The following is a 60,948-nucleotide window of genomic DNA, read 5'->3' as shown; positions in this document are numbered from 1 at the left end:
GCTAGTGAGCTAGTGAGCTAGTGAGCTAGGGAACCAGTGAACTGATGAAAGAGGTTTTAAAATAAATTAACTTTTCCAACAAGACTGTTAACTTTAATATACGATTGGTTTAAGAATTAAAATACCTGCTGATAAAGAACAAAAACACAATTAATGAGAAAAAAACTATGCCCTGAAAGGGATAATAGATAAGAAAATAAAGAAAACAGAAAAATATTCTTAAGACTTTGATTTTGAGTTAAAAGTGACATGAAAATTAGCTCCCAAAGTGAAAAGTGATCCAAGATGTTCTTTGAAAACTATATCAGCGTTGTAAATGTGGAAACAAGCATACTTTTATACTAGTTCACAATAGTTCAGAGAGAACTAGAATGAAACTTAATCTCTTTTTAGGAGTATTACTCTTTAAAAGTACTCCATAAAAACAATAATGCTCTAAAAGTACTCCATCAGAACAAGAATGCTCTGAAAGTACTCAATAAGAACAAGAATGTTCTAAAAGTACTCCATAAGTACAATAATGCTCTAAGATTACTCCGTAAGACCAAGAATACTCTAAATGTGCTCCATGAGAACAAGAATGCTCTAAAAGTACTCCAAGAGAACAAAAATGCTCTAAAAGTACTCCACGAGAACAAAAATGCTCTAAAAGTACTCCACGAGAACAAAAAATGCTCTAAAAGGACTCCATGAGAACAAAAAATGCTCTAAAAGGACTCCATGAGAACAAAAAATGCTCTAAAAGCACTCCATGAGAACAAGAATGTTCTAAAAGGACTCCATGAGAACAAGAATGCTCTAAAAGGACTCCATGAGAGCAAGAATGCTCTAAAAGGACTCCACGAGAACAAAAATTGCTCTAAAAGGACTCCACGAGAACAAAAATGCTCTAAAAGTACTCCACGAGAACAAAAAATGCTCTAAAAGCACTCCACGAGAACAAAAATGCTCTAAAAGTACTCTACGAGAACAAAAAATGCTCTAAAAGGACTCCACGAGAACAAAAAATGCTCTAAAAGGACTCCACGAGAACAAAAAATGCTCTAAAAGGACTCCACGAGAACAAGAATGCTCTAAAAGGACTCCATGAGAACAAGAATGCTCTTAAAGGACTCCATGAGAACAAGAATGCTCTAAAAGGACTCCATGAGAACAAGAATGCTCTAAAAGGACTCTGAAATACTTTACCTTTGTTCTAAATCTTGTTTTCCTGGTAAGTAGAATTGTAGAATTTTAATATGATCTTTATAAATAAAATTGTAGCAATGATCGCTGGGATGATCTCCCCCCCCCCCCCTCCATTCAAAACTAATAAATTTCTACATCTTTTCTGGGCTAGCTTTTCAACTTCGACCCTCACTGGGGACATATGAATTGCCTCAAAAATTGTGGGCTTACAGTTATTCAAAAGAAACGAGAAAAACTAGACAGGCAGACAAGTAAAGTCCAAATAAAGATTAATGGTTCACAGGTTGACCTTCAAATGTTGACACTATCGTATTGTTAGTTTAGCTGTACAGTGTACACATATCTTCATTCGACTCTTCTATTCAATATAATGAAAACTGCAGAAATCCTAAAATTAACCTGCAGATGATAGTATTAGCAGAGTTAAACATCATGCAATTACACTTTGTATAGTTTATCCTGTATTTATGTTTTACAATTGATTCCCATATTTCTTCTGCTGGATGCAATATACATAATCCTACAAAAGTCATTTTATCTACTTAACATTCATATAAATTGCTAGCTTTATCTTATCTATTTCTGGAGATTTATTTGATTTTTCTACAGAATTTGTAATATTCGTTCGTACAAATGTACAAAATAAGTAATACATCTATTCTGATTGGAGAGAGTTTTAAGTAGATTGAAATTAAATCAAATAAGTTGTTTGATGAATTTGATAGAATTTTAATCCCGGCCGCATTTTGATCATTGAACAAAATGTTGCTTGTTCTGTAACAAACAATTTTAAAGAATATGATCAAAGAAAGAAATTAAGAAGAAATAGATAGAAATGAAATAGAAGGGATGAATATGAACTGAAAGAAATAAAAAAGAATGAATCAACATGAATAGGAAAAATTGAAAAAGAATAATTAGATATGAATAGGTAGAAATGAAGAAGAATGAATGCATATAAATAGGAATAAAGAAATGAAAATTGAATGATGAATTGGGAGAAATGAAGAAGAATGAAAGAAGAAATAAAGAAGTATAAGTGAAGATAGGAAGAAATGAGAAGAATGAAAGAATGAATAGGAAAAGGAAGAAATTAATAAGGATGAATGTAGATAAATAGGCAAAAATGAAGAAGAATGAATGAATAGTAAAAGGAAGAGTTAAGGAATAATAATTGAGGATGAATAAATATAAAAAGGAAGAAATGAAGAAGAATGAATGTATATAAATAAGGAAAAATTAAGAAGAATGAATGAATAGGAATAGGAAGAATTAAGGAATAATGAATGAGGATGAATGAATATGAAAAAGAAGATATTAAGAAGAATAAATTATTAGAAATAGGAAGAAATGAAAAAGAAGAAATTAATATGAATAAGAAGAATTAAGGAATAATAAATAAGGATGAATAAATAGGAAAAGGAAGAAATTAAGAATAATGAATGAATAGGAATGGAAGATATTAATGAATAATGAATGAGGAAGGATGAATAGGAAAAAGAAGATATTAAGAAGAATGAATTACTACAAATAGGAAGAAATGAAGAAGAAGAAATGAATATGAATAGGAAGAATTAAGGAATAATGAATGAGGATAAATGAATATGAATAGAGACAAAATGAAGAAGAAGAAATAATTAGGAATAGTAAAAATTTAGGAATTATGAACAAGGATGAATGGATATATAGGAAGAAATAAAGAAAAGTAAATGAATATGAAGAGGAAGAATTAAGGAATAATGAGAGGATGAATGAATATGAATAAGAATAAAGGAATAGGAATAGGAAGAAATGAAAAAGAATTAATAAATATGAATAGAAAGAAATGAATAAAAATGAATAAATAGATTAAATGGAGAAAATGAATGAATATGAATAGAAATAAATGGAGAAAAATCAATGAATATGAACAAAGGAGAAAACTAATAAAAATGATCGAATGAATAAGAAGAGGAAGAAATGAAGAAGAATAAATGGATAGAAAAACATTATGAAGAATGAAAAAGAATGGACAGGAACGGAAAGCTAGAAGTTTGGACCGAGCAAAAACAATCTGTTTAGTGAACTAAACCTAGGGATAACTTGGCAGTAGTTGAACCGATCTATAGAAAAATGGAAAACGTACAGTGGAAAAAAGTAATCATGGTGATTAAAGTCTGTGTAACTAGATAAAAAGAATTAAATTCTTAAGAATTGTATACAATATGTTTCCAACTCAGTGTTTCTAATGAAATTAAATATAATTCTAATAAATAATCAAGTTTAGCTATTAAGGGGCTGTAAGCGTAGTTTCAAGTGACCCTCCATACAAAGATTTCAATACCTGATTAACAACGGTATTAAAGGTTTGGATATCAATTTTTATTATATTAAAAACTGATTTTTTACAATAGTGGTATCTCTACAAAAGTGGGATCTGCAGAAAAATACAAATGAATTATCAGAGTTGAACACTTTTCAACCTAGAAAAAATATCTTTTACATTATTGATCAGATAAAGGTATAAAGGTTTCAAGGGTATTGTTGTGAATCGGGCATTGTTATATTTGCTTGAAGAGTCACTTTAAAATGCGTTCACAGTCCCTTTAAGATTCAACATGTATATAAGGCATGCATGAAAGCAAGACAACAAAACATCACATAAAGCAATTCTTATTTTTAAAAATTATTTCATTTGATAAATGTAAAGCCAAGGACTAAATTTTTTAACATTTTCCTATATTTGAATTGAAGGTATACATTAAAATTGTATGGATATTAAATTTCTATATTTCTGAGCTCTGGTTTATGGTCGGCCTAAAAACTCAAGTTTTTATCAACTAAACTTTATAAAGTCAGCTCTTCAATGCACAGTGCACACCTTTCAATTCAATCATACAGCTTGTTCTCACATTTTAGCTTTTCTTCCAAACCATGGCCTATTCGTGTATCTATAGTATCACATATAGTCAAACAAGTGAGGTAAAAACGGTCTACGAGTTGTGACACTTTAAAGTTGCCCCGGTCTTGAAAATTGTTGCATGATTTTCAATACCGGCCTGGATTCCTGTGAAATACAGCATATTCAGACACAATTCATGATTGAAACTATGTTTATCTCTATTTATTCCTTTTTTGTATATACTCCTAGAATTTAATCCTTAACTATTGTGCCCAGACACCAACTATATTTGAGGTTTATATTTTATATATTTTATATCTCTTTAATCTTGGAAAACAGAAGCTAGGCCTTACAAGGATAGTTTAGTATTATTAGAAGGATAAAACAGGAACAATTACAAAAGCTAATAGATGTACTCCTGTACTCTACTAAACAGAAGCTAGGCCTTACAAGGATAGTTTAGTATTATTAGAAGGATAAAACAGGGAACAATTACAAATCTTATAGATGTACTCCTGTACTCTACTAAATAGAAGCTAGGACTTACAAGGATAGTTTAGTATTATTAGAAGGATAAAACAGGAACAATTACAAAAGCTAATAGATGTACTCCTGTACTCTACTAAACAGAAGCTAGAACCTACAAGGATAGTTTAGTATTATTAGAAGGATAAAACAGGGAACAATTACAAAAGCTAATAGATGTACTCCTGTACTCTACTAAACAGAAGCTAGGACTTACAAGGATAGTTTAGTATTATTAGAAGGATAAAACAGGGAACAATTACAAATCTTATAGATGTACTCCTGTAGAACAACAACAACATTGTTTCAGTAGAAGAATATATTTCCATTTACTGTTAGCGCCGATTGAAGGATTCATAACTCTAATTGGATAATGAGATAGATAGAAATATAGATGATACCGCCATACTATTTTTATTGCTTCAGAATAGACAACAAACACTAGGGTTGTTAATCGTTTTTGAAAACGATTGTTAAACAATCGGTTTTTTTCGTTTTCCAATCGTTTTCAAGTACGATTGTTTCGTTTTCGGAAAAAAACGATCGTTTTTAAAAACGACCCATTCGTTTTGAAACGATCGTTTTTATAAAAATTATCAGCGATCGTTTTTATACGATTGTTTTAAAAAAACTAGCGTTTTAAAAAACTATCGTTTTTGAAATATTTTTTTCATTGATAAATATGTTAACGACCATTGACGAAGGGTTTTCGACAACGATCGTTAACGAAGGGCTGTCGTTAACGATCGTTAACGAAACTACGAACTTTATAAAAACTGTCGTATTTGACAAAACGATCGTTTTTGAAAAAAAATACACGCAACTTTATCGAATGTCGTCTTATATGAAGGTAAAAAGTTGTGGGGTAGCTAAAACTTCTCGAAATAACTATAACTTCTCAATGATAAGTACCGATGCCCTTCAGGGCGATTTCCTCTCTCCTCCTCTCTTCGTTAACGATCGTTAACAAAGGGTCGTCGTTAACGATCGCTAACGAAGGGTCGTCGTTAATGATCGTTAACGAAACGGCGAGCTTTGTAAAAACAATCATTTTGCAAAACGATCGTTTCGTTTTCGTTTTTTGTCATCGTTTTCATGACGAAACGATCGTTTTTCAAAAAAAAATGAAAATATCATTACACATGACTGAACCCCGATTGGATCAGGCGCCAATGGACTCGGGAAACAGGAGTGTAAACAGAAATGAGAAGGTATAATTTATGAGTCATTACTATTACGACTTTGTGAGCTTATAACTCTTATATATTTCGATTTTAGACACAAGAACGAGCAAAGCAAATTTATTTGGTTCCATTCCACGTGAATTTCCCTAGAAAGGTCCGGTTTATTTGGTCTACCGTCCCGTTTTGCCTGGTGTAATCTGTTTGTGTACTGAACACACAGAACAGGGATTAGAACAAATGCATGAAGTACGCCTGAGCCCAAAAATTAAGACAGGATATCGTTATGAAAACCAGTTTTAGAACCCGGGTATCACGAATGGGGTTAGGCAGTTTTAATTTGTGGATTTCAATATTTTTACTTTGAAATATTATTTTTTTAGTTTCTTAATATTCATAAATAAAATACATAGTAAAAGAACAGAATGAAATGAAATATGAGAAAATGAAAATGATACTTGAACCTAACTTGAATTCCTGACAAGAGATAATCTTTGAACTGGAATCTATTAAATCTCTTTAACACTGGTTTCAATCCATTTAGATTTTGTTTGTTTTGTCTGCTGTTTCCAATTTCATCATTTTGTTGGATAGAATAGAGGGAATATATTACTTTTACCTGGGGAAAGTTGCAGAAAATAATGTTTTTATATTTACTTAGCATTTCAGGCCTGTAGAGTGTAGGTAGACTAGGTAGCAAGAAAAAAGTATAAACCAAAATGTGTTTCTTCAACCCCCCCCCCCCCCCCGGGCTCCTCAGAAGCTTGTATGGAAAGTTATATTTGTTTATATCATTCATCACTTAAAGCTAACCACGAGTTCTCAAGAAGTTACAACAGATTTTTCAAAAGAGCCAGATATATTCTTAACCATGCAATTGCAAACAAAACTAAAATTATCCTTTTTAGATTCATTCATTCATATTTTCATTCAACTACAAAGCACGAGATAATACAAATAAAAAATCACAATTTACTATGTAGTTTGGACCCCCCCTAACCAGAGTTGGTTGTTTTGATTGGTTGGCCCACTATAATCGAATAAGAATTGTAAATAAATAGATGGATGAACACTGCACAGTGTACATTTTAAACAAAACAATGATGATAATCATTACTAAGGTAAGAAGGTGGTGAAAAGTATAAGGGAAAGGGTGGGTACTCAGCGGAGGGGTTGTAACAGAGGGTAACATACAATATTAGAATCATGTTTATGAATTACAGGGGGAAGAAGATAGCAAAGACTAAGTTTATCCACATGAGAAACAGTTACTTTTTTACAGATATAACTTGCATAACTATCTAAAAGGTTTTTAAGATAAAGTTGCTCTAGTAGATGAAAAAAAAAACAGAAACAGACATTTCTTAGTTTAAATATAGATCTTTCAGAGCAGAAACTGTAGTTTCTATGTTTAGTGTTCTCAGTGTGCTCTTCATTTATAAAGTACAGGGTGTCCCACATCATATTTATAAAGTACAGGGTGTCCCACATAATATTTATAAAGTACAGGGTGTCCCACATCATATTTATAAAGTACAGGGTGTCCCACATCATATTTATAAAGTACAGGGTGTCCCACATCATATTAGATCGTCAATCGGTCTAAATTACGATTTTCGGGACTAATCAGAAAACTTAAGAAGAATGAAGGCTTATTTAAGAACTTTCTTGTACGAAATGATAGGTTTTTCGAAAATTATGGGTTTATTTTGTCGTTAAAACTTGAAGATAATCTAATATGGTATGTTAATACATGATCTGGGTTAAAAAATCAAATATATATATAAAAGCACCTCTGTAACTGCTAAAATTTAGTTTGCAAAAAATGTACTGCAGTACTGCAATCCATAAATTGCAATACACGGTTTTCCTTTCAACAAAGACTAAGAATTCGACTTGTTTATATCTCAAACAAAAGAATAACGGTTTTGTTTACAGATTCTGGGCTTGTTGTTGTTGGCAAGTGGAACTGTACTGCATGCAGTTTACAGAAACTACCTCAGGTTAGCAGTACAGTACAGAACAGGAAGTTCAGTACAATTTCTCTTTGTTTACTTGTAAACTTTTAATCTGAAAAAGCTAGTTAATAATCGAAACTTAAATAAAAAAGTCTTGTTCATTGTATTAATATGAACGCTGACTACAAAAGTGCACAGTTGAATTTAAGAACAAACTCTATCCACCTTTCCCTAATTCTATTTCATCTTCATTTTGGACATATTTATGTTATATTAATTTTAATATTTAAATAAACTTTACACAATAAAAATATTTAAGATTATAAGATTAAAATTTGTGTTCTGTACTTTATTATAAATTTACAGTGTATCCTGCAAATATGATTTTTTCCAGATAATGTTTTTGTATTTTATGATTTTGATTATGGTTCTTAAAATTTTGAAATTAGCTGATGCCTTGTAATATTTCTTTTTTTATGATCATATTGGTTCGAAGATAGGATAATAACTATCGCGAAATATCTATCCTTTACGTACATATAGGCATCCCGAAATCACCAACAGCCAAAAAATGTGAGTTTATTTTATTGCAGTCCTTGTCATATTGATCATACCTCGTAGAAGTCTTAACATATGTACAACAAACCTGATATGTTCATGCTTCATAAAATGAACTTTTGATTATTAAACACAAGTTTTAGTTAAAAAGTTGATCCTCAATATATATATTTTTTTTTTCTTTTTAAAACTTAAGATCTCAAATATGACATCTCAATTATCCCAAATTGATAAACCAAATGTATGCAAAAAAAAATTATATTTCAACAGATTTTTTGTTGAAACTAAAATTGAATCAGTTGTGACGTGTCTTTGAAGTAAACAATAAATAAATGTCAATCAAAATTTTGTTTTTAACTCAAAAACCGAGATTGGCTAAAATCTGGATCCGAACCCTTTGATATTTTCCACTTTATGAAAAAGTTGTTTAATTAAAAGCTGAGGATGAAAAGTTGGATAATTTGCATCAGTGCGTTTACCTCACAGATAAAATAGATAGGACAAACAATGTTATAGATTACGTAGATAGGACAAACCATGTTGTAGATTACGTAGATTGGACGAACTATGTTGTAGATTACGTAGATATGACAAACCATGTTGTAGATTACGTAGATAGGACTAACCATGTTGTAGATTACGTAGATAGGACAACCCATATTGTGGATTACGTAGATAGGACAAACCATGTTTAGATTACGTAGATAGGACAAACTATGTTATAGATTACGTAGATAGGACAAGCTATGCTGTAGATTACGTAGATAAGACAAACTATGTTGTAGATTACGTAGATAGGACCAACCATGTTGTACAATACGTAGATAGGACAAACCATGCTGTATATTACGTAGATAAGACAAACTATGTTGTCGATTACGTAGATATGACAAACTATGTTATCGATTACGTAGATAGGACAAACTATGCTGTAGATTACGTAGATAGGACAAACCATGTTGTAGATTTCGTAGATAGGACCAACTATGTCGTAGATTAGGTAGGTAGGACAAACCACGTTATAGATTAAGTAGATAGGAAAAACCAAATTGTTTATTACATAGATATAGGACAAACCTTATTGTTGATAACATAGACAGACAAACCATGTTGTAGACTTCATAGATAGGACAAGCCATGTTGTAGATAACTTAGATAGGACAAAACATGTTATAAATTACATAAATAGGACAATCCATGTTGTAGATTATAAAGATAGGACAAACCATGCTGTAGATTACAAAGAAAGGACAAACCACGTTGTAGATAACATAGAGAGGACAAACCATGCTGTAGATTACATTGATAGGACAAACCAAGTTGTAGATTACTTAGATAGGACAAATCAAGTTGTATTTTACATAGATAGGGCAAACCATGTTGCAGATTACGTAGTTAGGACAAACCATGTTGTAGATTACATAGATAGGACAAACCATGTTGTAGATTACACAGATAGTAGAAAGTATAGATGGACAACCCTGACCTCAATTATCTATCTATTCTGTGGCTAAACTTTACATGATATGAATTAATTAAAATCTATGAGGGGAGGGAGAGAGTTAGGAATTATTCATTTTCAAAATTAAACTGAGAAATTTGAAAGGATAGTTTACAACGATCTACACCTGATCAGAAACTAGATATTACAACGATCTACACTTGATCAAAAACTAGTTATTACAACGATCTACACCTCATCAGAAACTAGATATTACAACGATCTACACCTGATCAGAAACTAGATATTACAAAGATCTACACTTGATCAGAAACTAGATATTACAACGATCTACACCTGATCAGAAACTAGTTATTACAACGATCTACACCTGATCAGAAACTAGTTATTACAACGATCAACACCTGATCAGAAACTAGATATTACAACGATCTATAAACCTGATCAGAAACTAGATATTACAAAGATCTACACCTGATCGGAAACTAGTTATTACAACGATCTACACCTGATCAGAAACTAGTTATTACAACGATCTACAAATGATCATAAACTAGATATTACAACGATCTACACCTAATAAGAAACTAGATATTACAACGGTCTACACCTGATCAGAAACTAGATATTACAACGATCTACACCTGATCAGAAACTAAATATTACAACGATCTACACGTTATCAGAAACTAGTTATTACAACGATCTACACCTGATCAGAAACTAGTTATTACAACGATCTACACCTGATCAGAAACTAGTTATTACAACGATCTACACCTGATCAGAAACTAGATATTACAACAATCTACAACTGATCAGAAACTAGATATTACAACGATCTACACCTGATCAGAAACTAGATATTACAACGATCTACACCTGATCAGAAACTAAATATTACAACGATCTACACGTTATCAGAAACTAGTTATTACAACGATCTACACCTGATCAGAAACTAGTTATTACAACGATCTACACCTGATCAGAAACTAGTTATTACAATGATCTACACCTGATCAGAAACTAGTTATTACAACGATCTACACCTGATCAGAAACTAGTTATTACAACGATCTACACCTGATCAGAAACGAGTTACTACAACGATCTACACCTGATCAGAAACTAGTTATTACAACGATCTATACACCTGATCAGAAACTAGATATTACAACGATCTACACCTGATCAGAAACTAGATATTACAACAATCTACACCTGATCAGAAACTAGATATTACAACGATCTACACTTGATCAGAAACTATATATTACAACAATCTACACTTGATCAGAAACTAGTTATTACAACGATCTACACCTGATCAGAAACTAGATATTACAACGATCTATACCTGATCAGAAACTAGATATTACAGCGATCTACAACTGATCAGAAACTAGATATTACAACGATCTACACCTGATCAGAAACTAGATATTACAACGATTCACACCAGATCAGAAACTAGTTATTACAACGATCTACACCTGATCAGAAACTAGTTATTACAACGATCTACATCTGACCAGAAACTAGTTATTACAACGATCTACACCTGATCAGAAACTAGTTATTACAACGATCTACACCTGATCAGAAACTAGTTATTACAACGATCTACACCTGATCAGAAACTAGTTATTACAACGATCTACACCTGATCAGAAACTAGTTATTACAACGATCTACACCTGATCAGAAACTAGTTATTACAACGATCTACACCTGATCAGAAACTAGTTATTACAACGATCTTCACTTGATAATTTCTCCATGGTTGTCCTGCATTAGAAATGCGCCATTAACTTTTGTAGAGAAATTACAATTAAAAATATCAGTTTTCAAAATGATTAACATGGCCGGATATCTAATTCATACTTGTAAATAACACTCTGTAAATAAAGGTTATTTCAAATAACGTTTATACAGACCCTTTCAAGTGTAGTATTGATATCATACAGTAATATCCTGTTAGATCATGATGAAAATAAGAGAATATTAAAAGTTAAATTTATATTTTCAACAAGTTTCAGTTTTTTCCGATCAGTCCTTTTATATAAAATATGTTGTAGTTATTTCGGTGAGGAAGTGAATTTCCCTTTAATTCTTCTCCTTTGTGGAATCCTTATCTCTGGTTTGGCCTGGCTCGGCTGCTGGGGTAGTATTAGGTAATATCTTTATTATAAAACATCAATCATGTAGAACAGACTTTCGCTAGAAAATGACATCATTTTATACAAAATTTTTCTAAATTTGTCTGATAACTTTTGTGCTGGATACCCATATTCTTAATCCCTTGATCTCGATATCCACAATGGACATTTTGAATTTTACGCAGAATCAGCAGGATTTCTTGATTTTTGGATCATTGGCTGGATGCAAAATTCCTGGCTGTTGTTTTCCACAGACGACACAAAAGATTGATATCAATGCTTGATATCGATATTCAAGCTTCAAGATTTCCCTCCCACCTCTACATAAAGGCAGAGCTTTTGTGTTGTGAATCCCAGGATCAAGATTTAATCTCCATCTTTTGCAGACCTACAAATTAACTTATATCCTCAGATCAAAAGTGCTCAGGAAACTATGAAACAGCAATATTTTTAAAATTTTAATGTTTATCAATATGCGTAAATGACTTCTAAAAAACTTTTGAAAAATGTCTCACAAGTTTTCATTCATTTATTGAATATCTACATAAATGTCAAGGGACTCAATAAATCAAACTTGGCTTTCTTGACCAGTATCTTAAAAAAGTATCTTAACAAAGATGTAAGTTTGATGTTTTTCTTTAAAGTTCTCCAAATATTTTTAAATAAAAGGGATTGTGACGTAATCTCAAGTAACCCTCAAGTTTAAGAGTGATATATGAGATTCTCAAAAGTAACAATGATGAAGATATCTTCGGTTTTCTATTTTGAAAAGTGATTAAATCTGACAATATTCCAACTTTATCTCTGCTGCATAAATTCGCAAGTAACTTTATCAAAGGAACCACATTTGAAACTTTACGCTTAGAATGTGTCATTTATCTGTGATCATAAATCAAATCAAATCAAATCAAATTATATATTTAGCCACAAACTATACATGTAAAAATGGATATTTATAATTAACATTAGTTGAAATTACAGTTTATGGCAGGGAGACGGAACTAGCCGAAACTGTTTTCAGTCGGTCTCCCGTACAATCAGTCTTTAATCAAAAAATTTAACTTGAAAAGTTTTACAAAAATTAGATTTAGAAAGGTTGGAGTTCCTGGCAGAGAAAGGTGAGGGTTCCTTTAAGAAGTCTGGTGGCTAAAAATTAGCATTTGAAATAAAAGATATGATTCCTGGCTGAAAAGATCCACAGGCTGTCAAGCGAGAAACAAAGCTATAATTGAGAATTAATTAAGTATTTGAGCAACTGAAACAATAAAGTTTATCACAGTTTATTATAGGTTCAAAGGGTACCTTATATACCGGACCGTTGTGAATCGGACATGAAAATCTTTATTTTTAGGTTTACTTGAAATTATGCCTTTTATTTCAATTAAAGATCCTAGCAGAAATATTATTAAAAGCTAAAATATTTGTTATAACTATTAATATTTGCAAACCCAGACCAGTTTCCGAAACTTTGTTTAATCAACGTGTAATTTCTCAAGTTTGAGTCTCAGGATTCGTTAAAAGGTATACTCAAGATATAGATCTCATATATATTTAAATATTATGAAAACTAAAATATTTATCATTATTATAATTATTTACACATCTGAACCAGTATATCCGAAACTTGATTCAATCAAAGTGAAACGTCTCAAGTTGTAGTCTCAGGTTTCGTTTGCTTGTACTTTCTTGAGTGTTAAAAGTAGGAATGTAAAGATAAAGATAAAGATATAAATTCGCACATAGTTTTACCAAATCCCGAAACTGATGCTGATAATATGAAAAAGTGTACTTTATATATTGCAATGGATGCATTCCCTTCTCTCCCTCCCTCTTGCACCCTCTAGAAAACAATGCACCCCTCTTATCTGTTGTTTATCTGCTGATGTTGCGGGTTTAGAGTGTACATTGTTCATGTATTCTGTTACAAGTGAGAAACTAAGAATATGATAAGATGAAGAAAACTTAGATTATATTTTCTACATTTTCCTCCCCTCCCCCCTCACTCGACTCCTTATCATTTAATGCAGCATCCATTTTTGCTTCACAAGCAACAATGCAACAAATTAATGGTTAAACGTTACAAATTATATCTAGGTATGGGCAACGCTTATTAAAACGGAGAAACGATCCTTAGTTTAAATACTATCGTTAACTACCGTTTTTTACCGACACTCCTTCGTTAAAGGAAGAAGAGCTTTAAAAAAGAATACTTCGTTTGTCATTGTTTAAAAACAGTCCTTTTTAAAACAAGCGTTTTAGAAAACGATCGTTTCGTTTTAATCATAGTTAAACGTTCTTTACTTGATAGTTGACGACATATCTTTTTCAGAATCCAATGTTTAAAAATAAATTTGAAACTAGAAACAAATTAATTTTTTGCATTTGCATTTATGAATTTAATAACTTTTTGTGTAAAACACGTAAAAAGTTTTTTAAAAATGATTATTTGTTCTAAATTAATTATTCTACTATTACCTACCTATAAGTACCTAACTGAATTGCAACGAAATGGGTAAATATGATTAGTCAAATCAAAGTTAGTTTAATATAATCATTTGCTTTGATAATTAACGAAGTACATAATTTCAACGATAAAACAGAATAGACTCTTGCAAAAAAAATGTCAAAAATTCAAATATTCTTTTTTACTCTGGGTATTCTTCTTTTTGGAAAAATATGGAAAATCTAACACCAAAAATATATATCTGGTTGTTAAAAGGTAGCACCACAAATATTTCTGTGGATGTTTAGAGGTAGCACCACAAATATATCTGTGGTTGTTTAGAGGTAGCACCACGGACTGACTTTAAGGAAGCTTGTGCAAGTTGTACAGTAAGTACACACATGTAGAGACTGAATATGACTAAAAAGGGACAGTACACTTATTGTGTAGTGTATTTTTAAACAATTATTTGTTGGATCGCATTTAAAAAAAAAAAACAATATTATAATTTGAACTATCTTCATCTGATCTAAACTATCCCCCAACCTCCCCTGGTATATTTGTTCTATACTATGATGTATATATTATAATGTACACTGTTTTGTTTGCAAAGTAACCTTGTAACTTTCTTTAACAAATGGTATCTATATATAGTATAATATACATACTTATACATAACCCTCTTATTTTATACCCCTTTCTTATTCATCCCAAAGGAATTGCCACAAGCAAAAATTTTATAATCCCTATATCTTTGCAACATGATAGTGTAAATCTTTGATATTTCAAACTTACGACTATTTGGTCTAATAGAATTCATATTTTAAAATGTCTGTACAGTGTTTTTGTCTAGGGAGGAACCAAGCATAACATGTCTGTATACTGGACTATTGACCGCCATTTTCTCTATGGAGGTCGTCATCGGTCTTGTCGCATATCATACAAAGGACAAGGTAAGACCAATTTAATATAATTAAATAACTAAAACTTGCAAATTTTAATTTTTTAAAGTTTTATTGATTTATGGTTCAATGGTTCAATGGTTTAATGCAAAACCATTTTGAAATGATTAAAATGATCTGAAAGGAATTGAGTCTTTGTCACAAACTCAAATTTTCTTATCTTTATCTTCGCAACCTGATGATGTAAACTTAGATTTTTTTATTTAACAGAATTTAAAGTTTGAAATATCTTAAGGTCTACAACACTGGGATGGGTTGCTAAGATAAAGGAATCAGAGTTTGTGACAAAAAGAATCAATTCCTTTGAATTGATTCTTTACTTTATCATCTTGAATTTAAAAGTTTATGATAAGCATTTTTGACATAAATTCGACCAATCAAATCTAATAACACTCAAGATCTCTGACATTGTCAGTTAAAGGATTCTTTTAGAATTATTTTAGTTCCTTTATAACCTATAATAATGTCACAATATAATCTACTACAGGGTGTCACAAGCAGATAGGCAGGAACAATATATGATAGCACAATTATTCATTACGTCATTGGTGACACTTCCTTCACTGTAAAGGAATTGATTCTTCTTCAATTTACCAAATCCTATATCTTTGCAACCCAATATACATATCTCAATTAGGTTGGATCAAATAGTGTAAGTTCGAAATATCAGATTTTTACACCATCGGGTTGCAAAGATATAGAAAAAATAAAATTTGAGTTTGAGAACTCTATTTCTTTTTCTAGAGACATTGTGATATTAATTTCATTGTATTTGGATAATAATTAAGCCTCTGAGAACCTTTTTTTCAAGGTGTCCTGAGTAAAAGGCAAAATCAAGATCCTTCTTTTATCTTGAATTGGTGCTAGATACTATGAAGCAATCTAGTCTAAAATGAAGTCAAGCAAAAGTTCGGTAATTGGCAGAATACACTTTGATAAATATTAAAATTACAGTTTATTAATATTATTAATTACGATTTAAGAATTTACAAGTGCATCGATCAATTAAATGAAATTGAGCTAGATTTGAATCGCTGATTCAGAATTTGAATCGGCGATAAGTATGTAGTTTATCGACCTAACCGACCTAACTAATTCGTTAAATTCAGTTCAAGATTGGTTTAAAAACTTGTTTGTTGTAGTTGATGGAATGGCTGGAGAAGAACCTGGTGGCAGGGATGGAAAACTTCCAGAAGACAGGATTTGGAGGAGTCACGGAAACATGGAACGTTATTCAACATGAGGTAGATATATCTAGATATTCAACATGAGGTAGATATATCTAGATATTCAACATGAGGTAGAGATATCTAGATATTCAACATGAGGTAGACATATCTATATATTCAACATGAGGTAGACATATCTATATATTCAACATGAGGTAGAAACATCTAGATATTCAACATTAGGTAGAAACATCAAAATATTTGAAGGGGCTGTAGACGTCGTTGCCACTTAAAAAATGGAGGATCACTAAAAATAATTAATACGGCTCTACACTTACAGTCTCCAAAAACTGGTCAAAAATCTTTTTTTTTAATCATTGAAATTAGAAACAATTTAAACAATCAAATGCATTACAAAAAAGATTTAGCAAGACAAAAATTTTAAAATTTAAAAAACTTACTTATCATGTTGACTGTAAAAAGTCAGCATTTATCATTTTACATAACAATCTCGACATTTTTTATTTTAAGTTGCCATAAATTTCCAAAGTTTAAAACTTAGAAACTAAAAACAGACTGCGTTTGAAAAATGTGCATTTTTGACAAGTATTTTAAATTTCATATTTCAGTAGATATATAGTAAATTTTAGTTTAGTTATCAAAGATATTGAAGTTGAATAGATATTGCTGAGAAATTGTACTTTGAATTTAAGTATCTAATTGTTGAATTTGAGTTAGTAGTAATATCTATAAGCATATATACAATACATATACAGGGTAAACCACAAAGGAAAAGACTTTTACGACGACTTAAAGCTCAAAAGATACATCAATCTGAGAGGTATCCTTGCTATTTTACCTAAAGTTGTAATACATAGTCGTGGTCAACCATATATTTGTATCTATACACAGCGTGTTAAGATTGCCTGTACCCTATTACGTATGTCAATTTCTAATAGGTCTACACTGAAACCCTTAATAACGAATACATCGAAAGAATTCATCAAATGTCGTATTCTTCACTTTCTGATAATGGAATGTTGCAGATATTTAGTTTTTTAATTAAATGATTATATGGAACTCTCTAAAACTGTTCCCGCAAATTCATGGATATTTATTTATTTTCGCAAATACTGAAATTTACGTAATATAGTATAAAACTCATTGAAAAATTGTCAAGACGACATTTGATAAATTCTTCCGATATATTCGTTATTAAGGGTTTCACTGTATGTCGTTACCATGTATTACTATTTACTTTAATTACGTTAATTAATTTAAGAGTAGCAAAGAGTTGGCTCTAGTTGTATCAGGGATACCTATTAAGCAATAAAGAGATCTTGATGTATTTGAGTGATACATACTAAATAATTGTCAACCATTAACATTAAGACCCCCCCCCCCCGCAGTTTATGTAATGTCGTCTTCAACTTAAATGCTCCTCTCGGAGACAAGAATCCAAACCAAACAATTTCAGCCCGCCTTTCTTCCTTGTTCTCCGATGACGGAGTTAAAACGTTTATCAATTGTGAACCATTTCAAAGTTAAACAAAAACATTTCTATTTAAAGAATTAGTGACTTTCATCAACATTTAATTGTCAATCTTTTCAGAAGTTTTAATGTATAAAAAGCGTCTTCGGACTTTTCGACAGATAGCCCCCGAATAGGAAAATAGATCGTAAGAATCTTTTCATTATAAATTTGTAAACCCTGTAATAATTATTTATCATCATTCATTTCGTTATTTTTTTAGGAAATAAAGAGTTTTCTGCATTGTCGATTTTGATTTGTGGGTTATACCTTGTCTAGCTGTTCATCGTCAGAATCTTGTTTCTTAGCGACAACAATAATACAACAGCGTCGTATCTGGATTAATAGAGATTAAGTATTATATAGAGCTAGCTGTATCTGTATGATACATACTAAAGAATACAACAGCGTCGTATCTGGATTGATAGTGAGTTCGAGAGGTAGTTGTATCTGTATGATACAAACTAAAGAATACAACAGCGTCTTATCTGGATTAATAGTGAGTTCGAGAGGTAGTTGTAATTCAATATGTATGATACATATTGAATTACATAAGGTCCTATCTGTATTGTTACTTGTTGGAGTAAGGCATTTGCTACAAAGTACGTCTTTGAACAACCTTCTAGATTATTTGTCAAATAAAGAAACAATTTTTCAATGGCATGAAAGGAATCATGAAATTAAAACAAGACTCAAACTAAAGTCTTATTCTTTTTAGATACCTCTGTAGTGTATAAACTTATATACAGTTGTCGTCTTTTAATGTTATATTAAGTGGGACAGACTGTGGTTTTTGACGCAAAAAGATAAGAATATCAAATGCCAAATGATCAAAAATCTTTAAATGATCAAAAAAATGTATGGTAAATAGTTAGGACAACTATTTGTTTTCAAAAATATCATACATTTTTACAATAAAGTTAATTTTAAAGTTAAAGGTATTCTTAAGCATATTTTTATGATAAAACGTCTGTAAAAAGCCAGCTCTTTCTCTCACGCAATCTATTTTTTCTTCTTTCTCTTTTCTTCTATTTTCTACTCTTCTCTTCTATTTTCTTTTCTTCTCCTTTCTTCTATTCTCCTTTCTTATCTTATCTTTTCTTTTTTTTCTCCTGTTTTTTCTCATCTTTTCTTTTCTTCTCCTCTCTACTCTTATGTTCTCTTATCTCATTTCTTCTCTTCCCTTTGCTCTTATCGTCTCCTCTTTGTTTTCTCTTTGTTGTCGACATTTAACCGGTTTTGAGATGAACAATACAGTACGATCCGTTGTTATGATTTTTCTCTGATTTGTTTACATTTCTATAGCTTGTAGACAAAGAGAATAGAATATATATTGGAGGGGAATTTAGAGAATCTCTCGGTATGAATTTTTTCAGTCCCTTTCAGCCTGAAAGGGAGTTCAAAGTGTACAAATTATGTAAATGTTCACAAATTATATGCCCAAAAGGTTGAATAGCATAAATAAGTGAAGTACACCCGCAGTATGGAAACAGTACAACAAAATGGCCGTTTTACACTTTTTTCTAGTAAATTCCTCTCCAATATATATTCTATTCTCTTTGCTTGTAGACCTAATTGAAACGTATTTCGTTTGTACTCAACAAATTTGTTTCTGTTAGTGTCTGTGGAGAAAGATATATATACTTGCTTGTCTGTCTGTTTATGTGTATCCAATTAACGTCAAAACGGCTGAACTGATCAAGCCCAAATTTTTTGTGGTGACTCATATGACCTTGAAAGGCTTGTTAAAGTTAAACATTTTGGACCGGAAAAAATGTCGACACTAAAAGAGCAACAATTAAACGCTAAATCTTTAATAAAAATATGCCTAGTATGTCAAATTCTCTTTAAAGAGCGAATTATTATATTGTAAAAAAAATTGTTCTTGTCGATCAAATATATCTCTTTAAATATATTAAACATTACCTGAGTATTGGAGCCAGTCTGCCGCAACTCTATAAATACAAGTTTGCTACATATATAATCCTAATTTCAAAGTTTGAACATGATGAATAATTAGAAGTAGTAGGAGTTCTCCCAGTTTTCATATTGAGTATTCGTATTTTATTTTTGAAAGGTGGGTTCTGTTTTCGAGAGAAGAACTATTATTTTTGATGCAAGATGTATTTTCTAAAAGAGAGTGCTTAAGAAACTTAAAAGAGAGTTAAAATTCCAAGTTTCACCATTTGACACATACTTATAAGCACTTTTTTTGAGAATTTTGTAAGTATATCACTCTTATATGCCGAGTTTAGTCATGTGTTTGGTGTCTATGCTGAACCAATAGAAATAGTATGGCGGTAACATATATCTTTCTATCTATCTCATTATCCAATCAGAGTTATGAATTCTTCAATCTGTGCTAACAGTAAATGGAAATATTTACTTCTGCTGAAACTAATGGTGAAGTATCAACGATTCGTAATTCAATTATGTCCTACCACATATTAACTTTGGTGAATAATTTCAAAATGGGTGTTCTTACTTTTTTTGAAAGGTGGGTTCTGTTTTGGAAAAGAACTATTAATTTTGGTGTGAGTTGTATTTTCCTTTAAAAGAGTGCTTAAAAATGTTTAAGGTACAGATTATATATTGTTGGTGTTTCAGTTCTAATATATTACAGTTATAACCAGAAAACAATGGAATAGGTAGACGACATTATAGCAATACTTAAGTACATTTGATGGTGTTACGAAGCAAATTGTTTTACCAGACACTTATAAAATTTCTTTTTTGTTAAATGGGTCTGTTCACACTGCACAATTTCTGTGTTTCATGGTTATTGAACTTTTTAAAGTTAAAACTTGATTCTCAAAGTCGTCTTCCTACTCCAGAGTTTTCTGGTTATCACTGTATGATTGATTAGTTTAGTAACCCTGCAGCGCTTCCAAGTTCACAAAAGTTAATCCCGCCGTTTACCCCCACTTGAACGACAATACCGGGAAACTAAATTTTAACTATTAAAGTAAACCCACTCAACTTATAATCTCAAATCCAAGCTAAGCACAATCAAATTTTGAGGCAAATCGGTCCAGGGGTTCCTGAGTTATGATCGGACAAACAAGCAGACAGACACTCAGACAGAAATGACAACTTTATATGTAAATAGATGACAGGGCACAATGTTAAGAAAATTTGTTGTTGATGGTGCTCTTAACCCTATCTCCGCTGGGGTACTTGAAAACCAGGATACGCTGGGGGGGGTGCATTTTGCCCCCCCCCTCTAAATCCCATGTTTTATGTCCAAATATGACAAATGATACATCATTAGAAAGCTCTTGTGCTCTACTTTTAGAATCTGCAAAAAAATTTGCAAATTTGCGAAAATTGAATTTTTTATCGCAAAATCCAGTTTTATAGTAAAAATGTTTGCAAAAAAAAATTTGTCCAAAAAATGACAAATTATACATTTTTGAAAAGCCCTTGACCATGCCATTTTAAATATGCAAAAATTTTTGCAAAATTTTAAATAACCTGATTTTTAATCAAGAAAAACTAAAAATGTGCAAATTTCCTTTGACAGGTTGTTTGCAAAAAATTTGCAATTTTTTTTTCGCAAAACTTGTGCAATCCGTTTCCTTATGTCATAGGCTTTCCAAAAAGCTAAATTTTATCAAAATCTGACAAGTGAAAGTGGGTCAAAACAAAGATTTAGTTTGCTACAGGCAAAAGCAGTCATTCAGGCAGTGTGCCTGAGGACTCAGGCAGTTAGTATTAAAGCCCGGTTTTAGGCCTAAAGGGAGGGCTTTGGGTATGTAAGAAAAGTCAGAAAATTTCAACAGCCTCAGACCAATACTTTTTGAGTTATGTAAAAAAAACTACAGGGGGGGGTCAAATTGACCCCCCCCCAGCGGGAATAGGGTTAAGTATTTTGAAAAAAGAGGATAAAAAGTAAAAAATAAAAAACAATAATTTGGACCGCCTTTTTTTTAAAATCACCGACCGTCTTTTTTACATGAATGCCTATAATATACAACAAAAATACAAAAAGTTCTCTTATCCTTCCTTTCTCTTGATTCGATAGTTTTCAAGTTTCTAATATTTGGTGGTATGGCATGCCCCCCCCCCATGATAAATGAGACTGATTTGACGAATTGTATGCTGGATGAGACTGGTTTTGACTGGAGTACAAGAATAATGGTTGTTTTATGTGATCTTGTTAGGAGGCTAAATCTAGGGAATAAAGGAGACACTTAGCTTCATAACTTCACGGCTTTTCTTTAACATTTTACTTAAAGGGTCTGTAAGCCTAATTTAAAGTAGTAGATATCCATGTTTTTGTATTGTTTTTCCAACTGCTTATTTTTACTTGTGGTTTCTCTGCAAAAATTATTTGCGCATTTCTTGCTTATATGAAAACAATAAATGGAACTAGTTCTTTGATCTACGTGAAAAGGTTGGGAGCTTTTCCCCTTTTTGGTCCCAGAATTTACATGTCCTAAATTTTAAATGTATATTTGGGCCCAGAATTGACATGTCCTAACTTATATATATATTTTTGGGCCCAGAAATGAATGTCCTAAATTGTATATATATATATATGTATTTGGGCCCAGAATTAACACTTCCTAAATTTTAAATGTATATTTGGGCCCAGAATTATATAGTTGGGCCACAGAATTGACATGTCCTAAATTATGTATATATATATTTGGGCCCAGAATTGACATGTCCTAAATTATATATATATAGTTGGGCCCAGAATTGACATGTCCTAAATTATATATATATATTTGGGCCCAGAATTGACATTTCCTAAATTATATATATATATTTGGGCCCAGAATTGACATTTCCTAAATTATATATATATATTTGTGCCCATAATTGACATGTCCTAAATTATATATATTTATATTTGGGCCCAGAATTGACATTTCCTAAATTATATATATATATTTGGGCCCAGAATGAACATTTCCTAAATTATATATATATATTTGGGCCCTTGTTGTCAAGCATATGAGAAAGTCAGAAAATTGTATGACTGAAAAAAATATCGAAATGAAGGACTAAAGAATTGAGATTTGTTATATTTTGACTTATAACTGAGTGTATTGAAGAAGAACGGATATAAGAAAGAAAGGTTGTAAATCTTGTCTCTCTTGTTTAATGTGTTAAACCAATTCTCTTGTAAAGTGTAAACTTGGGTTTATTGTTACACTAAATGTATATCTGATGGCCGGACAATATCAAGTTTCTCCTTTAAATTGTTTCCTTTAAATTTACTCTTTTGGAATTGAACCTTAAATTCAAATCAAAATAGTTGGTTTATTTCAGTCATTACTTAAATCGTTAAATTAATTTAAAATAATTCCTTTCTTTGTTTATTAAATGATTCCCAATTGAAATTACTAGTATCGACGAACTATAAACGGGATTGCTTTATTGTAAGCGACAAAGTTTTTGACAATTATATCATTTTAGAAAAATCAAGCTGGGAAAAAAAAGAATGAAACCAATCAATTTAAAATTCAGGTTTAGTCAATACGGTCTTTGTTCACAAATCATACATATTTAAATCACTTCCTCTGACGGATTTCGTCTTCATTTGATATTGTACAATGGTTTTGTTAGGCTTCTTTTCTTGCATACAACCTGCTGGGTCGACACTGGGTAGCCTGACTGAACAGTATGACGTACTGCATATATATGTACAGTACATGTTTTAACGGCATGGATCATGCAGTTTTTAGACTAGTGTGTAGTCTATAGTCTGGAATATCGTTGAACATTTTTTACTTTTATCCGAAAAATAAGAGTGCTCTGTACCTGCAGCAAAATCAGATCATTTTACAGGACACAACTTTAAACATAAATATTAAATAAAACAAAAACATGTATTTTTATCATGACAGGGGAGCAACAAGATAGCCAGACTGTTTTTAAATGAGCTCCCCTCGGCTCAGCATAATTTACAATAATCTAAACTTTGTGCATGAATGGACCACAAAAAATGTATATTGCTGTGGATTTGTCTAGATTCCATCTAGACAAATCCTTCTCCTCCTCCTTCATCCTATACGGATTGTTAATTTGTGGGGAATGGACGAAGACATGTGTGGGGGGGTTAGACGAGAATAATAGACAGAATAGACATCCCTCCCTCGACACAGTTTCTTATTTAGAAATAAAAGAAATGGAAGGATAAATTGTGCGTCTGTCATAATTGAGTTTGGTGTGCTGAGTAAAATGTGATGTGAAAGTTATCTGGCAGTTTGAGGATGGGTAGAGAGGGTAGAGAGAGCTGGGGGAGTAGAGAATAGTTTAGATTATCCCTGTAAATATTTAATACACACCTACTCTCACAATATTTAAAGGGAAAAATAAAAAAATCAGAATAGTTAAATATTATTCATACAAATTTCAAAAATAGACAACAAAATATGTTTAACTAGGATTTTTGTTGGAAATTCTGTGAAACTTTCTTTAATCTGGATCTCAATATTTATAACCTTAGCTTGGATGCTGCGGGGTGAGAAACTATAGAGATTGGGAGAATACATCGCTTCTCCAGGTACATCTTATACTACTTAGATATAATCCTATTCTGCTTCAGGTACATCTTAAACTACTTAGATATAATCCTATTCTGCTCCAGGTACCTGATATACTACCTAGATAATCTCTGTATTACCCTTATACCCTGATATTTAGCCCTTAACTATAATCCTTCGATTCAAACCCAGCAAGGGTTAAACTAATAATTCTATTTTACGTGTTTTTAAAGGGAGTGTTCTTAGAGCATAAAATATCAATTTAATTTCAAACAAATCATTCAGATATTACAATCTATAGTCATCGATTATCTTTCGCCACATTTGTATATAGTTTATATTTTATAATATTTTTTAATTAATTTGTTTTGAATTTGATTATTTCTCTTGTCGCTTGCGCAACTATCTAAGAATGCCGCGCACCACTCACATTTTTCGAAATCCGTTAAAACGTTTTCTAAAAAAAATAAAATATTATAAAATATAAACTATATTCAAATTTGGCGAAAGATAATCGAAGACTATAGGTTGTAATATCTGAATGATTTGTTTGAAATTAAACTGATTTTTTACGGTCTTAGTAGTATGTTGCAATTTTCTCAATTTGTATGGGCGCTAAGTTATTCGGTATGAGACGTCTTTAACAATTTTCTCCTTATAGACGCAACAGATAGAAGTAAAATTAGTGGCGATCAAAAGCGCTTTTTTATCGCATTAAGCCTATACCCCCTTTCATTTTTCGCGAAAACTCCCTTTAAGTTTAAAGGGACTGTGTAATCTTAAGTTACTCCCATGCAAAGATAGCAATGCCTGATTTACAACGTTACTCTTGAAACCATTACTTCCGGAAATTCTCCGCCGGAAGCCGGATATTCCGAGAAAAAAATTCGCTTGAAAACTTTTTCGGCAGAAATCCTTTCCGCCAGAATTTTTTCCGTTGATTATAATTTCCGCCGGAAAATATTCTGGCGGAAAATTGGACACTCTAATATGACAGCAGATATATGCAAGGAACAAACCAAAACGATGCAAAAACGAACGTTTGTTGATTGATGGTCACTGTTTTGAGTAGCGTCACTTATAACGATCGTTTTTGTATTTTACTATATTTTTTTCAAGAAGATATTGCAGAGTTTAATAAAAGCAAACATTTAACATAATTCAGTTTTGAAATTTGAAAGTTTTAATATTTATTAAACAAAACCAAAACAATTAACAACACGTATTATAGAGAGCCAGTGTTCCTGACTCATGTTGTTTATCTGATGTTGTTGGATGCGGTTCCGGGATCCTTAAACTATACCAAGATCAGGTAATTCTAGGGTCCTTAAACTATATGAGAATTAGGTAATTCCAGGGTCCTTAAACTATATGAGAATTAGGTAATTCCAGGGTCTTTAAACCATTCCAGGATCATGTAATTCCAGGGTCCTTGAACTATACCAGGATCAGGTAATTCCAGGGCCCTTAAACTTTACCAGAACCCGATAATTCCAGGGACCTTGAACTATACCAGGATCAAGTAATTCCAGAGTCCTTAAACTATACCAGGATCAGGGAATTTCAGAGCCCATAAACCATGTTTACCATAATTAGGTTATTCCAGGGCTCTAAAATTGAAGGGTCAGGAACTCACACCCAACAGTCCTTCTACCATACTGCATGGATTAAGTGATTTAATCCTAATTCAAGTTTAAATATTTTCTGAGGTTTGTATTCTGTAAAACTGCAATCGCATCTTGAATTATTGACGAGGGAAGAAGTTCTGTCCGACATAAATTCCGATTCTGGTTTGATTAGATTGGTTGGATTGTGTATATTCTACTAGATTGAGAATAAAATGTTTGCCAAATAAATTTTGTCTGTATGTCAGGGTAAGATTGATAGAACGGTAAAAACTCCAATAAAGTTTAGAAACAAATTATTCTTGTTTAGTTTCTGGAATCTATCTTTCACTTTCATTCTTAAAGGGAGTGACCGCCATAGGGTATCCAGTTTCCAGCGAACAAAAACTTTGCGAGGAAATGAGCAATTTTGCATTTATCTGTTTCGTGAAAAAGTGCAAAATTTCACAAAAGAAGAAATGCGAAATTTCCCGAAAAAACGAAAATTTTGAAATTTTTTCCGCAAATTAACAGATTAACGCAAAAAACGAAAAAGTTTGCATTTTTTCTACGAACGGAATTCGAAAAATGCGAAACTTTCGGCGACATTTTTACGAAATGATTTCCCCATTTCGCTAATCAGACCGACATCAATGGTGTTGAAGTTGAAAACATTTAAAAAAATCATAAAAAACATTATTTTAAGACCTGAAAAGTGTCTCCACAAGCTAAATTTTTATTCAAATTATATCTTGACCCACGGGAGCGTCCTTTTCTTTAGACACATTTGTACTTTTGGTGAATTAGACCGGAAAAATGCAAAAGAGACCAATAACTTGTTGTTTATTAATCTCACTGCAGTAATCCAAAGGTTGCAAGCTCTCAAACTAAAAGAGTTTTGTCAAATATACTTATCGAAAACTTAAGCTACAAACAAGTACTTCAGAATTATAAGATGTACATGTCTAGGGCTACAAAGAGTATCAGTGAATTAGTGATTGACAATCACAGGCCATAGCGTTGCGGCACTACAAAGTCGACCAAGTCTTAAATATAAAAAGTATTATCTGGTTATCTAATTTCTTGATTTTTGCTTAAAGGGAGTGTTCGCAGAAATTGAAAGGGGGTATAGGCTTACGGCGAATAAAAAGAACTTTTGATTGCTACTAATCTTACTTCTATCTATTGCGTCTATAAGAAGAAAATTGTTAAAAACGACTTATACCGGCGAACTTAGCGTCCATACAAATTCAGAAAGTTGCAACATTCAACTCGGATCGTAAAAAAATCTGTTCAATTCCAAACAAATCATTCAGATATTATAACCAATAATCATCGATAGTTTTTCGACGCATTAGTATATAGTTAATATTTTATAACATTTTTTATTTTTTATGATCCAAGAGTTACTTTTGAAAAAAGTTATTCCTGTTTCGAGAATTTTTTATAATGAAGGCGAAATTTTCATATTTTCCAGGAATGTTCGAAAATCCAGCGCCAGCCAAACATTATTTAAAAAAATAAAATCAAATATTATGAAATATTATCTATATACGAATGCATCGAAAAATAGTCGATGACTTTTGGTTAAAAAGGAAAAAATTTAACCCTCCTCCCCCTCTTAGGCTCACTTTTTGCTGGTTCCATTAGTTGTAATTGTATTCCTAGGCAAACTTCAACCGTTCTCCAAAGAATAGTTTTCCTTTAATAATGTCTGGGATCATTTACCTCTTATATTAACAGTAATACAATATGTAATATAATAATATAATAATACAATAATACGATAATACAATATGTAATATAATAATACAATAATACAATACAAATTAAATCGCATTAGGTTTCCACCAGAATATATTAACTTTTCTTTCTTAGAAAATATGTACATTTTATATTTTAAATATTTTCAATTTTTTAAATTTATTTTTAGAACCGAGTTACAATTTTGTTTTGTTTTGAAATAAATTGAAAAATATGTTCTAAAAGGTGTAAATAGTTTAAGGAAGGCGTTTTTCTTTTTTTTGGGGTCAGAGACAGATAAAAATATGTTATTAAAAGGTAGATAGATACATGAAATATTTTAAAACTTTTCGTAAAAGGATGACATGTTTCTTTTTTTGGTCAATTGATTAAAATTTGATTCAAATAAAAAATTGCACATCTTCATTATCAATTTGTTATGGTTATCAGGTTAAAAGGTAGTGAATCATTGATGGTGTTCTTTAAGTAAAAAGATTAAAAGAAATAAAATTAACAACCCATTTGAAAAAGGTATATTAGATTTAGAAAATTTCTATCCCCCCCCCCAGCAGTTCATATCAGAGAGTCATTATTTATCAATTAAATTAGCTGACAAAGTTTCTGTTTAATATGATGAGTTTGCTATATTATTCAAAAATAGGAGACGGAATCTGGTGAACTTATTAGAATTAATGAACCATCTTCTCTACAATATGTTTATAGTCAGCTTTTTATTTAATATAATATCCCTGGAGAAAACACTTTGTATTTATTATTCTTAATCTACATTAAATAATATAAATATATATATCTAGACATTTTTATATTTACTAGAAATTCAAGGCGCTTCGCGCCCTTCTTTCTAGCCTTAGAGGGCGCTTCGCGCCCATCTCCTAAATTAATTGTGAACACGTTCTCTTTGTGTACATCGTAAAACAAAACAAAAATAATTCGCGGATTTTCACAAAAAATTTCGCGGATGTTCAAAATTTTAAAAAATTTAATGACGATCGAATTTTGATGGAGACAAATATTTAGAATTTTGATTTTTCATAAACCTTCCCTGTGGTCACACTCGTGACGTGATGTCCCACAAAAAATTTGGGCCCGATCGGTTCAGCCGTTTTGACGTTTATTGGATACAAACAGACAAACAAACAAACAGACAGACAAGCCAAATTTATATATAGATGAACCACTTAAATATTTAACGTCGTAATAATGATCGGTCAAATGTGAAACAGAAGAGTACACAGAGACCAATTAAACTTGTGTTTTTGAGGTTTTTTTTAAGCATATAGTTTTACAAGTAGCTTGAACTTATTAAATGTTATGGGTCTTTATTACTAATTTATGTTCATTTGACTATTTATAACCATGATATTTAGAGTCTAAAAGTCGCCCCAGAGTTGAATGGGGCTCCGACGTTCGTTTTCATAAATTTAGTTACACTTATTATGTTCTGAACCTGATCAAACATTTTAAGCATTTAAACTTTATTGGAACTCGTAAATCTGCCGAAAAAAAAATAATATACTTCTTACATTTCACCAAATTGGTAAATCTCTAAGAAAAAAATTAAATTGTCAACTGTAAAAAAAAAACCTACTGCGTCTATATTATTTTTAGGAAAAAATGTGTTTAAATAATCTCTTCTTTAGGCAAGCTTGAGAATCCATACCACCGGTTGCATCACACCCCTGTATCAGATATTTGAGGAGAATATTGTATATTTCTATACAATAGCTTCAATACTTCTCTTCATACAGGTATACAATACAATACAATACAATACAATACAATACAATACAATACAATACAATACAATACATACAATACAATGCAATACAATACAATACAATACAATACAATACAATACAATACAATACAATACAATACAATACAATACAATACAATACAATACAATACAATTCAATACAATACAATACAATGCAAAACAAAATCATATAAAATGCATGACAGTATCTGCAAAAACAAATAGTTTTAGTGAAAAAAATTGAGGACAAAAAGTAATCAAAATGTAATTATTTCGCCAGAACTTGGAATCATATTTGATTGACATCAGTGATTATTTTGCAAATCCAAATTTATGCATTCAACCATATTTTATTCTTTCAGATATTTGCAATTATTTTTGCAATCTTTTTTGGCAACACTGTCAAGAAAGGATTGGAGCATGTTTAGAGGAGAAATCTGTTTCAGCTGTCGACAAACATAGTTTTAAGATGTCGATGAAAAAAAACACTATCGGACCTGTTCCCAAAGCATGAAAAACATTAAAAATGTGTTAAATGATTTAAATACTTACCTAAGTAAAAATGCAGAAATTGCAGAAATATAGATGACATTCTTCAGACCTTCATGGCAATTGTCAATTTGTGTCGCTACTTATTAGACAAAATGGTTAAAAAAAATGTTACTTGTGACAGAGGACAAGTTTTTGTTCATATTAAGACATGTAAAGTATGTAGTTTACGGCTCCTTATTCCATGTTAAGCCAAGTGTAAGCCATATTACGTGAAGTAAAAGTTTCCATCGTGTATTTAAGCGAAGGGGAACTGTAAGTGTTAGTTCAAGTAACCCACTATGTGTAAAGTGTCATGTGCGAATTACAACAATATTCGTTAGGCCTTTTTCTGGGATAAACTAATGAAATTTTCCCTCTTTTTCTTTTTTAAATTAATTTTTGCGAGTTCTCTTAAAAGTCGCTTAAGAGGATTAAAACATTAGGAGTATATAATTGTCAGAATTTAACATTTTAAGGGGTATCTTTGTGCATAGGGCATGCCAACCCATAATAAAAGATCAGTTTAAACATCGTCTACATTTCCTGTAGTGACAAGCAAAATACCTTTTATTATAATTATTTCCAACCTTATACAATATAATATAAAAGTATACCAACTGTGTTAAATATTTGTTGATATTCGTAATCCAAGATCATAGCTGCGACCTAATTAATAATTTTGTAAATAAAATTGTAAAAATACATTTGCAGTTGCAAAAAAAAATATCAAACAGAAAATGATTAAATTGAGATTGGTAAAAAGTGTTTAAATATTCACTATTTGATCAAATATTGATTTGCATAGAATAAATGAGGCAAAAGGTAAGGAGTAAGGGTTGTTGACATGAATAGCTCTATTTTATTGTAAACAAGGCCAGGCTTGTATTTTCTTGACAAAATAAGGGCCGGCATGGATTGTTTACAATAAAACTGGTTCTTCAGCATGTTTTAAAACGTCACAAAGCAATTTTAGACACTACGCAACATCTAAATCTCCCACTCCTGCTGTTGTAAATCTCCCACTCCTGCTGTTGTAAATCGGTTTGGATCGTTTTTTGCAAATATTTTCTCTTAGGATCAAAATTTGACATAGTTAAGAAAAGCAAAGAATTGAGAATTTGCCACAAACTAACATTTTCCAACCCGTATTTCATTACAACCTGATGGTGCAATTTAGCAAACCCTTAATATTTCAAACTTTGGTTATTTAATCTAATAGAATTCAGAGTTTGAAATATCTTATGACATTGTGTTGCAAAGATATATGGATTAAAAGATCAGAGTTTGTGGCAAACATCCAATTCCTTTTCTTCAAATTCTTTATTCTAATTTGTTTTTTTACACTATGCTAACTTTTGACCTTGAGAGAAAATGTATGCAAATAACTAACCAAAAACAAACGTGTCTGCACATAGATCGTTTTTTTTGGTTTTCCTGTTTTTTCAGATGAAAATATTGCAAAGTTTAAAATAAAGTTTTGAAATATTGGAAGTTTTACTGTAAATTGTTTAAAAACCTTTGTAAAAACCGATGAATATTAAACAAAATTCAGAGTTTGAAATATCTAAGGTACACGACATTTTGTTGCAAAGATATAGGGATTAGAAGATCAGAGTTTGTGTCACAACGATCGATTTTTGTTTGGTTTTACCTGTTTTTTTCGGATAAAAATATTGCAAAGTTTAATCAAAGGAAACGGAATAAAGTTTTTCTGTAAGTTTTTTTTAAAAAATTGTAAAAACCGATTAACATTAAACAAAACTATGAAAGGTTGTTGAAATTTTTCATACAGATTGCTTGTTAAAAGATGTTCATAATCTGTACGATAAAATAGTTAAGTTTGTACCATGTTATTTAACTATTTTCTCCCATTATCAGTTATTTATTGAAACTATTTTGATAAACTAATAAATCGGAAATATGTACTAAAATAAACATGGAAATCCATTAGAGTTTTCTATAACTAGATTTAAGATTTTTTTTTCAAAAATATTGTTTATTTCAAAATGTATTTACAGAGTAATCTCAGAGTGTCTTGAATCGTACATATTCCAAGAGCAGCCAGAAGTGTGTCCCAAAATATTTGAAGAAATGTTTTTTGACTTTTCAGCTTTTTAACAAATCTTTAAATGACAGAATCTTGCATTAAGATTTTGATCATATTTAATTTATGGTATTGAATAATTTTGTACCCATGGAAAATTTTAAATATTAATAAATTATGGGACATCTTGTTTAATGCTCCAACATAAATTAGATATAAAGAATTGTTCCCCATATGTAGAATACGTAATTATTTTATGAATAACATTTTTATAAATGTACCCCTGTGCCCGACTTAGAACCATGAATATAATCTTTGTATCTTTAGAACTGCTTTTATTTATATTTTATAATAATTGAATCAGCAGATGTTTTGTATTTGGTTGTAGCCAATGAAAAATTAGCATTATGATTTGGTAAATAGAATGCTAGTTTTTGATTGGTCGATTTAGCTTAACACTGAAAAATGTTTTGTTTACATATTCAGAGATTAAAAAGTGAATATTACAACTATTCGAAAAATTTTTATCTTTTATGATGTACCATAACAGCTTAGAGTCATATTTTCTTGGATTGACTATGATTGATTTTCAAAAAATAAAGCATCCAAAACATCTAAATTCAAGGAATTGAACAACTGCCACATAATCTACATTGCTTATACGTCTAATATGTTGTGTGACCTGAAGGTAAATATTCTTAATATTTTTAGCTGACTTTTTGTCTTAGTTTGAAATATAAAAGGTATACAACATCAGGTTGCAAAGATAGAGGGATTATAATGTATAGTGGGAGTAATCATGGTTCCTTATTAAAACTTATTTTGTTCAAATGAAGTTGATGTTATGATGGATTTATTTACAATGCATTGAACCCGATATGGTTTAAAATATTATAGTTTAATATTCACTCTTTTCTCTCTGGTTAGAATCAATTATAACCCTGTACAGTATATTATATATAAAATATAGAGTTGTCATGATTTATGATCTTTTTGAAATAGATATTTTCCAATAGTTCCCTTTTTTCTTCTTTGTTAACATTTCTGAACTTTAACAGTTTCAATATACATTATACAACCCAACAATACAATAGTTTTTTCTTTAAAAAACAAAGTTTAAAGGGATTGTTCAGGAATTTTTTTTAAAAAGAGATTTTTTTTGTCCCCAGGACATGATCGGGTTGTTACGATCAAATCTCGGAATTTTTTCTATTGCGAAAGATTGGTGTTGTCTGGGTTTTTATATTGATCTACCAGGGGTTGTAATCTGGCAGCACATTCATCCATCCACGCTTCATTCATTCTGAGAAGAGGGTTGACAAGATTCCAGCTGCCTAAGATTCTTCTTAGGCCTGAGAATATAGAGTGCAGGCATCCTTCTGATATACTGGAATGAGGCCCGGGTGCCGTACTGATAGGAAACATCACACTCATTGCTCCGATGTTTCTAGAAAGAAAATTAACACCGAACCCACGTCAAAATAAAGTAAATTTCAGGAAAAATTAAAATATTATATGTTTTCAATTATAACTCCATGTATTGAAGAGATATTGAGAAGAACAAACATGTTCTTAAATCAAACGGAAAAATCAGGCTACAGGTGCATAAAATCAAAACTAGAGGAACTACGACATTACAAAATTGTCCCAGTAATGTCGCATATGTTTTATCTTAATTCAGTCTATCTGATCACGTGCAGATTTAACAGTTCGGTCTTTATCCCAGCATAGCTGTCATTTTCGATAATAATTTTACTTGAATTAAACTTAAATTTTGATTTTCTCTTAAAAACTTGTTTGTTGTCAGAAGCATTTAAATGAAAAAAACATCAAAAGACAACTCGGTGCGTTTCAAGATTTTTAAAGTTTTAAGTTTTGAACGATTGAATTCAAATTGTGCCGGTTAGACTTGTGGGTACAGGACAATCTTAAATATCAAGAGAGCTTCAGCATTGAAATTTTATGTGCGCGTGCAAATGCATGATGTTACATATAACGCCAGTAACACTTAAAAAATCAAATTTTAGAAATAAGAACTTGCCACCTATTTAATTTACGATGGAGAGGTGATCTAAACCTCAGATTAAACGTTTCTAAGCAGGAGGTTAATTTTGAAAATTTTTGAAATTCTACTGGCAACGCCGTGCACGCCGACAACTTCCCGGTAAGTTTTAGAAAAACCGGAGCTAAGAGTGTGAATAAAAACAAAAGAAAACATTGAGATGACAAATTTTTACATTCTGTTGTTTGAATACAAATCCCATTTCGTTGAACCGAAAAAAGCCTGTTTTCGTATTCTCGTAAAGCGAGAAATTATTCCAGCAATGTTTGTCCTGAGTCTAAAGATATTTATATTCTGAGAGGGTTGAATTTGATATGTTTTCTATGCAGCATGAAGTATATTCTAGAGTATTCTATTGCTCCCAGGGGGGGGGGAGAGTAAAATATTATTATAATAATAAATTTACAATAAAACAATTATAAAATAAACCTCCTTTAACTTGTTTTGCTTTTTTATTTACATTTTACTGCATCTTTTAATTTTCAAATGTTATTTTTAAATGTTACCATTCATTCCAGTTTTTATTCATTATTAAAAAAAGGTTGGGAATGTGAGATCAGATTTGAAAACACTACAACAAAGTAAGAATGTTCAGTATAAAAATACATTAGAATATTTTTTGTAATATTTTGGACCTTTTTGTATTTATTTCAGGAAATAGCGTCGAAAGCACGAAATCAATATAATTATTTAGGAAACCCATGGATACCTTGCGGGAAACAGAGACTAAAAAATCGATATTTTTCTTCAAAATTCGAAATTATTTTTTTCAAAGGACAAATGTTTCTCTTTAAGTGTTTTTAAAATTCCACGGGCAAAAAATCGGTATCACGACACTGTAAATTAATTTTAAACTACTGCATGGTTAGAAACATCGCACAAATTGTGAGATAAAAAAATCAAATTGGTAAAATTTGTAAAATTTGATTGTAATCTGACCCACCCTGTATACTTTGGGTTCAATTAGACTGATCCTACACAATGTTTTGGCAGGGTAGATGCTTCAATCCGTGCCAATCTTTTCTTTTAACAATCATTACTGTATTATACATAATCGTTTCTTTAGTACTTTAACAGCTCCTAACATCGTTAAACAGGCTCCAAACCGGTCGTCTTAGGCTCCAAACTTTTCTACTGAGGGTCCAAATTGTCTATATTCAGCTGCAAACCCATTACACTTTTAGGCTCCAAAATCTACTATGTACATGTAAGGTTCCAAACAGCTTAATTTTGGTTTCAAAATTTAATTTCTGGGTCCAAAAGTAAATCTTAGACTAAAAATCTTACACTTAAGGGTTTTAGGGTTTAATTTTCGAAGACAAAATCTTACAAAGCATTGAAATCAATAGTGTGACCCCCCCCCCACACTTAAACTATTATTTGAATTTGCATATTATTTTAAAATTACCTCCAATGTTCTATACATTTGATATTTCCTATTTGCGTAATTTAATTCTCCCCGGGGGTGTGCAAAACTCCGCATAATTTTGCAAAATTCCATACTATTTTGCAAACTTTTTAAGTTTTAAACCAGGTTTGCAAGGTCTCTTTGATTTAGGATAATTCTTAAAGGATTATCTCCGGAAGGTATATAATCATAACTTTCAACGATTTTTTAAAAATTCAACATTTTAGAATCACAAAACTTTACAAAAGTTGTTGGAAAGGCTTGTTTTTACTGGATGAATGAGATAATTTCAGAATTAAAGAATTGTAAAAGTAGAATTGTCGAAAGTGTTCCGAGTGAAAACAAATGGATACTTTTCCTATTATTCTAAACCAGAGGCCGAATTTAAAGAATTTGTGCTGCGGCTCAAATTTGATACGCGGTTCAAACATGGTTGGTCCAATTGAAACTGTATTCAGTGTTTCGAGATTTGAGCCGGTGAACAATTGGAACCGGTTTTTGGCGGATAAGGGACACGGTTTGAATTCTTTAAATTTGGCCTCGGTGGAAATATAGTCAACTATAAGTTACCCTAGCAAATTAAAAAGTCTAGTTTCACAATTTTGTGAATTAAACTTTTTTTCAAAACTTTAAAGCGGGCAAAATAAATCAGAGCTTTCTGAAAAAGTCATAGAAATAAAAATTATTTAACTTTTATAAAAACATTTTGTACTACCTTTCAAATGAGTTAGGCCTATTCTCTTAATCTTCTGAATAAACTTATTATTTTTGTTGAACCAGGGACTTCACCGACAACTAATCAGTTCATCTTCCCACAAAAAGAATTTAACTAATTATTTCTATTAAAAAAATTCGGGATTCTTATTGAAATTAATAAACATTTTAACATTTCCGTAATATTTTCATCATCGAAAATTCTCATTTGATTTCCAAAACACTATTTCTAAAACGGGGTGTGTGTGGTAGTAAGTGTGGAATTTATATTTATATATATTGGAGCCTAGACAGGTATAAATCAAACACAAGAGGATTGCCAATTTCCTGAAATAGAAAACATGGTTCGGTTCATTTCTCCGACTCATGCCGAGATTACACACCAACGAGTATGTACAGGGATTGTCAAGAGGTTAAACAAATAAACTGAAAAAAACGATATCTTAATTTTAAGAATAAATTGTCTGATTCACAACGGTGCCCTTTGCCTGATCAAGAATGAATGAGATATCCATATCTTCTCATTGAAAATTGATTATTTTCAATTGTGATTTCTATTTCAGTAACAAAAGGAGGAATGGTTAGAAATAATCACTTGCCAAGCTTTGTTGCCAAGCTTGATCAGCTGAAGCCAACAATTTAAAAAGAGATATGTTGTGAATCGAACATTACCTCTCTTTAAATGGAGGGTCACTTAAAATAACAACAGGAGCCCCCTCTTAATATTTCTTTTCTTTAGCATCATTAGATAATTAACAACAATACTTCTTAGCCTGAAGATTTTCGGATTTTTTGGAATTTAATAAACATTATTTGTTATTCTTAAGATTATTGGATCCTTAATAAACAATATTTCGGATTATAGTTTAATGCATAAACAATATTTCTTATTCTTAGGATTATTGAATACTCAATAAACAATGTTTCGGATTATAGTTTACTTAATAAATGTTTCTTATTCTTAGGATTATTAGATACTTAATAAACAATATTTCTTATTCTTAGGATTATTAGATACTTAATAAACAATATTTCTTTTTCTCAGGATTATTAGATACTTAATAAACAATATTTCTTATTCTTAGGATTATTAGATACTTAATAAACAATATTTCTTATTCTTAGGATTATTAGATATATATTTAGTATTATTGGATACTCAATAAACAATATTTGTTTTTTTTAGGATTATTGGATATACATTTAGTATTTTTGGATACTCAATACACAATATTTATTTTTCTTAGGATTATTGGATATACATTTAGTATTATTGGATACTCAATAAACAATATTTCTTTTTCTTAGGATTACAGGATATACATTTAGTATTATTGGATATACATTTAGTATTATTGGATACTCAATAAACACTATTTGTTTTTCTTAGGATTATTGTTAAACAACGGCTTAACTCTCTATTTGCATGGAGAATTACTTAAAAATACGATTACAATCCCTTTAACCATCTTCCGTTTCAGTTTCTAAGTATTGAAGCTTCAAGTTCATAAGACAATTAAGAAAAGAAAGTATGTCGAGATGTTAATGTAAAATGATTAATGTTGACTTTCTAAAATCACCATGATAAGCAACTTTGTAAAATTCAAATTGAATCTTTATTTTTGTCTTGCTGAAAGTTTCTTTTTTATTGAATTTGATTGTTCAAATAGTTCTCTGACTTAAGGGGTTTAGTCTGGTTCACTGCAGGGGTTCAAGTCTGGTCCACTGCAGGGGTTTAGTCTGGTTCACTGCAGGAGTTTAGTCTGGTTCACTGCAGGGGTTCAAGTTTGGTTCACTCCAGGGGTTCAAGTCTGGTTCACTGAAGGGGTTTAGTCTGGTTCACTGCAGAGGTTTAGTCGGGTTCACTGCAGGGGTTCAAGTCTAGTTTACTGCAAGGGTTTAGTCTGGTTCACTGCAGGGGTTTAGTCTGGTTCACTGCAGGGGTTTAGTCTGGTTCACTGCAATGGTTCAAGTTTGGTTCACTGCAGGGGTTCAAGTCTGGTTCACTGCAGGGGTTTAGTCTGGTTCACTGCAGGGGTTTAAGTCTGGTTNCTACAATTTAAAAACATATCACTGCAATCTACAATTTAAAAACATATCACTGCAATCTACAATTTAAAAACATATCACTGCAATCTACAATTTAAAAACATATCACTGCAATCTACAATTTAAAAACATATCACTGCAATCTACAATTTAAAAACATATCACTGCAATCTACAATTTAAAAACATATCACTGCAATCTACAATTTAAAAACATATCACTGCAATCTACAATTTAAAAACATATCACTGCAATCTACAATTTAAAAACATATCACTGCAATCTACAATTTAAAAACATATCACTGCAATCTACAATTTAAAAACATATCACTGCAATCTACAATTTAAAAACATATCACTGCAATCTACAATTTAAAAACATATCACTGCAATCTACAATTTAAAAACATATCACTGCAATCTACAATTTAAAAACATATCACTGCAATCTACAATTTAAAAACATATCACTGCAATCTACAATTTAAAAACATATCACTGCAATCTGCAATTTAAAAACATATCACTGCAATCTACAATCTAAAAACATATCACTGCAATTTACAATCTAAAAACATATCACTGCAATCTGCAATTTAAAAACATATCACTGCAATCTACAATCTAAAAACATATCACGGCAAACTACAATTTAAAAACATATCATGGAAATTTACAATTTAAACATATCACAGCAAATACAATTTAAAAACATATCACAGCAATTTCCGGTTTAAAAACATATCACAGCAATGTCCAGTTTAAAAACATATCACAGCAATCTATAATTTAAATAAAAAAGAACTGATTACTCAACGCACTACAACTAATTTTCAAATCCCTATATATTTACACCAATATCCTATATCGTAGACACTTTTAAAAAAAAATGTTACTAAACAAATAAACCGTACCGAATAGAAAATGTATCCAGAGGCCGAATTTAAAGAAATATGGTTGGTTTCACTTAAAATCGTATTCAATGTTTCAAGATTTAAGCCGGCACTCAATTGAAACCGGTTCTTGGGGGATTTAAGATGCTGCTCAAATTCATTAAATTTGGACTCAGGCATTGGGTTTTTTTTAAGCTGTTGAAACTAAAATTCACATTTATTGAAATAGATTATTAAATTATATTAAATTAGATTAAATTAGAATAAATTAGATTAAATTAGATTAAATTAGAATAAATTACATTAAATTAGATTAAATTAAATTAAATTAGATCAAATTAGATTAAATTATATTTGCATAAATCGAAAAAAGCAACAAAATCTTTAGAGTTTAAATCAGTAAAACTAAAGTCGAATGTCCTTATTTTATTCATGTTTGCTAAATTTGATCGATTTTGAACCTTTAAATTTTTTCCAGATAACTGAAATATACTTGTCAATAAATCGAAGAATTAACTAAAATACGCTTAAATATTTTGTATGTATAACTAATTTAAGAAATTGAGTTTTTGCCGAAAACTCTGATTGTTTAATCCCTTTATCTTTGCAACCTGGTGTCGTAGACCTTTAGTATTTCAAACAATGATTTCTGTTCTAGCAAATAATCCAGGTTTGAAAATTACAATCTCAGGTAGGGTTTCCAGAGAACGAAACGTTTCGCGAAATATGAGAAAAAATGCGAAAATTTTCGTTCGCATTTCGCAAACTTTTTCGCGAAAATTAATGAAGCGTAGAAATGCGAAAACGATGCAAAATTTCGCGAAAACCATAAGCTGCAACAATTAATTGCGCTAAAAAACTTGTGGTATTCTTTTCTCTGAGAGCTCAACATTTGAATTTTTATTATACCATGTTAATAATTTCTCTTCCTGTACTTTAATAAATGTGTATGAAGAGAATTTAGTTTCTCTAGCTTTGTTTCAGAGTTTCTGTATGTCCACGTACGTTCACCCAAATCCAGCTATGCGATGAGCCAGCCAATTACAAGAAAGAATCTTCAAAATTGACGGTATTTATAGTGAAATGTTAGTGTTTTATTCGCAAAATTTCCGCTTTTTTCGCGAAAATTTTCACATTTTTCGCGAGCGAACGCAATGCGAAAAATGCGAAGTTGTCGAAAAATTTGAAACTTTCGCGAAACAATTGTTCTTCTTCGCTAGAATTTGTAAGTCTGATCATGTAGCAAATACCTACTCCATAACAATTTACTCGAGACGTATCTATCCAGGTCTACTCGTTACAAAGATTAACTAGGATTAACTCTTTGATTCTAAATCAATCATAACTCAAGAACCCCTTGACAGCTTTGCCCAAACATTTAGTTTGTGAACTAGTTAAACCACAAGCATTTTAAGTTAAGTAGGTTGACATTTTTAAGTTAGGTAGGTTGACATTTTTAAGTTAGGTAGGTTGACATTTTTAAAGAAAACTTAGTGTCAGACAAAGCAGGGTTACCAAGTTAGCTTGTATATAGATATACAATAATACCGATTTATTAGATTATTAATGCATAACTAAAGATAATATTTAGGGTTAAAATGTTTTTACATAATTAAAAAGTTAATTTAAAAAAATAAAATATCTATAAATTATATAGAAAATGGCTTTTACAAAGTTTAAAAGTTTGACATATTGTATTATAAAGTTTTGTTGGGGTGAGAACTCGATATAAGATAATATCTTTCCAATTTTCATCTGTTAGCAAATATATCAAAATTAAAGGGGTTGACAGCCTAATTTTAGACGGCCTTACATTTAAAAAGTGTTCAAAACAGTGCCTATTTAATAATCTGTTTTTAGTTTACAACTTTTGAAATGAATAGCTATGCAAAATGGGACTTTGTTTAATTGTTTGTCTTTCTGCTAAATCAACTTATTATTATCGTTTTTATCAAACACTAGAAATCACAGCTATTCTCTGAATAATAAAAAAAATCCAATCGGCATACCCTTTATGTGAAATCCATTTCTGTCAAATATTGTCCTAATTCTGTCCTATTAATACTTTATACTTCGGGCAAATATTGTCCTAATTCTGTCCTAGTAATACTTTATACCAAATATTGTCCTAACTCTGTCCTTATATAATACTGTATTAAAGTAATATTACATTGTACATACACTAAAACTTACTTAATTACAAACCCTAATTGGAATTCAAAATTATAATTGCATTGTTCAGTCTCATATCACTGCAATATACAATTTAAAAACATATCACTGCAATCTACAATTTAAAAACATATCACTGCACTCAAGTCTGGTTCACTGCAAGGGTTTAAGTCCTTTCGGACCAAAGGACATATTATATTGTAAATTCCCTGTAAACCCGACTTGCAGTCCACAACGTAGAACACGTAGATTTATTGGTCCAACACATAGAATCCGTAAATTTACTGGTCCACCACATAGAACTCGTAATTTTTTTGGTTCACCACGTAGAATCCTAGACTTACTGGTCCGCTTATTAAAACCCTTAATGGTTCACCCCGTAGAAACTATAGATTTACTGTTCCACCACATAGAACCCTTATATTGCTAGTTCATCAAGTAAAACCAGTAAATTTACTGGGTTGCCTGTAAAACCCATAGATTTACTGGTCAATCACTTAGAACCCGTAGATTTACTGGTCCACAACGTAGAACCAATAGGTTTTTAGTAAATGCTGTACTGTATCAATCCAGGTGCAATTCGTCAGCTTTACATGTCAACCAGGACACAAACTCTTCAGCTATCAATGTCAAACCAATAAACACAATCTTATCGGCTCTGAATGTCACACAGGGACACAAGCATAGCTATCAAACAAGCTCTTAAGCGATCTATGCATCAATGCTAAACCAACGGGCACAATCTCATTGGCTCTGAATGTCAATACGGACACAAGTGTATCTATCAAACATGCTCTTTAACTATCAATGCCAAACCAATGGGCGCAATCTCATCGGCTCTGAATGTCACACAGGGACACAAGCCTCTCAATCAACAAATATATCTTACATATTAAGTTTTTATATGTATCTACACTATGCACAGATATATATCATCGCAGTAAAGCTAATCACAATAAGTAGCTACAATTTTTGTGTACTTAAAGATTAGCGCAGTTAGGTTTACAGACCATGTACAGCGTATTTTATATAGGTATGTTCACACTGCATTTTTTACAGATTTACTGGTCCACCACGTAGAACCCCAGAGTTAAATCTAGAACTAATTTTGATTCAAATATTATTCAAGGAACATGTATAATACAATATATGTAAATATACAATACACATTACAATATACAGTAGGATTATGCCAGAAATTATATTCAATATTATTCAAATGATTTAGTGTTTCAATAATGGTTATATAATATCAATTTTAAATTTTTTTCTAGAAATTGGAAAACATTCTGAGAAGAAGATCATGTAACATATCACTGCAATATACAATTTAAAAACATATCACTGCAATCTACAATTTAAAAACATATCACTGCAATCTACAATTTAAAAACATATCACTGCAATCTACAATTTGATGGAGGCTGACCTCGCAGCTCGTGGATTGTCCTTCGAGGTCATCATTCCTGATGTCCAAGAGTTGATAGAGAATGAAAAGGTCAAGGCTGTGTCCAGGGAGAAAGCATCTGCTGATCATGCTATGACATGGGATGAATACCATACCCTTGATGATATGTACAGTTACCTTGACTATCTGGAGGCTACATATGACTTTGTTTCTACCGAGTCTATTGGATCTACCACTGAAGGAAGAGATATGAGAGTAGCGAAGATCTGTAAAGGAGGATGTGGGGGGAAGAAGGCAGTCTGGATTGACGGAGGTATTCATGCCAGAGAATGGATTTCTCCTGCCACTGTAACCTGGATGTTAAGAGAACTGGTTGAAAATGATGCCGAGCATTCTGATCTAACCGAGACCCTTGATTGGTAAGAATAAACATCATCATTTTTTCCCATATCGGCAAAAATATCAGTTTTAATGATTTGACAAAGCATAAATGTTCCTTTCCTATATTTATTCATATTTTTTTTAGGTACTTCCTACCCTCTGCCAATCCTGATGGATATGCATGGTCAAGAGACCACAACAGAATGTGGAGAAAGACAAGATCTGATCATAATTCTATCCTTGGATGTATGGTAAGAACTTTTATCTTTAAACATTAGAATAAAAAGCTTTGTTTCTCTTGTTAATAACCCTATCCATATCTATAAATATAAAGTTGTAATTTCTGTTTGTTTGGATGTCATATCTCATAAACCACTTGACCGATTTGTCTCAAACTCCGATGGGGAACTCAAGAAAACCACGGGAATGTTATTAGCTTAGTTTTGAGATTCTAAGTTGGAGAGTATAGCTAAAATCGTAATTTACTACCAAGCGGGGATAAACTGCGGGAGTAACTATGAGTTCCCTGGGCAAAGCTGGGTTCTCAAGCTAGTGTATTATATAGGGAGTTGATGCTAACAGAAACTGGGGATTCCACTGGAACGAAGGTGGGAGCTCCTCTGACAAATGCAGTGACACCTACCACGGACCTGAAGCATTCTCTGAACCTGAGAACGTGAATGTCCGTGACATGCTGAACACAAGACGAGGAGATTGGGTCTTCTACAACTCTATCCATAGCTACAGTCAGCTGATCCTACTCCCCTGGGGGTATACTGATGATGTTCCAAATGATTATGATGAGATGTACAATCTTTTCATGAAGGGGTCTGATGCTCTCACAGAAGTTCATGGCAAAACTTATGAGGTATGTGATTCCAGTGAATTCTACTCATTCGAATGGATTTCGTTAATGTTCAGGTTAAAAAATGGAAATTATTGTTTTTTTTACATGTCTCATGGTTCTGTAAAAATTGCCCTGATGTCAATTTTTGCCAAATAGTAAATTTTCGTTTCAAAAGATCATTTTTCTTTTTTCTTATATTTTTTCTTCAAAGCAGGGTTTCATTGAAAATTTATATGATGTGGTTAAATATTGACTTTTGAGATAAGAATTTTTATCTTATTAAATATTAATTGAACATTTCATATTTTCATTTTTTAAGGTTGGATGCATTCCTTGCATGCTGTACATTGCCAGTGGAAGCTCTGCAGACTGGGCACATGGAGATGCTTTGATTCCTTACACCACCAGTATGGAACTCAGAGATACTGGTCAGAATTAATTCTTAGCTCTCTGTAAAAAATTCTAATGAGAGCATTTTTGTAATTTTGTTACAAAATACCTAACCCTCTATATCTTTGCAACATAATGTCGTTGACCTTTGATATTTCAAACTATAAATTATATTTAAATACGCTAAGTTTGATGTAGCAAAGGATTACACCATCAGGTTGAATATATATAGGGATTAAAAATTGTAGCAAAAACTCATATCCTTCGGTGCAAATCAATGCAAAGGCCGCGCAATGGGGAAAGGGGAGAAGAAAAGTTGAAGATTACGATAATTCTTAATTTACAAAAGTGTAATTTAAAAAATAACTTCTTTAAAATATTATAATTTTCTGCGTGAAATTAACCAGGTGAATTTACTTGTGTTTGGAGTTTTCGGCAATTGACGTGTGACAGCTCTTATCTTAAATACAGACTTAAAATCAACGTAAGTAAACCCTCCCTGGTAATCTATCTACAGGGTGTCCGGCCCAGTAAACTGTAAAATATACTTTAAAAAATATTATAATCATTGTTTTCAGGTATAAATAACAAATTTAATTCTGCCACTAAAAATTTAATTTGAAAAAAAATATTCTTATCAACTTCTAGTACACCCTGTTTATCAATTGTTTCTAAAGAAGATAACAAGAGTATATTATGTTGAGATAGCCAAGGTTCTGGACAGTGGAAAAATGAAGGTCTTAGCACTGCTGGGGTTTTTATCTGTAGCCGCAGCGCTACATGATTCTACAATCGATGTGGATTCTTTCACCGGGTTCCAGGTTTACAGAATCCAGCCCAAGAATGCTGAGGATGTGACCTACATGCGAATGCTGGAGAACCGTCCTATTTATGATTTCTGGACTGAGATTTCTCTGAATAGAAATGTTGATATTATGGTACCTCCCCAGTTTCATAAACAGATGGAGGCTGACCTCGCAGCTCGTGGATTGTCCTTCGAGGTCATCATTCCTGATGTCCAAGTGTTGATAGAGAACGAAAAGGTCAAGGCTGTGTCCAGGGAGAAAGCATCTGCTGATCATGCTATGACATGGGATGAATACCATACCCTTGATGATATGTACAGTTACCTTGACTATCTGGAGGCTACATATGACTTTGTTTCTACCGAGTCTATTGGATCTACTTCTGAAGGAAGAGATATGAGAGTAGCGAAGATCTGTAAAGGAGGATGTGGGGGGAAGAAGGCAGTCTGGATTGACGGAGGTATTCATGCCAGAGAATGGATTTCTCCTGCCACTGTAACCTGGATGTTAAGAGAACTGGTTGAAAATGATGCGGAGCATTCTGATCTTACCGAGACCCTTGATTGGTAAGAATAAACATCATCATTTTTTCCCATATCGGCAAAAATATCAGTTTTAATGATTTGACAAAGCATAAATGTTCCTTTCCTATATTTATTCATATTTTTTTTAGGTACTTCCTACCCTCTGCCAATCCTGATGGATATGCATGGTCAAGAGACCACAACAGAATGTGGAGAAAGACAAGATCTGATCATAATTCNTCAATCTTGTTCATTCTTGATCATTATATAATATGCAAGAACAAACTAAAATGTGAAAATTGCACTCAACAATTTTTACATCCTGCTGGAAACCCGACTGTAGACACATGATAGAAAAAAGTTTTAAAAATTTAATTTTAATTTCCTAAATATCATTCAGAAGTTTCAAGTAATCAATTGGTTTAATTTCAGAAATTTTTTGATGAAAAAAGTGGTAAACATAATTTCAAGTGAAAACCTCCTTGCAACGATATCAATGCCCGATTCACAATGGTACCCTTTAAGGCTTTGTCTCATAAAGTGTGAATTAGATAGGAATGTTTAAAATTTTAATAAAATTGGGGTTTATCCACAAACTGACTTGCGCAATTCTATTGAGGGAAAACTATCAGAAATATACATTTTTAAACACCTTGAGAAACGACAATATCTTCCACATTATTGATCAGATAAAGGTTTGAAGAGTCCCCTTGGAATATAGCATTCCATCTTTGCATGGAGAGTCACTTGAAATTACGCTTACAGTCCCTTTATCTGAGCGTATTTAGGTAACTATGGATTCCTGCTTCCTCCAGAGCAGATCATTCCAACAGCAGAAGAGGTTTGGGCCTTCCACCTTACAGTCATCAGAGAAATCATGGCTATGCAACCATAAACTATTCAAACAAATATTTTATAGAAAGATGAATAAAACATATACAAAATTGTGTAAATTGTGTGATTTAACGGATTTTAAATATTTGTTTTGCAATTTCAAAGTTGATGGTTCAGCAGAACGGCTGGTTATGACATTTCACTTTAGTGTTGTGGATAAACTTTTAATCTTTAAACAAATACAATTTTTTGAAGTTTAATATTGTAAAGAATTTGAAAATTGTTTTAAGTACCAAAAAATATGCATTATGCGTGTATAAGACTAAAGAAATATTATGAATTTAAATTTATTCAATTTAAGGGATTTTCACCTTTTTAAAAATACATATTGTGACAACTAAGGGAAATGAAGGCGTTGACTCTCCATACAGAGATCTCAATGCCCGATTCACAACAGTACCCTATCTAAACTTTCGACTGTTCAGCGCGGCAAGAGAACTCCACGTTCGAATTGCCGTAAAATTGTTTAGAATGATATTTAATCCATGAAAAAACAGAAAATTCAATATTCTACGCGGTTTTAAATAATTCTTATGTAAATATCTGGTTTTTGTGACTTTCAGAAAGTAATATTTCTTAAGGCTGACATCCTTGATGAGTCAAAGGTTTAATGGAAACTGTTGTGAATTAAACCTCTTCAAATGGACAAAAAGAATTGAATCTAGTAAAATGGTCAATCAATTGAAAGAGCCCTTTAGTAGTTCTTTTTTCTGTATAACGCATATGTGTAATGCGTAAATATGCACAGGTTTTATAGTACAATAACTAATAAACATCAGTTCACTAAAATGTTGAGAAGAAGGAAAAAAATACATTACTTTGAATCTGTTTCATGTAGATTTTATAAATTTTATTTTCAACCGAATAAATTTTAAGATTGCCATTGAAATGTCCTCGAGTAATTCTTTTTAAATAAGAAAATTGAAAAAAAATTGAAAAGAATTTAGTTTTCTAAAGGAAAAACTATTGGAATTAATAAAATTGATGCAAAGCATGTATCCGACTCAAACTTTTCATATTACTTTTCTCTTCCACAAGATTATTCTTGCAAAAAAAAAAACAGAAAATATCAATTAATAATTTTTGTATTATTTAATAATTAATTTTACATTTCAAATATGAACTTTTTTAAATCCTTTGATGTTATTGGTGAAAGCCAAATATGTTCTAATACAATAGATGACAACGTTATAGCGTTTGTACACTCTTGCAGTGCAGCTGTATTCTGACGTCACAAGTGTCAATTCAGTTTTTGTGTCCGACAAAATTATAGTAATTATTTTTATGTGTTCGTTACTTTCTGTTTTTACACTTTTTTATTAAATCTAAGAAAACATGTCAACTAACGTAACTAACGTTACACTTACGTTTTTCTTGTTATATTTGACACTTACGACGCCATTTATCATTTATGCCACCTAATGTACTTGATAATCTATTTGGTAAAAACAAACTATACAAAATATATGTTTATTCAAATTTTATGTGTTCGGAAATTTTGAGTATACATTTTTAATGCCGAAAAATATAAAATTTAGTCTGAAACTGAAGCTCTCTGGCATCAACTTTGTACTTGTTAATGAAAATGTTTCAAATGTCCATAAAACTAAAATTGGTAAAGATTGAGGCTCTGGCGACTATAAGGGTAATTTTAGGTGACCCTCCATTTCAAGAGGAGCATATCCGATTCACAACAGTACCCTTAATTTTCTCAATTATTTCTCAAGTAAGAAATGCGGAAGCCACTTTTGTAGAGATCCAACAAATGAAAATCACGAAACATTGATAGCTAATTCATATTTGATCAGACAAAGCTGTAAAGGGTAACCTTGTGAATCAGACAAGCCACATATCCACTCTATCAATGGAAGGTCACTAGAAATTATGTTTACAAGCACATAAAAAAAAATTTTAGATGTTCTTTGGCCTGTAGAAGGAAAAAATTGCAGTAAAGTAATGCGATCTTACACTATCAAATTTATGCTTTATAAATAATTTTTTTAAATAGTCCCAAATGATTAAAAGTATGAATTCAATTTTACATATAGGTGTCTCTTGTTATTTCTATTAAATTTATTTATAAAACTAGGAAAATAAACAACTTCTTTTTTATTAAAGGGGAATCTATAAAAATTACGAAACAGAATTTAAATAAAATTATTCTACCATATAGTTTTAAAAAGCACTGTAAAGTATATACATAAGTAAGTATATATCTATCCCTGGAGAACAAAGTTCATGAAAAGATAAAAAGAAATGTTGAGATGGACACTGGACAAGTCATGATATTTGTTGTTATCTTCCAGTAGTAAACAATGAGAGTTCAGATACTGTTGGCAGGTTTGTTTTTAGCGCTATGTCTAGGTGTAGAGGGTAAATCCCCCAAAACTTTTGTTGGTTTCAAGGTCTACAGGGCACAGATTGTCTCCGAAGATGACGTTTCCTTCATGAAGAATTTGGAAAAAAGCCCTTTTGTAAACTTCTGGTCAGACATCATACCTGGTAGACATGTTGATGTTATGGTTGATCCTCAAAATCAAGATCAAATGGAAACTGATTTTAAAAAGCACGGAATATCTTATTATGTAATAGTTTCTGATGTGCAAGCCCGGATAGAGCTTGAGAGAAGGACAGCTCCAGGTGGAGAAGAAAAACATGCAAACCATTCGATGACCTGGACTGACTATCATAATCTAGCAGACATCTACGATTTCTTGGACTATCTTGAAGCAGCTTATGATTTTGTCAGCACTGAATCTATTGGGAAAACCACTGAGGGAAGGGAGATGAGAGTGGCAAAGATCTGCAAGGGTGTATGTGGTAGCAAGCCTGGAGTATGGATAGATGCTGGTATTCATGCTAGGGAATGGATTGCACCTGCAGCTGTTACCTGGATGCTCAATGAGCTGGTGGAGAACGATGAATCACATCCTGATCTAACTGAGGAATATGATTGGTACTTCCTGCCTGCTCACAACCCTGATGGATATGAGTTCTCATGGGACGAGGATAGGATGTGGAGAAAGTCCAGATCTGATCATGGATCAGAAGTTGGATGTTTGGTAATATTTCATTCATTCAAACACAAACATTATGATGTTGATAACATTATTTTCATATTCTAGGGAGTGGATCTGAATAGGAACTGGGGATTTCATTTCGACGAAGGAGGAAGCTCATATGACCAATGCAGTGAAGCATTTCATGGACCTGAAGCTTACTCAGAACCTGAAAATATTAACGTCAGGGATTTTGTATTTGCAAGGAAAAATGAAATCGTCTTTTTTAACACTGTGCATAGCTTTGGTCAGCTGATACTGCTACCTTGGGGGTACACCAGCCATGAGGTACCAGAAGATTATGAACAGATGTTACAGCTTGCTACAATGGGACAAGAAGCTTTGATGGATGTTAACGGAGAGTTTTACAATGTAAGTACTTATTAATCTCAGAAATTATGACTTTGCGATAATCTCTGATTCTTATATCTTTGCAATCCAATGTCATAGACCACAGATATTTCAAACAATGAATTCTGTTAGATCAAAAAATTTAAGTTTGAAATACCAAAAGTTTACACAATTTTCAAATATAAAGATTAAACATTTTTATTGTTATAACAATTGTCCAAAACGTTCTCCCTCAAGCTCTAAAAATGTTAAAGGGGCTGTAGACATAACTTCAAGTGAGAGTGACATCTCTGATTCACAGCGGTACCCTTTAAACCTTTGGTCAAGTAAGAAAAATGGAGATATCCATATTCTTTTAGCTCAAGAAAGACCGCCAGGGTGCTTGAGGCTTGAGTAAGGCGTTGGGAGATTTTGTTTTACAAATGATATTTTTTTCTTTTATTTTCCTCTCATCAATGAAAAATCTTCTCTGTCTATGAAAAGTCTTATCTATGAAATGTAGGCCATGTCTTCCTTCTACAGTGTCAGAGAAACAACTGAGAAGCTGCAGTTTTTCCAATTTTTAACAATTCACTTGGGCATTTTCATTCAACAAAAGCATTATAACTGAAATACTGTTATTCACAGATGAAAAAGTTGAATTTTAAGTTCTTAAAAAATGAATAAAGTATTCTTCATATGTAATGTAAAATCAAAGACAACAAAATTTCGTAAATGAAAAATATCCTCTGTCAATGGAAAATCATCTCTGTCTATGAAATGTCTTTCTATGAAATGTACTATCTATGAAACGTCTTTCCATGAAATGTCCCATCTATGATATTGTTATCTATAAAATGTCTTTCTATGAAATGTCATGTTTAAGATATTGTTATCTATGAAATGTCTTTTTATGAAATGTCCCAACGCCAGAAATAAGATTATCTACAAAATCCTTGATCAGGCTTGAATTGTAATGTTTTTCGGTCATTTGTACTTTTTAAGGTTGGATGTACTCCGTGTATCTTGTACAAAGCTAGTGGTATCTCTATTGACTGGGCGCATGGAGAAGCAGGTATAGAGTTTGTGGTTAGTATGGAGCTGCGTGATCTGGGAGGATTTATTCTACCTTCTGACCAGATTATACCAACTGCTGAGGAGGTCTGGGCCTTTCATACCACAGTACTCAGGGAGATGAGTGCTCGGAGGAAATAGATTTTTCTCTTGATTGATAAAAATAAAAAATGCTTAGATTTTATAGAAAATTTATCTTAGATCGATTTATTTATGAAACAAACAAACCACATGTTGATATGGTTCATCCGAGTAAAAATCAGAAGGGTAAAAGAAATTGAGGTTTTGCCACAAACTCAGAATTTCTAATTTTCTTTTCAAACTGATGTGGTAGCCTTCCATATTTGTAACTTAGTTTATTTGATCTATCGTAATTCATATTTGAAATATTAAAGGTCTATGACGTTGGGTTGCAAAGATAATTGTTCGAAAATTTGAGTTTGCGGCAAAGACTCAATTTCTTTGATTCAGATATTGTACACCTGCACTGGTTCAATTTAATCATGCATAAATAAACTAATAGAGTGTATTATAAAAGAAATCCTAGGATTAACAATTTAACAATCATATATTTATGTAGAATGGAATATACATTTTTAATTTGAAAAAATTGGTAACAAAAAATCACGTTTAATTGATATTTATAGAGCTGGATAAATAGGTTTAATAGCAAACTCATATTTTAGAGAAGCCGAGTACATTTAGTGCTTTCTATTCCTTCAAAACAGTCGAAAAATACATTAGATAATGTCGTCTTAAAAGATTACTTATTTTTACGGTTACAGCAATATATATCGGAGTCATTTCATACTTTGCAGTATTTTTAGTTAAAAGAAATAGCTAAGAACACAATCATTCACTGTATAGAATTTAGTATTTAGAATTCTTTCTTTATTGATTTGCAGATCTTGCAAGGGTAAATTTTCTTCAACTAGTTGTAATTCTCCCTCCCTCCTTCCTCTTAATCTCATCCATCTCATCCATCCAACCCTTACAACACCTTTTCCATTCTCTAACGAAATGCAACATCCTGACTTTAGTCAATCAAGATTTTTCCTTGAAACCTTTTGTCCATGATTCGGTACTTTCCCAAAACTCGTTTATTTTTCTCCATGGGTAAGTTCTAAAGCAGCATGGGAAATATATATTTGTACATTTTCCCATATCAATATATATAGAGTTGTAATCTCTGTTAATCTGTTTGGTTGTCCGATCATAACTCATGAACCCTTGACAGATTTGCCTCAAATTTTGACTACTCAACTCGGTAGACCCCACGTGAATGCTTTTAACTTGGGTTAAACGTTCTAAGTAGAGAAGGTTGGCTTTAATAAGGAAAACTTAGTTTCCAGACAAGGCTGGGTTCCCAAGCTCGTAAGATAATATTTCAATATATTTAATCACAGCGATCCAACTCCCTGGTTGAGTATATCTGATATTCTCATCTCCTTAGTTCTATTACTCCCTGGTTGAGTGTATCTGATATCCTCATGTCTTTAGTTCTATTACTCCCTGGTCGAGTGTATCTGATATCCTCCTCTCCTTAGTTCTATTACTCCCTGGTTGAGTGTATCTGATATCCTCCTTAGTTCTATTACTCCCTGGTTGATTGTATCTGATATCCACCTCTCCTTAGTTCTATTACTCCCTGGTTGAGTGTATCTGATATCCACCTCTCCTTAGTTCTATTACTCCCTGGATGAGTATATTTGATATCCACCTCTCCTTAGTTATATTACTCCCTGGTGGAGTGTTTCTGATATCCACCTCTCCTTAGTTCCATTACTCCCTGGTTGAGTGTATCTGATATCCACCTCTAATCATGAACTGATTATTCTCTATTGTTTATTGACACCTCATTGAACCTGTCATATTCCAGGAGATCTCAACAAAACTTGATATTACGGGGAATATGTTTCCAACCTATTGATTTATTATACAGGGTGTCTGAAAGGAAATGTCAAGTGAAGCTTCATTGTAAAGTTGCGTGTCAGATTCACTCTTGTTTCAGTAGAAGTACACATTTCCGTTTTCTGTTTTCAGATGATTTCAGGACTCATCTCTTATTGAATAATGAGAAAGATAGATAGATAGATTTTACCGCCTTTGCAGTTTCTATTGGTTGGTGAATGTCACCAAGCACTGAACCATGATTGGATCAGACTCTTCCAGAATGATGAAACAAGGACGCTTTATACCTTTTTACGGCTCAAGGAATCTCTACAGAAAAAAAGCTTGGAATTGTTTATAACTTTGTTTGCAAGCTATTCTTTATTTAGTTCACGATAAAAACATTTACCTTCCATGAGTTGCAGAAATAATATGTCCATTTGAAATTTAAAAATCCTAGTTAAAGATTAAATTTTCGAGATTTTCGAGAAATATTTGTAGGTGAGCCGAGTTCACACTGTACTGTAAGCCAGCTTTTTGGGCAATTTGAACACCATTTTAAAGATAAGCACACAGAGTTCTCTGCTGTCGATGATCTGTCAGAAGCACTCATTGTAAATCATGGCATTTTCCTCTTTGCATGGAGGGTCAAATGAAATCACGCTTACAGTCTCTTTAATTAATTTTAAAGATTTAATGTTTACTGAGCCAACTATACATATATAACGTTGTCAAAAAAAAATTAATTTTAAACTATTTACAGTGCAAACCACTTTCTTGAAGCCTTGTATATGATAATTTTAAGGTACAAAATGCAAGTTTCTTTGTTTTAATAGGAGTTTGTGGCAAAATCTTATGTTGTGCATATTTTTCTTCGAAGTACATTCCCACCCTTTCTGCACACGATCGATACGATGGTATTTGTCAAGAAGTAAAGTTACAAAATAACCCTTCACATTCTTGAAATTCTTACCAGGTATATTGCAACAGTGAAACATTGTAAAACTCGCAGCAGGGAATTTTACAAGAATTAACTCTAACTTTATAGGAATTGTAGATATAATTTCAAGGGACGGCATTTTTAGGGATTACAGGTCCGATTCACAACGAACCCCATTGGGCCATTAATCCTTTGCATAATAAAGATAGTAAAACAATGATATCTTCATCATTGTTACTCAGGAAATGGTTAAAGGTTACCGTTGTTGTGAATCGGACATGCAAAATTTTGAAATCAACATTTTTAAATTCTTCTTGTTTTGGTAAGAAAGTAAAAAATATCTTTTGGGTAAAATCAAATAATTAAACAGAAAGTTATAAATGCCGTACTCTTAAAACTGCTATCAGAATCGTATCAGTTCAGGTACAAATCCTTTAACTATCAATGCCAACCCAATGGGCACGATCTCATAGGCTCCGATGTCAACAAGGACATAAGAACGTATAACTATCAATGCCAAACCAATGTGCACGATCTTATCTGCTCGTATGTTTCAACGAGGACCGAATTACTGCTCTCACCCTAATCAAAGCGGAGTAAATTCCATCTAATGTGTATTTAGATATCTATGTTACAGATTAAGTTAAATATACGTATTTACAGGATTAGAGCAGATATAAATAAGCGTTGTTAATCTAATCACTGACTTAGTTATAAGTTAATCACAGTACAGGTTTTGACGTATTTACAGACGTCTAGCTAGGCTAGGTTAATTGCATTAGAAGTTTTGCGTAGTTATATGATACGCGCATTTGGATTTACAGACAATGGAGAGGGTACCCCCAAATTTTTAGCCTGATCACTTGAAAACTCTGGGCTGGGCAAGTGCGCCAGTCTCGGGTTGCCAAAATGTTCGGATTTTCAGCTTTAGCGGCGGCTGCACAGCTAGGCGGCTCACCAAAATGTAATTACAAGCTAGCCATGAGAATGGGGAGGGTACCCGGTACCCTGAACGTTTCAGCCTGAAAGTCTCGGGTTCAAGTGTGTAGGCAAGAAGACCCTCCAGTCCGGGCTAGCAAATGTCTTCGGATTTTCAAAGTACGCAATTTGTTGCCAGTCACGTGGGCAAAAATCTTGTGAAAATGCGCGTATAGGCAGACTCTCTGCACTGTTCACGTACGAGGGTGCTAGTCGTGCTATAAGTGTGTCGGGAAACCCGTCGGTTGCGATCAAGAGCTAAAGTGATTAGCTTTCAGCCTATACCCCCTTTCATTTTTCCTTTACTGTCCCTTTAATTTAAAAATTAAATTATTTATTTCTGGTAAAGATGTTTGATTTATACTGAGAGGTCTCCCTGTAAACTTCTCAATCCAATATAATACTGTAACACTTTTCTATTTTCTTGTGGCAGGATTAATAAATATGATGTATTGGTTTTGTCTAGCTTTGGTCCACACAAAATAAATATACTCTGAAAGTTCTAGGCTTATGCATACTTAATACTTTTTTACTTTTTTAACATTTTTTAGATTTTTTAAGCCCTTGATATGTAATACGTAAATAACAAGTTTTGCTGTCAAGAATTTGTTTATAATCAAATGAAATTCAAATAAAAAATCTAACTTTTCCATATTTTTTGTTAGAATATATAATCTTACCCCATTAAAATTTTAAAGGTTACAATTCTTGATCATTCTTGATCAATCTTGATCACTATTAATCATTCTTGATCAATCTTGTTCATTCTTGATCATTCTTGATCATTCTTGATCATTCTTGATCAATCTTGATCAATCTTGATCATTCTTGATTATTCTTGATCAATCTTGTTCATTCTTGATCATTCTTGATCATTTTTGATCATTCTTGATCATTCTTGATCTTTCTTGATCATTCTTGTTCATTCTTGTTCATTCTTGATCATTCTTAATCATTCTTGATCATTCTTTCTCATTTTTGATCATTCTTGTTCATTCTTGATCATTCTTGTTCATACAAAGTTTTTAAAAGCACAATAGGGATCAGACATGATAATGTAAAAAATAAAAATAGAAGTTTGCATAAAACTACATCTACAAAGTGAACAGACCCACATCATGTCTGTTGAAGCACACTGTATATTTCTGTTAAGTCCGAATTAGAAATTCCGTCGTTGTTTCCGGGATTTAACATTTATCCATGCATTGCACTTTTCAAACTAGTTTTTCTATTTTTATTGTAGGAATTACCGAAAATATTCTTAGAGGAAAACTTACCAAAAAAGCTTAAATAACACATTTAAGTATAAACTGATAACTTGACCAAAACTCTTATTCTATTTGATAATTCAAGCTATAATATTAGCTAAACAGATTAGATTAGAGAATTAGAGTTTTAGGCAAGTAATCAGTTTATTTACAAAGTTTTTTCGCTATTTTATAGGATAAAATAATTTATATAATTCGCTTGTATGTATTTGTAAATATTGTAAACGCGATTTACATAATTCCATCCTTAAAAACTCAAATTTTTATCTGAATATAAAGCTTAAATTTTAAAGGAAAACTCGAATTTAATAAACAAGAAAAACTCTATCTGCCTTGTATAGAAAATAGAATGAATCTTTTAGCTTTTTTCTTAGAAAATAGAAAAATATATGGAAAATATGTATTATGGATATGCGTAGTCTTCCTTCATGATTTGTGGGTAGATATTCCCAACCTGTGGAATAGAATTTATATTACGGTTTCTATAAAGTAGATGGAATAATAATTTATAATAATTTGAGTAGAATGTATTGAACAATATCGAGGTTTTTTCATAACTTGATAAATCATCTCTGCCAGCAAATATATAACATTTGTGCACTTTACATGCACACTTGTAAACAGTCATTATATAATAAAACATTTTTTTGTAGAATTTAGATTTGTATTTTTAGGATGGAAACTTTTCCATACATTAACTTCACATTTAACAAGATTTTCTTTTTATATTCTTTATTTACAAAAAGTGGATTAAAAAAAAGAATTGAGTTTTTGCCGCAAACTCAAATTTTCTAATACATCTATTTTTAAAAACTTAGTCTAATTGATCTATTTGAATGTTTGAATGAGGGGGTGTATCCCTGGTATCCCTGGTATCCCTGGTATCCCTGGTATCACTGGTATCACTGGTATCCCCGGTATCCCTGGTATCCCTGGTATCTCTGCAGTATCCCTGGTATTCCTAGTATCTATGTATCTTGACTATGTATTTCTGGTGGGTAATGAAGTGTAGATAAGAAGTTTCCGAACAGACATATTGGAACTATACTTTATATATACAGGGTTCCATATTGAAACTATACTTTATATATACTGGGTTCCATATTGGAACTATACTTTATATACATGGTTCCATATTAGAACTATACTTAATATATACAGGGTTCCATATTGGAACTATACTTTATATATACAAGGTTCCATATTAAAACTATACTTAATATATACAGGGTTCCATATTGGAACTATACTTTATACAGGGCCGGTTTCATATTGGAATTATACTTTATATATACAGGGTTCCATATTGGAACTATACTTTATATATATAGGGTTCCATATTGAAACTATATTTTATAAATATTAGGTTCAATATTGGTTTCCATATTGGAACAATACTTTATTTATACAGGGTTCCATATTGGAACTATACTTTATATATATATAGGGTTCCATATTGGAACTTTACTTTATATATACAGGGTTCCATATTGGAACTATACTTTGCATTTACAGGGTTCCATATTCGAACTATACTTTATATATACAGGGTTCCATATTGGAACTATACTTTTGGAACTATACTTTATATATGCAGGGTTCCATTATCCATATTGGAACTATACTTAATATATACAGGGTTCCATATTGGAACTATACTTTATATATGCAGGGTTCCATTATCCATATTGGAACTATACTTAATATATACAAGGTTCCATAATTTATAGCGTTTTACAATTCTCGACAATCTTTTCTATTTGTCTTTAAAATCTACATTTGAAACTAGCACTATAGTTTTTAAAGGGACTACAGTCGGAATTTTAAGTAAATCTCCATTTATAGACTGACATGCCCGAGTCACAACGTACCACTGAAACCTGATCGATAATGTGAATGATATCGTCGTTTATCTAGCTTGTAAAGTGTTAAATTTTAACAATTATCTCCATTGTTTCTGGAGCATAAATCCGGAAATAATTTCTACAGATAAACATGGTTAATTTTTAACAAGGAAATGATGGATATCACGTGCATCCTTAACTGCTCACGGCACTGATGTGAATCTGACACTTTGTAAATAGAGTGTAACGAGAAACTTACTTCCACGTTCCCTTTATAGCAAACAGGATCTATAGAAAACAGGATTTATAGCTAGGAATTCAAAATGTTCGGATATTCTTTTATTAATAAATAGTTTCATAATTAATATTTGATTGATTAATCCTGACCAAGGAAATATATATCATAGTTTCACTATTTTATAAACTTGAACAAAACAAGAAAGATTGTTGACTAGGAAACCTCAGAGTGAATGGGAAACCTGTACAGAATGAATAGGAAACCTGTGCACAATAAATAGGAAACCTGTACAGAATGAATAGGAAACCTGTACAGAATGAATAGGAAACCTGTACAGAATGAATAGGAAACCTGTACAGAATGAATAGAAAAACTGTACAGAATGAAGAGGAGACCTGTACAAAATAAATAGGAAACCTGCACAGAATGAATAGGAAACCTCTACAGAATGAATAGGAAAACTGTAAAGAATCAATAGGAAACCTGTACAGAATGAATAGAAAAACTGTACAGAATGAATAGGAGACCTGTACAGAATGAAAAGGACACCTGTACAGAATGAATAGAAAACCTGTACAGAATGAATAGGAAACCTGTACAGAATGAATAGAAAACCTCTACAGAATGAATAGGAGAACTGTAAAGAATGAATAGAAAACCTGTACGGAATGAATAGAAAAACAGTTCAGAATGAATAGGAGACATGTACAGAATGAATAGGAACCTGTACAAAATGAATAGAAAACTTGTACAGAATGAATAGGAAACCTGTACAGAATGAATAGGAAAACTGTACAAAATAAATAGAAAACCTGTACAGAATGAATAGGAGACCTGTACAGAATGAATAGGAAACCTGTACAGAATGAATAGGAAACCTGTACTGAATGAATAGGAAAACTGTACAGAATTAATAGGAAACCTGTACACAATGAATAGGAAATCTGTGCAGAATGAATAGGAAAACTGTACAGAATTAATAGGAAACCTGTACACAATGAATAGGAAACCTGTGCAGAATGAATAGGAAAAATGTTCAGAATAAGTAAGTATAGTCATTGAATATCTTGGCAGTGGGTAAATTGAACAAATTGAACATATTACCCCAAATATCCAAACTAAGAATTCTCCGGAATCTCTTTACTTTAGCCAATACGTAGATTTAATATTTATTCTTTAGATTTCCCCCTACCCCTTTATTCAAACTTTTTATGATACTTTCAAACAATTTAACCTCCCCCCCTTTCCATTTCGAAGGCATGATTTCCGGAAATGCATGGACCTATAAAATTGTTGGCGCAAACCCCCCCCCCCCTTCTAGAACACTTTTAGTAACGTCGATATGTATATCATGTTTAAATTAACATATACAAACCTTCTGTTTATGTTCGATTTCTCGGTAGTTTCCAAACTCATTTAAATGCGACCAAACTTTGAATTCATCCTGGATCAACTCATCAAGTTCACTTGATTAGTTAGTATAGTATAGTATAGACAACAAATATAACAGGATCAATTCTATAGTTAAGAATCTGTGCCCAACCCCAGGCCCCCTCTCTCTTAGTGTGTTGGTGCCACCTCGAAGGTTACGTAAAATAAATATTTTAGGGCCGAAGCGATATAAAATGTTTTTGGTTGGGGTTAGGGTATTGATTGTCCTAATAACACCGACTCTTTTCCAATTGTATTGACGTACTCTGTAAACCTTTCATTTTTTAAACCTACTCGTATAATCATCTTCACTTTAAAAAATGTTTTTGAAGGATCGTAACAATCAAAAGGCTGGTTTGTGCTTCAAAAAATCTGAATTGATTAAGCCATTTGAATAGAACTTCACATAAATCTTCTTTTCTTTAACAAATATTTTTATCACTTTAGTACTAAAACTCCTACACGTTTATCTTGCTGCTAGAGTTCTAAGATTTTCGAACAGTAAATATGGGCCCACAAAAATAAAATGCACCTCTTGATTTTCGACTTTCCCCCCCTCCTCTTTTAAAATACTAGGCTTTTAGGGCGCTTCGCACCCATCTTCTAATTAAATTGTGAACATGTTCTTTTTGTTTATATTACAGGAAAAAATGTTGAGGATTTAAAAAAAAAAATTTGCGGATTTTAAAGAAGTTAAATTTTTTTACATAATTAAAAACCTTTAAAACACATTTTTTAAATTTTTATCATTTATAAACCTTCCCTGTGGTAACGTGATGTCCCACAAAAAATTTGGGCCCGATCGGTTCAGCCGTTTTGACGTTTATTGGATACAAACAAACAGACAAACAAACAGACAGACAAGCCAAATTTATATATAGATGGTCAAATATCAAATGATATAAGATACAATAAAAAGATACTAAAATCAAATAACTCTCACTCTTTAATAGCCTAGCTTTTAGAACAAAATGCAACTAGTTACAACTATGACATAATTGTACAATGTATATTTTGCAATCAATAAATGCAATAGATATGTAAATTGTTACAGGGGATAAAATAATTTTTGTAAAAAACTAAATCTTTGATAATAGTATAAATACTAGAAAACTATTATTGCTAATGAT

At 31.7% G+C, this 60,948-nt stretch overlaps 3 protein-coding genes across 3 annotated transcripts; all 3 read left to right on the top strand.

The window, feature by feature from the left end:
• The first annotated feature begins 1,179 nt into the window (after window positions 1-1,179).
• On the top strand, window positions 1,180-31,389 carry LOC111702167 (CD63 antigen). Its single transcript, XM_023473762.1, has 9 exons — window positions 1,180-1,213; window positions 7,714-7,778; window positions 11,835-11,930; window positions 15,212-15,311; window positions 16,463-16,564; window positions 24,481-24,537; window positions 25,749-25,829; window positions 29,526-29,633; window positions 30,004-31,389. The coding sequence occupies exons 4-9, from the start codon at window positions 15,267-15,269 to the stop codon at window positions 30,067-30,069; spliced, it is 459 nt and encodes a 152-aa protein (XP_023329530.1). The 5' UTR covers window positions 1,180-1,213; window positions 7,714-7,778; window positions 11,835-11,930; window positions 15,212-15,266; the 3' UTR covers window positions 30,070-31,389.
• Window positions 31,390-42,931: 11,542 nt separating this feature from the next.
• LOC111702031 (carboxypeptidase B) lies at window positions 42,932-46,825 on the top strand. Its single transcript, XM_023473556.1, has 5 exons — window positions 42,932-43,343; window positions 43,451-43,556; window positions 43,871-44,173; window positions 44,472-44,580; window positions 46,661-46,825. The coding sequence occupies exons 1-5, from the start codon at window positions 42,934-42,936 to the stop codon at window positions 46,765-46,767; spliced, it is 1,035 nt and encodes a 344-aa protein (XP_023329324.1). The 5' UTR covers window positions 42,932-42,933; the 3' UTR covers window positions 46,768-46,825.
• LOC111702022 (carboxypeptidase B) lies at window positions 45,240-51,424 on the top strand. Its single transcript, XM_023473546.1, has 6 exons — window positions 45,240-45,914; window positions 46,022-46,111; window positions 46,850-46,854; window positions 49,818-49,828; window positions 49,892-50,197; window positions 51,161-51,424. The coding sequence occupies exons 1-6, from the start codon at window positions 45,274-45,276 to the stop codon at window positions 51,368-51,370; spliced, it is 1,263 nt and encodes a 420-aa protein (XP_023329314.1). The 5' UTR covers window positions 45,240-45,273; the 3' UTR covers window positions 51,371-51,424.
• The last annotated feature ends 9,524 nt before the right edge of the window (window positions 51,425-60,948 follow it).

The sequence above is a fragment of the Eurytemora carolleeae genome, unplaced genomic scaffold (assembly GCF_000591075.1).
Source record: "Eurytemora carolleeae unplaced genomic scaffold, Eaff_2.0 scaffold23, whole genome shotgun sequence".
NCBI lineage: Eukaryota > Metazoa > Arthropoda > Copepoda > Calanoida > Temoridae > Eurytemora > Eurytemora carolleeae.
Note: the sequence above shows the minus strand (reverse complement) of the source record. Positions and strands in the feature narration are given on the sequence as shown.

Coding starts and splice junctions, on each gene's coding strand:
- LOC111702167 (XM_023473762.1), top strand. CDS start 15,267: ATGGAGGTCGTCATCGGTCTTGTCGCATATCATACAAAGGACAAG. Junction 24,538..25,748: donor AGAATACATCGCTTCTCCAG/GTACATCTTATA, acceptor CACGTATTATAG/AGAGCCAGTGTTCCTGACTC. Junction 29,634..30,003: donor CAATACTTCTCTTCATACAG/GTATACAATACA, acceptor TTATTCTTTCAG/ATATTTGCAATTATTTTTGC.
- LOC111702031 (XM_023473556.1), top strand. CDS start 42,934: ATGGAGGCTGACCTCGCAGCTCGTGGATTGTCCTTCGAGGTCATCATT. Junction 43,344..43,450: donor CTAACCGAGACCCTTGATTG/GTAAGAATAAAC, acceptor TATTTTTTTTAG/GTACTTCCTACCCTCTGCCA. Junction 44,174..44,471: donor TTCATGGCAAAACTTATGAG/GTATGTGATTCC, acceptor TCATTTTTTAAG/GTTGGATGCATTCCTTGCAT.
- LOC111702022 (XM_023473546.1), top strand. CDS start 45,274: ATGAAGGTCTTAGCACTGCTGGGGTTTTTATCTGTAGCCGCAGCGCTA. Junction 45,915..46,021: donor CTTACCGAGACCCTTGATTG/GTAAGAATAAAC, acceptor TATTTTTTTTAG/GTACTTCCTACCCTCTGCCA. Junction 50,198..51,160: donor TTAACGGAGAGTTTTACAAT/GTAAGTACTTAT, acceptor GTACTTTTTAAG/GTTGGATGTACTCCGTGTAT.